A 58,560-nucleotide genomic window follows, 5' to 3' on the forward strand; every position below is an offset into this window, starting at 1 on the left:
CAGCAAGGCCCTTTCTAACGATGTGAAGTTTATGATGAGAACTGGAGAATGAGTAGAAATTAGCCCCGTAAAAGAATGGGGACGGAGAGGCTCACTGTTTTATACAAATTGCTTCCAAGAGCAGAAAAATGCTTCATGAGATTATTACCTAGATACAGAGTTATAACCAACATTAAAAACAAAACAAACGGCCAGGCGTGGTGGCTTACGTCTGTAATCCCAGCACTTTGGGAGGCTGAGGCGGGCAGATCACGAGGTCAGGAGTTCGAGACCAGCCTGGGGAGGCCAACATGGAGAAACCCTGTCTCTACTAAAAATACAAAAATTAGCCGGGCATGGTGGTGGGTACCTGTAATCCCAGCCACTCAGGAGGCTGAGGCAGGAGAATTGCTTGAAACTGGGAGGCAGAGATTGCAGTAAGCCAAGATTGTGCCACTGCACTCCAGTCTGGGCAACAGAGCGAGACTCCATCTCAAAAAAAAAAAAGAAAAAAGAAAACTAAAAACAAAATAAGCAAACAAACAAACAAAAAAAATTATGCCTTTCAAAAAGAGGAAAGAAAATATACTTTCAAACTATTTTATAAGCCTTAATATAACCCAGTCTGGTCGCAGTGGCTCATGCCTGTAATCCCAGCACTTTGGAAAGCCAAGGTGGATGGATCTCTTGAGGCCAGGAGTTCGAGACCAGCCTGACCAACATGATGAAACTCCATCTCTACTAAAAATTTAAAAACATTTTTTAAAAAAAATTAGGCGACTGTGCTGGCACATGCCTGTAATCCCAGTTATTCGGGATGCTGAGACACGAGAATAGCTTGAACCTGGGAGGTGAAGGTTGCAGTGAGCTGAGATCATGCCACTGCACTCCAGCTTGGGTGACAGAGCGAAACTCTATCTCAAAAAAAAAAAAAAAATTAATATAACCTCTATAACAATATTAGACAAAGACAGTGAAAGAAAGGAAAGCTATAAGCTAATCTCACTGACAAACATACCTGGAAAATTCCTAAATAGAAGTTTTGCAAATCAAACCAAGCCATGTGTGTGAGCATGTGTGTGTATTTGTGTAGAATGCTAACTTGACAATGAAAAATAAAAAATCCGGCCAGGCTTGGTGGCTCAAGCCTGTATTCCCAGCACTTTGGGAGGCTGAGACGGGTGGATCACGAGGTCAGGAGATCGAGACCATCCTGGCTAACACGGTGAAACCCCGTCTCTATTAAAAAAAAATACAAAAACAAAAAAAAAATTAGCCGGGCGAGATGGCGGGCGCCTGTAGTCCCAGCTACTCGGGAGGCTGAGGTGAGAGAATGGCGTAAACCCGGGAGGCGGAGCTTGCAGTGAGCTGAGATCTGGCCACTGCACTCCAGCCTGGGCGACAGAGCGAGACTCCGTCTCAAAAAAAAAAAAAAAAGAAAAAGAAAAAATCCATAAATAATCTTATTTCACTTAGTATAATGTTTTTGAGATTCATCAAAGTTGTAGCATGTAATGTATCACTACTGCATTCCTTTTTTTTGTTGTTCTTTTCTTGAGACAGGGTCTTACTCTGTTGCCCAGGCTGGAGTGTAGTGGTATGATCATGGTCCACTGTAGCCTCCATCTCCTGGGCTCAAGTGATACTCTGACCTTTTGCTTTCCAAGTAGCTGGGACCACAGGCACGAGTCACCATGTCCGGCTAATTTTTTTAATTTTTTATTTTTAGTGGACATGGGGTCTCCCTATGTTACTTCCCTAGCTTGATCTCAAATTCCTAGGCTCCAGGGATCCTCTTGCCTCAGACTCCCAAAGTGCTGGGATTACTGTGCTCAGCTGATCACTCTTTGTGTTCCTTTTATTTATTTTTTTCTTTGAGGCAGAGTCTTACTCTGTCACCCAGGCTGGAGTGCAGTGGTATGGTCATGGCTCATTGCAACCTCTACCTCTCAGGCTCAAGTGATCCTCCCATCTCAACCTCCCTAGCAGCTGGCAGTCCTTTTTATGGCTGAATAATACTCCATTGTATGTACAGATCACAGTGTATTTATCCATTCATCAGTTAGTGGGCATTTGGGCTGTTTTCACCTTTTGGCTATTATAAATAACACTGCTATAAACATTTTTATACAAGTTTCTGTGTGGATATGTATCTTCATTTTTCTTGGGTATATACCTGGGAGTGGAATTGCTGGATCATCTCATAGATAAACAAAGCCAGACACTAGCTAAAGTGGTAAGGACAGGACAGGCACAGTGGCTCACGCCTGTAATCCCCACACTTTGGGAGCCCGAGGCAGGAGGATCACTTGAGGTAAGGAATTCGAGACCAGCCTGACCAACATGGTGAAACCCCATCTCTACTAAAATACAAAAATTAGGTGGGCATGGTGGTGCACACCTGTAATCCCAGCTACTCAAGAGACTGAGGCAGGAGAAGCGCTTGAACCCAGGAGGCGGAGGTTGCAGTAAACCAAGATTGTGCCATTGCACTCCAGCCTGGGCCACGTAGCAAGTCTCTGTCCAAAAAAATAATAAATAAATAAATAAAGTGGTGGCCGGGCGTGGTGGCTCATGCCTGTAATCCCAGCACTTTGGGAGACTGAGGCGGGCAGATCACGAGGTCAGGAGATCAAGACCATCCTGGCCACCATGGTGAAACCCCATCTCTACTAAAAATACAAAAAAATTAGATGGGCATGGTGGCGGGTGCCTGTAGTCCCAGCTGCTCGGGAGGCTGAGGCAGGAGAATGGCATGAACCTGGGGGGTGGAGCTTGCAGTGAGCAGAGATCACGCCACTGCACTCCAACCTGAGCAACAGAGCAAGACTCTGTCTCAATAAATAAATAAATAAATAAAGTGGTAAGAACAGATGGTAATCAGTGACATACTACTGCAATAGGGAAAAGAGTCTAGCTTGAACTGAGCTCAACTTTGATTTGTAGAGATAACTGGGCATTTTAAAGCGAGAATGAAAGAATAGACAGGGTGAGTGGGGGCTCAATGACGTCAGAGAAGTGACAGATTACAAAAAGTGGGAAGGGGGTTGGTCTGTGTTAAGCCCACCTGGGCTTGTTAGCTGGGGCTTATCACTAGGCTCCTACACTCTCACAGCAGCTGGGATAACAGGAGCCCTACCTTCAGCTGTGGACTGGAACAAACAGTACATTCTTTTGGCAGCCTTGAGTTCTCTCAGTCAGACACTTTAAAGGGCATTAGGGTCATCCTAGAGATGTGGCCTTGAACTGTTAGAAACTATGTTAGTGTTCATAAAAGTCTTTATCAGGTCGGACACAGTAGCTCACGTCTGTAATCCCAGCACTTTGGGAGGCTGAGGTGGGCGGATCACCTGATGTCAGGAGTTCGAGACCAGCCTGGCCAACATAGTAAAACCCCGTCTCTACTAAAAGTACAAAAATTAGCCAGGCGTAGTAGCAGGTGCCTGTAATCCCAGCTACTCAGGAGGCTGATGCAGTTGAATCGCCTGAACCCAGGAGGCGGAGGTTGCAGTCAGCTGAGATCTTACCACTGCACTCCCGACTAGGTGACACAGCAAGACTCCGTCTCAAAAAAAAAAAAGTCCTTATCATCCAAGATTGAGGCCTAACTGAGAAAGGGTTCAGAAGAACCTGGTGTGCATTTGGTCAGGAGAGAATCTTTGTTTGTATGGCAAATCTGTGTTTAACTCTAAAAAATGCTGGTTATCTGGCCAGGCATGGTGGCTCATGCCTGTAATCCTAGCACTTTGGGAGGCTGAGGTGGGCGGGTCACTTGAGGTCAGGAATTTGAAACCAGCCTGGCCAACATGGTGAAACCCTTTCTCTACTAAAAATACAAAAAAAAAAAAAAAAAAAAAAAAAAAACCAGTGCCGGGTGCGGTGGCTCATGCCTGTAATCCCAGCACTTTGGGAGGCAGAGGCGGGCGGATCACAAGGTCAGGAGATCGAGACCATCCTGGCTAACGCGGTGAAACCCCGTCTCTACTAAAAAATACAAAAAACTAGCCGGGCGAGGTGGCGGGCGCCTGTAGTCCCAGCTACTCAGGAGGCTGAGGGAGGAGAATGGCGTGAACCCGGGAGGCGGAGCTTGCAGTGAGCTGAGATCTGGCCACTGCACTCCAGCTTGGGCGACAGAGCGAGACTCCGTCTCAAAAATAAATAAATAAATAAAATAAAATAAAATAATAAAATAACAAGGTGACATTCATTAAGTTGGCAAAGACAGGTTTGGGAATATCAGATGTTGTTGAAGCTCTGGGGCAACAGGGACTCTCTTCTAGTGGATGGGAGTGTAAACTGGAAAAACTACTGTGGAGACCATTTGGCAATATCTAGTAGAGTTGATAATACAGTTCTACTTATGAGCTTATGCCCAGCCTCTCCCACATTTGCTCAAGAAGGCATGCAGAAGTATGTTCATTGCAGCATTTTTTTTTTTTTTTTTTTTGAGACAGAGTCTCACTCTGTTGCCCAGGCTGGAGTGCAGTGGCCCGATCTCGGCTCACTGCAAACTCCACCTCCCGGGTTCACGCCATTCTCCTGCCTCAGCCTCCGGAGTAGCTGGGACTACAGGTGCCTGCCACCACGTCTGGCTAATTTTTTGTATTTTTAGTAGAGACGGGGTTTCACCATGTTAGCCAGGATGGTCTCGATCTCCTGACCTCGTGATCCGCCCGCCTCTGCCTCCCAAAGTGCTGGGATTACAGGCGTGAGCCACCACGCCCGGCCGCAGCATTTTTTAATATAGTAGTATATAAAGTAATTGGAAATATTTTAAAAACCATAAACAGAAGAATGGATACATTATTTGTGATATATCTATATAATTGAATTTTAAAGAGCTGCATTATCCAACATGGTAGCAATGAGCCACATGTGGCTATTTAAACTTAAACTTAAGGCCGGGCGCGGTGGCTCAGCCTGTAATCCCAGCACTTTGGGAGGCCGAGACGGGTGGATCACAAGGTCAGGAGATCGAGACCATCCTGGCTAACACGGTGAAACCCCATCTCTACTAAAAAAAAAAAAAAAAATACAAAAAACTAGCCGGGCACGGTGGTGGGCACCTGTAGTCCCAGCTACTCGGGAGTCTGAGGCAGGAGAATGGTGTAAACCCGGGAGGCGGAGCTTGCAGTGAGCTGAGATCCAGCCACTGCACTCCAGCCCGGGCAATAGAGTGAGACTCCGTCTCAAAATAATAAATAAAATAAAATAAAATAATAAAATAACAAGGTGACATTCATTAAGTTGGCAAAGACAGGTTTGGGAATATCAGATGTTGTTGAAGCTCTGGGGCAACAGGGACTCTCTTCTAGTGGATGGGAGTGTAAACTGGAAAAACTACTGTGGAGACCATTTGGCAATATCTAGTAGAGTTGATAATACAGTTCTACTTATGAGCTTATGCCCAGCCTCTCCCACATTTGCTCAAGAAGGCATGCAGAAGTATGTTCATTGCAGCATTTTTTTTTTTTTTTTTTTTTTTGAGACAGAGTCTCACTCTGTTGCCCAGGCTGGATCTCGGCTCACTGCAAACTCCACCTCCCGGTTCACGCCATTCTCCTGCCTCAGCCTCCGGAGTAGCTGGGACTACAGGTGCCTGCCACCACGTCTGGCTAATTTTTTGTATTTTTAGTAGAGACGGGGTTTCACCATGTTAGCCAGGATGGTCTCGATCTCCTGACCTCGTGATCCGCCCGCCTCTGCCTCCCAAAGTGCTGGGATTACAGGCGTGAGCCACCACGCCCGGCCGCAGCATTTTTTAATATAGTAGTATATAAAGTAATTGGAAATATTTTAAAAACCATAAACAGAAGAATGGATACATTATTTGTGATATATCTATATAATTGAATTTTAAAGAGCTGCATTATCCAACATGGTAGCAATGAGCCACATGTGGCTATTTAAACTTAAACTTAAGGCCGGGCGCGGTGGCTCAAGCCTGTAATCCCAGCACTTTGAGAGGCCGAGACGGGTGGATCACAAGGTCAGGAGATCGAGACCATCCTGGCTAACACGGTGAAACCCCATCTCTACTAAAAAAAAAAAAAAAAATACAAAAAAACTAGCCGGGCACGGTGGTGGGCACCTGTAGTCCCAGCTACTCGGGAGTCTGAGGCAGGAGAATGGTGTAAACCCGGGAGGCGGAGCTTGCAGTGAGCTGAGATCCAGCCACTGCACTCCAGCCCGGGCAATAGAGTGAGACTCCGTCTCAAAATAAATAAATAAATAAATAAATAAATAAATAAACTTAAACTTAAATAATTAAAATTATGTCTATGTTTCACATTTTAAAATTTTAAATTTAGTTCCTTGGCCAGGCACAGTGGCTCATGCCTGCAATCCCAGCACTTTGGGAGACCAAGGTGGGCAGATCAGGAGGTCAAGGGATCGAGACCATCCTGGCCAACAGGGTGAAACCCAATCTCTACTAAAAATACCCACATTAGCTGGGTGTGGTGGCACACGCCTGCAGTCCCAGCTACTCAGGAGGCTGAGGCAAGAGAATCGCTCGAACCGTGGAGGTGGAGGTTGCAGTGAGCTGAGATCACACCACTGCACTCCGGCCTGGCGACAGAGCAAGACTCCGTCTCAAAAATTAGTTCTTTAGTCACATTAGCCACACTTCAAGTGCTCAGCAGCCACATGTGATTAGTGAGTACCATATTAGACGATGCTGATATAGAAAATTTCCATCATTGCAGAAAGTTCTATTGGACAGCACTGTTCTACAACATAAAATGAACTAACTGGGTCTAAAGATTTCAAAAAGGAAAAAACAAAAAACATCAAAATATAAGACTCAAAAATATGAAATACATCAGAAAAAAAAAGCAAGTTGTAGAACATGTAGAATATCCTCCTATTTAAAATTTGGTACAGCATGATGACTAGAGTTAATAACAATGTATTGTAGGCCAGGCGTGGTGGGTTACGCCTGTAATTCCAGCACTTTGGGAGGCTAAGGAGGGCAGATCACCTGAGGTCAGGAGTTCGAGACCAGCCTGGCCAATGTGGTGAAACCCCGTCACTACTAAAAATACAAAAATTAGCTGGGTGTGGTGGCACGCACCTGTAGTCCCAGCTACATGGGAGGCTGAGGCAGGAGAATCTCATGAACCCGGGAGGCAGAGGTTGCAGTGAGACAGATTGCACTATTGTACCTCAGCCTGGGCATCATAGCAAGACTCCCTCCCCAAAAAAAACCAAAACAAAACAGGCCAGGCGTGGTGGCTCATGCCTGTAATCCCAGCACTTTGGGAGGCCAAGGCGGGAGGATCACGAGGTCAGGAGATCGAGACCATCCTGGCTAACACAGTGAAACCCCGTCTCTACTAAAAATACAAAAAAAAAAAAAACCAAAAATTATCTGCGTGGTGGCAGATACCTGTAGTCCCAGCTACTCGGGAGGCTGAGGCAGAAGAATGGCGTGAACCCAGGAGGCGGAGCTTGCAGTGAGCCGAGATCAAGCCACTGTACTGCAGCCTGGATGACAGAGTGAAACTCCATCTCAAGAAAAAAACAAAACAACACAAAACAAACCAATACATTGTATTCTTGAAAAATGTTAAGAGATTGAATTTTGTGTTCTCACTACAAAATGATAAATATGTGAGGTAATGCACATGTTAATTAGCTAGATTTAGTCATTCCAAGTTTATATATGCTTCAAAATAGCATGTAATAGGTATGGAAAAAACTAAGAATTAGGCTGGGCACAGAGGCTCACACCTGAAATCCCAGTGCTTTGGTAGGCCAAGGCAAGAGGATTGTGTGAACCCAAGAGTTTGAAAACAGCTTGGGCAACATAGGCAGACCATGTCTCTGCAAAAATGCAAAAAATTAGCTGGGCGTGGTGGCTGGAGCTTGTAGTTCCAGCTAAAGGCTGAGGTGGGAGGATCACTGGAGCCCAGGTGTTCGAGACTGCAATGAGCCATGACTGTGGGAGTGCACCCCAGTCTAGGCGACACAGTAAAACTGTCTCAAAAAAATAATGAAAATAAAAATAAAAAAGCAGGCCAGTCGCAGTGGCTCACGCCTGTAATCCCAGCACTTCGGGAGGCTGACGTGGACGGATCACTTGAGGCCAGGAGCTCAGGACCAACCTGGCCAACAAGGAGAAACCCCATCTCTATAAAAAAATACAAAAATTAACTGGACATGATGGTGCATGCTTGTAGTCCCAGCTACTCTGGAGGCTGAGGCATGAGAATCTCTTGAATCCAGGAGGTTGAAGTTGCAGTGAGCCAAGAAGATCACGCTACTGCACTACAGTCTGGGCAACAGAGCTAGAATGTGTCTCAAAAAATAAATAAATATTTAATTAATAAATAACCAAACCAAAATCAAACCATCATGTTGTATATGATAAATACATAAAATGTATCTGTCAATTTAAAAATAATAGGCCTGGCACGGTGGCTCATGCCTGTAATCCCAGCACTTTGGAAGGCTGACGCGGGTGGATCACTTGTAGTCAGGAGTTCAAGACCAGCCTGGCCAACAGAGCGAAACCCTGTCTCTACTAAAAATACAAAAATTACCTGGGTGTGTAATCCCAGCACTTTGGGAGGCCGAGGCGGGCAGATCACGAGGTCAGGAGATTGAGACCATTCTGGCTAACATGGTCTCTACTAAAAAAATAAAAAAATTAGCCGGGCTTGGTGGCGGGTGCCTGTAGTTCCAGCTACTTGGGAGGCTGAGGCAGGAGAATAGCGGAGCTGGCAGTGAACGAGATTGCGCCACTGCACTCCAGCCTGGGCGACAGAGTGAGACTCTGTCTCAAAGAAAAAAAAAAAAAAAAAAAATTGCCTGGGCGTGGTGGTGGGCTCCTGTAATCCAGCTACTCTGAGGGGAGGCAGAAAGCTGGAACCTAGGAGGTGGAGGTTCAATTACCCGAGATAGCACCACTGCATTCCAGCCTGGGTGACAGAGTGAGACTCTGTCTCTAAATAAATAAATAAAAGGCCGCGGTGGCTCAAGCCTGTAATCCCAGCACTTTGGGAGGCCGAGACGGGTGGATCACGAGGTCAGAATTGAGACCATTCTGGCTACCATGGTCTCTCTACTAAAAAAAAAAAAATTAGCCGGCTTGGTGGCGGGTGCCTGTAGTTCCAGCTACTCGGGAGGCTGAGGCAGGAGAATAGCGAGCTGGCAGGGAACGAGATTGCGCCACTGCACTCCACCTGGCGCCAGAGTGAGACTCTGTCTCAAAGAAAAAAAAAAAAAAAAAAAAATTGCCTGGGCGTGGTGGTGGGCTCCTGTAATCCAGCTACTCTGGAGGGTGAGGCCGGAAAATGCTGGACCTAGGAGGTGGATGTTCAATTACCCGAGATAGCACCACTGCTTCCAGCCTGGTGACAGAGTGAACTCGTCTCTAAATAAATAAATAAATAGCCGGCGGTGCGCGGTGCTCAAGCCTGTAATCCCCAGCCTTTGGGAGGCCGATACGGGTGGATCACGAGGTCGGAGATCGAGACCATCCTGGCTAACACGGTGAAACCCCGTCTCTACAAAAAATACAAAAACTAGCCGGGCGAGGTGGCGGGCGCCTGTAGTCCCAGCTACTCGGAGGCTGAGGCGGGAAATGGCGTGAACCCGGAGGCGGAGCTTGCAGTGAGCTGGCAGTGAGCTGAGATCGGCCACTGCACTCCAGCCTGGTGAAGAGCAAGACTCCGTCTCAAAAAAAAAAATAAATAAATAAATAAATAATAATAAATAAATAAATATAATAAAATAGGCCAGGTGTGTTGGCTTACGCCTGTAATCCCAGCACTTTGGGAGGCTGAGGCTGGTGGATCACCTGAGGTCAGGAGTTTAAGACCAGCCTGAGCAACATGGTGAAACTCTGTCTCTACTAAAACTACAAAAATTAGCTGGGTGTGGTGGCACGGGCCTGTAAACCCAGCTACTCAGGAGACTAAGGCAAGAGAATCACTTACACCTGGGAGACAAAGGCTGCAGTGAGCCAAGATCGCACCACCGCACTCCAGCTTGGGCAACAAAGGAAGATTTCATCTCAAAAAAAGAAAATAATTATAATCCATAAATAAATAAATAAAGTTTGGAAGAAATTGATGACATTCGTTGTCTTCAGGGCAGAGAAGTATGTGGATGAGGGATGAAGTGGCAGGGAGATTGTCACACATACCCTTTTTCTTCTTTTACACTTCAAACCCTGCAGTTGTATCATGTATTCAAAAGTAAAATAAATGCTTCCAGTACCAATCAAGTCCAGGAAAAAAGCCGAATTGGCCAGATGTGGTGGCTCATGCCTGTAATCCCAGCACTTTGGGACGCCAAGGTGGGCGGACCACCTGAGGTCGGGAGTTCGAGACCAGCCTGACCAACATGGAGAAACCCCATCTCTACTAAAAATACAAAATTAGCCGGGCGTGATGGCACATGTTTGTAATCACAGCTACTCAGGAGGCTGAGACAGGAGAATCGCTTGAACCTGGGAGGCGGAGGTTGTGGTGAGCCAAGATTGCGCCACTGCACTCCAGCCTGGGCAACAAGAGTGAAACTCCGTCTCAAAAAATATATATAAAAGAAAAGAAAAGAAAAATAAAAAAAAGGAAAAAGGCCGAATATGTGTACAATCTGTATGGATGTTGACATATCATATTTATTATTTATTGAAAGCCATCCACCAGGTTATGTTTTTTTATTTTTTTTTTTTTGAGATAGAGCCTTGGTCTGTCACCCCGGCTGGAGTGCAGTGGCATGATCTTGGCTCACTGCAACCTCCGCCTCCTGGGTTCAAGCGATTCTCCTTCCTCAGTCTCCCTAGTAGCTGGGATTACAGGTGTGTGCCACCATGCCTCGCTTATATTTATATTTTTAGTAGAGACAGGGTTTTGCCATTTTGACCAGGCTGGTTTTGAACTCTCAACCTCTAGCTTGTAGTGATCTACCCCCGTCGGCCTTCCAAAGTGCTGGGATTACAGGTGTGAGTCACCTCACTGCATCTAGCCCCAGGTTATTTTTAAAACCTACTCTTGTGATTCTTCTCTGTGATGATTCTATGTTTCCAAAGTGTGAAATTTATCAGTACTGAAATTTCCTGTTTTTTAATTTATTTATATATATTTTTGAGACGGAGTCTACTCTGTCACCCAGGCTGGAGTACAGTGGTGCAATCTCGGATCACTGCAAGCTCCGCCTCCCAGGTTTACTCCATTATCCTACCTCAGCCTCCCGAGTAGCTGGGACTACAGGCGCCCGCCACCACGCCCGGCTAATTTTTAATATTTTTAGTAGAGACGGGGTTTCACCGTGTTAGCAAGGATGGTCTCGATCTCCTGACTCCCAAAGTGCTGGGATTACAGGCGTGAGCCACCACGCCCAGCCTTTTTTTTTTTTTTTTTTTTGATATAGAGTCTTGCTCTGTTGCTCAGGCTGGAGTGCAGTGGCAGTATCTCAGCTTACTGCAACCTCTGCCTCCCAGGCTCAAGCAATTCTCCTGCCTCAGCCTGAGGCAGGAGATCGAGACCAGCCTGGCCAACATAGTGAAATCCCGTCTCTACTAAAAATACAAAAAATTAGCCGGGCATGGTGGTGGGTACCTGTAATCCCAGCCACTCAGGAGGCTGAGGATTACAGGTGCCCGCCACCATGTCCAGCTAATTTGTGTATTTTAGTAGAGACGGGGTTTTGCCATGTTGGCCAGGCTGATCTAGAACTCCTGACCTCAGGTGATCAGCCCAGGGCGGCCTCCCAAAGTCCTGGGATTACGGGCATGAGCCACCGTGCTGGACCTGTGTTACTTATTTTAAAAAGAGGGCAAATTGGCTGGGTGCGGTGGCTCACGTCTGTAATCCCAGCACTCTGGGAGGCTGAGGCGGGCAGATCACAAGGTCAGGAGATCGAGACCATCCTGCCTAACACAGTGAATCCCCGTCTCTACTAAAAATACAAAAAATTAGGCCGGGCGCGGTGGCTCAAGCCTGTAATCCCAGCACTTTGGGAGGCCGAGACGGGCGGATCACGAGGTCAGGAGATCGAGACCATCCTGGCTAATACGGTGAAACCCTGTCTCTACTTAAAAATACAAAAAACTAGCCGGGCGACGAGGCGGGCGCCTGTAGTCCCAGCTACTTGGGAGGCTGAGGCAGGAGAATGGCGTAAACCCGGGAGGCGGAGCTTGCAGTGAGCTGAGATCCGTCCACTGCACTCCAGCCAGGGTGGCAGAGCAAGACTCCGTCTCAAAAAAAAAAATAATAAATAAATAAATAAATAAAAATAAAAATAAAAAAATAAAAAATACAAAAAATTAGCCGGGCGAGGTGGCGGTCGCCTGTAGTCCCAGCTACTCAGGAGGCTGAGGCAGGAGAATGGCGTGAACCCGGTAGGCGGAGTTTGCAGTGAGCTGAGATCCGGCCACAGCACTCCAGCCTGGGTGGCAGAGCGAGACTCCGTCTCAAAAAACAAAAAAACAAAAAAACAAAAAATTAGCCGGGCGAGGTGGCGAGTGCCTGTAGTCTCAGCTACTCGGGAGGCTGAGGCATGAGAATGGCGTGAACCTGGGAGGCGGAGCCTGCAGTGAGCCGAGGTTGCGCCAATGTACTCCAGCCTGGGCAACAGAGCGAGACTCTGTCTCAAAAAAAAAAAAAAAAAAAGAGGGTAAATTATTAGTGTTGGTGTGGTATAATGTGAAATATATTTGATCTTTGTTCCTGTTCCCATCACAGAACTCCTAACACTTGGAATTTCCAGAGTGATGAGTGTCTTTTATTTTTTTTGAGACGGAGTCTTGCTCTTGTCACCCAGGTTGGAGTGCAATGGCATGATCTCGGCTCACTGCAACCTTCACCTCCCGGGTTGAAGCAATTGTCCTGCTTCAGCCTCCCGAGTAGCTGGGATTACAGATGTGTACCCCCACGCCAGGCTAATTTTTGTAGTTTTAGTAGAGACGTGCTTTCATCATATTGGCCAGGCTGGTCTCGAACTCCTGACCTTGTGATCCGCCTGCCTCAGCCTCCTGAAGTGCTGGAATTACAGGTGTAACCCACCTCACCCGGCTGCTGTTTTTTTTTTTTTTTTTTTTTGAGACGGAGTCTAGCTCTGTCGCCCAGGCTGGAGTGCAGTGGCGAGATCTCCGCTCACTGCAAGCTCCGCCTCCCGGGTTTAGGACATTCTCCTGCCTCAGCCTCCCGAGTAGCTGGGACTACAGGCGCCCGCCATCTCGCCCGGCTAGTTTTTTGTATTTTTTAGTAGAGACGGGGTTTCACCGTGTAGACCAGGATGGTCTCGATCTCCTGACCTCGTGATCCACCCGTCTCGGCCTCCCAAAGTGCTGGGATTACAGGCTTGAGCCACCGCGCCCGGCATGCTGTTTTATTTTTTAACTTTTTTTTTTTTTACTCGAATAGAAACAGGCAAATTACTATGTTGTCAGACTGGTTTTGAACTCTTGGGCTCAAGTGATCCTCCTGCCTCTGCTTCCCAAAGTGTTGGGCCACAGTGCCAGGCCAGGAGTGTCTTTTATTATTCATAATGAGCTCTTTCGGATCACACCAGAGTTTATGCTAATGAGATGAGTTAGGGTGAGGCCCCTAAGTAGCCTCAGGATGGGGTTGGTCACCAGAAAGACCAAGGTATTAAAGGAGTAGATTTGGAATTTTCAGCCTCACCCACCAACTTCCAGGAAAAGTAGTGGTGTTTGAAGATTAAGCTTTATAAAAACTCCTTTTTTGGCTGGGAACGGTGGCTCATGCCTGTAATCCCAGCACTTTGGGAGGCTGAGGCAGTTGAATGACGAGGTCAGGAGTTTGAGACCAGCCTGGCCAACATAGTGAAACCCCTGTCTCTACTAAAAATACAAAAATTAGCCAGGCATGGTGGTGCACCCCTGTAGTCCCAGCTACTGGGGAGGCTGAGGCAGGAGAATCGCTTGAACCCAGGAGGCAGAGGTTGTGATGAGCCGAGATCAGGCCACTGCATTCCAGTCTGGGCAACAGAGTACAACTGCCTCTCAAAAGGGAAAAAAAAAAAAAAAAAAAAAAGAACTGATGGGCTGGCAGGGTACCGACACTTAGAGGTGCTGGGAGGGTGGTTCCCAGATGGGCCATGGAAGCGCCAAGTCCCTTCCTCCCCAAAGCTCACTCTATGCATCTTTTTTTTTTTTTTTTTTTTTTTTTTTGAGACGGAGTCTTGCTCTTTCGCCCGGGCTGGAGTGCAGTGGCCGGATCTCAGCTCACTGCAAGCTCCGCCTCCCGGGTTTTACGCCATTCTCCTGCCTCAGCCTCCGGAGTAGCTGGGACTACAGGCGCCCGCCTCGACGCCCGGCTAGTTTTTTGTATTTTTAATAGAGACGGGGTTTCACCGTGTTAGCCAGGATGGTCTCGATCTCCTGACCTCGTGATCCGCCCGTCTCGGCCTCCCAAAGTGCTGGGATTACAGGCTTGAGCCACCGCGCCCGGCCTACTCTATGCATCTTTTAAATCTAGCTATTCATCTATATCTTTTATAATATCCTTTATAATTAAGTGATAAATGTGTTTGCCTGAGTTCTGTTAGCAATCCTAGCAAATTATGAAGCCAAGGAGGGGGTTGTGGGAACCCTGATTTATAGCGGGTTTGTCAGAAGCACAGATCACAGCCTTAGTCTTGGAACTGGCATCTAAAGTGGGGGGCAGTCTTTTGGGACTCAGCCCTCCACCTGTGGAATCTGATACCATCTCCATGTAGCTAGTGTCTGAACTGAATCGAATAGGACACTCAGTGTTTGCTGGATAACTGCTTGGTGTACGGGGAAAAAGTCCCACACATCTGGTCACAAGTGTTTTGTGTTGTGTGAGCAGACAGGGAGGGTCTTCAGGGATTATAGAAATTTAATCATCCTGAGCAATTGGCCTGTTTTACAGCCTCCTGCCCTGCAGCCTCTTTTTTCCTAAACCCTGTGTTGAATGCAGTCACCTGGCTGGTTAAAACTGGCTCCTGGCAGACCCCAGCAACTTGTAGATAAACCCGAGTGAAAGTTCCTCATTACCATGCTGAAGTCTCCATCCAGGGAGGAGCTGTGGCTTCATTCTCATAGCGTGTGACCTGTGTGCGGGCGTGATGATTCACTGTGTTTCCACAACTGGCACCAGTCCTCTACAGGCAATGAGGCACTCTCTCCCCTCCCCATCGCCCCCTAAAATCCTCCTGTCACTTCTCCTCGGGGGACACTGCTTTGGAGAATCCTCCCAGTGCTCTTCTTACTTGTGACGAGTAATTGAACTCCTATTAATTAAAACCTGCCTTGTGGAGAGTCATTTGTTATTTGCCAGGCAAACAAACCCCGTTTTTTTTCAGGTAACAAGAGTATGGTGGAAGAAAACAGTTTAGGTCAGGCACCGTGGTGCATGCCTGTAATTTCAGCACTTTGGGAGGCCGAGGCAGGTGGGAGGAACACTTGAGCCCAGGTGTTGGAGACCAGCCTGGGCAACATAGTGAGACACCCCCAACTCCACCCCCTTAAAAAAAAAAAAAAAGAGGTAATCCCAGCACTCTGGGAGGCTGAGGTGGGCGGATCATCTGAGGTCAAGAGTTGGAGACCAGCCTGGGCAACATGGTGAAACCCCGTCTCTATTCATAATGTAAACAAATTAGCCAAGCATGGTGTAGGCACCTGTAATCCCAGCTGCTCAGAAGGCTGAGGCAGGAGAATTGCTTGAACCCGGGAGGTGGAGGTTGCAGTGAGCCAAGATCCTGCCATTGCACTCCAGCCTGGGTGACAGATCGAAACTCAGTGTCAAAAAAAAAAACAAAAAAACAAAAAAAAGAGGCCGGCCGTGGTGGCTCACACCTGTAATCCTAGCACTTTGGGAGGCCGAAGCGGGTGGATCACCTGAGGTCAGGAGTTCGAAACCAGCCTGGCCAACATGGTGAAACCCCATCTCTATTAAAAATGCAAAAATTAGCCGGCTGGGGCAGCACAGGCCTGTAATCCCAGCTACTCGGGAGGCTGAGGCAAGAATTGCTTGAACCTAGGGGGTAGAGGTTGCTGTGAGTTGAGATTCTGCCACTGCACTCCAGCCTGGGTGACAGGGTGGGACTCTGTCTCAAAAAAAAAAAGTTTGTTTACAGTTGTATAAGGAAGTAGTGAGTCTGTGAGGTTTGTTGAGGCTCAGAAATTAATACCCCAAAATATGCTGACATGCTGAACTGAAGAAGAAACTTCAAGGTTTCCCTGGCCTCTCTTCTCAACCGGCTCTCCCACAAGCCAGGATGAGTTGTTCTCTGAAGTTCCTTTATCTGCTTCAAGTCCAGACATATCACAAATAACAATTGTTTTCTCTTCCCCTCCCTATAAGATCAGGAATGGAATCACACCTAAGCAGGTCCTTTCCCAAGAGAGTCTGTCTCTCAGGCTCATTCAAATTCCACAGAGAACTATTCAAAAATTAATCTCTATCTCTGGGCCCATTTATTCTCCCTAGTAATCCCCTATGGCCCCTCAATAGAATTCCTATTCCCTATCCCATAACCTGTTTTGCCAGGATGGTAAATAAGCTCCTGAACTCTGTTGTGGATTGGTTAATCACTCTGTGGTTCTCTCTGTGTACAGATTAATCCATTTATATGCCTCTTCTCCAATGCATCTTTTTTTTTTTTTTTTCTAGACTCTCATTCTGTCGACAAGGCTGGAGTGCAATGGCACAATCTCAGCTCACTGCAATCTCCACCTCCTGGGCTCAAATGATTCTCCTGTCTCAGCCTCCCGAGTAACTGGGATTACAAGCACACGCCACTGCGCCCAGCTAATTTTTGTATTTTCACCATGTTTCCAGGCTGGTTTTGAACTCCTGACCTCAGGTGATCCACCTGACTTGACCTCCCAAAGTGCTGGAATTACAGGTGTGAGCCACCATGCCCAGCCTGCATCTGTCTTTGTGAGTTGATTTTCCAGCCAACCTTCAGAGGGCGAAAGGGAAGTTTTCCTTTGACCCAGACAGGTTCATTATAGCTATTCTATGTAGTTTTCTACTTAAGTATTTCATAATTTCAAAAGAGAAGAAGAGAAGGGAGAAAACTGTTTTACGCTTTCAATGTGAAGGCCTGGCACTTTTAAGGAATAACAGCTTCTGTGGCCAGACTTTCAGTGTCAGTGTAGACTTTCCCTGGAGAAGTCCAGCCAGATGGGCAGACTGGGCAGATGCTTATACTGATTAGCTAGATTTAGCTAATGGGCAGAGCCGTCACAATGCACTGGTTGAAATGGTGCAAAAAAAAAAAAATGTATGGCTTTTTTTTTTTTTTTTTGGTATAGGATCTGGCTCTGTTGCCCATGCTGGAATACAGTGGCTTGATCTTGGGTCACTGTAACCTCCATTTCCTGGACTCATGCCATCCTCTCACTTCAGCCTTCTGAGAAGCTGGGACTACAGGAATGCACCACCACACCCAGCTAATTTTTGTATTTTTTGTAGAGATGGGGTTTCACCATGTTAACTAGGCTGGTCTTGTAACCGCCCAGTATGTTTACTTTGCCCGCTGCCTAGACAGATTTCTCAAGACAGAGGAATTGCAATAGAGAAAGAGTAATTCACACAGAGCCTGCTGTGTGGGGGACTAGAGTTTTATTATTACTCAAATCAGTCTGCCTGAGAATTCGGGGAGCAGAGTTTGTTTTTGTTGTTGTTGTTTTGTTCTGTTTTTTGAGACGGAGTCTCTCTCTGTCGCCCAGGCTGGAGTGCAATGGCAAAATCTTGGCTCACTGCAACCTTCACCTCCCAGGTTCAAGTGATTCTCCTGCCTCAGCCTCAGTAGCTGGGATTACAGGCCTGTGCCACCATGCCCGGCTGATTTTTGTATTTTTAGAGACGGGGTTTCACCATGTTGGCCAGGCTGATCTTGAACTCCTGACCTCAGGTGATCCACCTGCCTCAGCCTCCCAAAGTGCTGCGATTACAGGCACAAGCCACCTCGCCCAGCCTGGGGAGCAGAGTTTTTAAGGACAACTTGGTGGGTCAGGGGAAGCCAGTGAGCCAGCAGTGCTGACTGGTCAGATCATAGGGAGTCTAAACTGTCTTCTTGTGCTGAGTCAGTTCCTGGGTGGGGGCCATAAGATCAGATGAGCCAGTTAATCAATCTGGTGGGGCCAGCTGATCCATCAAGTGCAGGGTCTGCAAAATGTCTCAAGCACTGATCTTAGGAGATGTTTAGGGAGGGTCAGAATCTTGTAGCCTTCACCTGCATGACTCCTAAACCATAATTTATTTCTTTCTGTTTTTTTTTTCTTGAGACAGAGTTTCGCTCTTGTTGTCCAGGCTGGAGTACAATGGCGCAATCTCAGCTCACTGCAAAATTTCTGCCTCTGGGGTTCAAGCGATTCTCCTGTCTCAGCCTACTGAGTAGCTGGGATTACAGGCATATGCCACCACGCCCAGCTACTTTTTGTATCTTTAGTAGAGATGGGGTTTCATGATATTGGTCAGGCCGGTCTCGAACTCCTCAGGTGATCCGCCCGCCTCTGCCTCCCAAAGTGCTCGGATTACAGGCGTGAGCCACTGCACCCGGCCATAAGTGTTTCTTATATTGAATTTGCAACTTGTATAAAAATGAACCAAGACATTGTGAAGTACAGTCACTGTTTTTTTTTTTTTTTTCCTTTTGTGACTAATTTTTCTTAAGGAGCAGTGATCAGGGAAAGGAAGATGTTTCCCTAGAACTCCTCTAGAGGGCATATCTTCCCTGGATCTTTGACATTGATTTTCGGAGTGGTAATGGATCTTACACAAGGAGTGGCCATCCCCTAGGAGGCCTGTCCACGCAGATGGAGGGTGTGGTGGTGCTGAGTGATGTCTCCCTGGCAGCTTGGACTGGAGACCCTAGAGGGAGGTCTTCATGTCCAAAGGCAGGGATCTGGAAGAAGGGGAATATGTGTGCACAGACTGCCCCCTGCCCTTTTTTTTTTCTTTTAAGACAGGATCTCAGCCTGTCACCCAGGGTGAAGTACAGTGGTGTAATCATTACTCACTGCAGCCTCGACCTCCCAGGCTCAGGTGATCCTCCCATTTCAGCCTCCCGAGTAGCTGGGACTACACCTATGTGCCACCATGCCTGGCTAATTTTTTGTATTTTTTGTAGAGACAGGGTTTCCCCATGTTGCCCAGGCTGGTCTTGAACTCCTGGGCTCAAGCAATCCATCTGCTTTGGCCTCCCAAAGTGCTGGGACTACAGGCATGAGCTACTGTGCCTGGTCTAGATGGAATTTTACTCTTGTTGAGTTGGAGTTTTTTTTTGAGATGGAGTTTTACTCTTGTTGCCCAGGTTGGAGTCCAGTGACACAATCTCGGCTCACCGTAACCTCTGCCTCCTAGGTTCTAGCAATTCTCCTGTCTCAGCCTCCTGAGTAGCTGGGATTACAGGCATGTACCACCATGTCTGGGTAATTTTGTATTTTTAGTAGAGATGGGGTTTCTCCATGCTGGTCAGGCCAGTCTGGAACTGCCCACCTCAGGTGATCTGCCAGCCTCAGCCTCACAAAATGCTGGGATTACAGATTACAGGCATGAGCCATGGCACCTGGCAATTTTTTTTTTTTTTTAGGCGGAGTTTTGCTCTTGTTGCCCAGGCTGGAGTGGAATGGTGTGATCTTGGCTCACTGCAACCTCCGCCTCCTGGGTTCAAGCAATTCTCCTGCCTCAGCCTCCCAAGTAGCTGGGATTACAGGCACCCACCACCACGCCCAGCCAATTTTTGTATTTTTAGTAGATATGGGGTTTCACCATTTTGGCCAGGCTGGTCTTGAATTCCTGACCTCAGGTGATCCACCTGCCTCGGCCTCTCAAAGTGCTGAGATTACAGGTGTGAGCCACCACACCGGGCCTAGACTCCCATTTTTATTTAACATCTTCCATTTCTCATCAAAGAAATGATAATAAAATATAGAAAAGCACAATTCTTTATTTTAACGCCACCTCTAGCTGACTTAAATGACCAGTTATTTCCAAGTCTGGATCTGAAAATTTCTATTATGAGAGACTCTCCAGGACCTTCATTCAGTTCCGCGTGTAGTCGTGACATTGTGTGATATTGGCACATGGTTGGAAATAACACTTGTGTAGCAGTTTGAGATGAAATATAGGCGATGCCTGGCTTCTGAAAGTGCCTGCAGGCCTGATGTTATACAAGCATTCTCAGCCCAACTTGCCTCCCCTCCTATTTCTATCTCTGCCTTTAGCTGGATATTTGAATAGTTCAGGGGAAGTAAGGGGTAAAGATGAGATGGCAAAAGACACCCCAGCCGCTGGGCCCAGGGTTCGTGTCTGTAATCCCAGCACTTTGGGAGGCTGAGGTGGGTGGATCGCTGAGGTCAGGAGTTTGAGACTAGCCTAGACAACATGGCAAAACCCCGTCTCTATAAAAAATACAAAATTTGGCCGGGCGCGGTGGCTCAAGCCTGTAATCCCAGCACTTTGGGAGGCCGAGACGGGCGGATCACGAGGTCAGGAGATCGAGACCATCCTGGCTAACACTGTGAAACCCCGTCTCTACTAAAAAAATACAAAAAACTAGCCGGGCGAGGTGGCGGGCGCCTGTAGTCCCAGCTACTCGGGAGGCTGAGGCAGGAGAATGGCGTGCACCCGGGAGGCGGAGCTTGCAGTGAGCTGAGATCCTGCCACTGCACTCCAGCCCTGGCGACAGAGCGAGACTCCGTCTCAAAAAAAAAAAAAAAAAAAAAAAAAAAAAAAAAAAAAAAAAAAAAAATACAAAATTTAGCTGGGCATGGGGTGCAGGCCTGTAGTCCCAGCTATTTGGGGGGGCTGAAGCAGGAGAATAGCTTGAACATGCAAGGTGGAGTCTGCAGTGAGCCGAGATTGCGCCACTGCACTCCAGCCTCAGTGACAAAGTGAGACCCTGGCTAAAAACAAACACACAGAAAAATATGTCATTATGTGTTTTTGAAAGCAAATGTGCTATAATACTGCTTTGATCTGAGTGTCCCCCAAAATTCATATGTTGATATTTAATCTCAGCTTTGGTGGTATTAAGAGGTGAGGTTGTTTGGGCAGTAATTAAGTCATGAGGCCTCCACTCTCATGAATGAATTAGTGCCTTATTCATTGAGGGAAAGGGCTGGAGGGAAGGGCTGGAGAGGACTAGCTTTGGCCCTTTTTTGTCCTTCCACCATGTGAGGAACACGACATCTCCTCTGGAGATCATCTCCTCTGGAGGATGTAGCAACAAGGCTCTACGTGAAGACGAAACCAGGTCCCTCACCAGACACTGTATCTGCTGGCACCTTGATCTTTCACTTCCTAACCCTTCAGCTCTGTAAGAAACACATTTCTGTTGTTTATTAATTACTCTGTCGCAGGTATTTTGTTATAGTAGCACAGACAAATAATGTTTTATTTTATGTTTACAACCCATAAGGAGGAAAATTCTGGATTTGGAAGCTATCTTGGCAAGATAATATACAGATATGATTATAAGAAAATCAGTGAGGTCATAAACAGTAGCTTACCAACATAGGTTAGTATACAAATATAACTTCACATAACAAATATAGTTGACTTGAAGTAAACAAACACAATTCACTATAGCATTCTGACAAATGTAGTTTCCTGTAACAAATAATCAAAGCCTTAAGATTCAGGTTACAGTTTTCAGAGTTAGTAGTAGCCAATTACTGCCAGGTGTAGTTGCTCGAACTTGTAATCCCAGCACTTTGGGAGGCCGAGGCAGGAGGACTGTCTGAGCCCAGGAGTTTGAGACCAGCCTGAGCAACATGGTGATACCCTGTCTCTATTTTATTTTATTAAAAGTTTTAAAATATTGGCCGGGAGCAGTGGCTCACGCTTGTAATCTCAGCACTTTGGGAGACTGAGGCAGGCAGATCACTTGAGATCAGGAGTTCCAGACCATCCTAGCCAACATGGTGAAACCTCGTCCCTACTAAAAATACAAAAATTAGCCTGGCATGGTGGTGCGCACCTGTAATTCCAGCCACTCAGGAGACTGAGTCAGAGAGTCGTTTGAACCTGGGAGGCAGAGGATGCAGTGAGCCCAGACCACACCACTGCACTCCAGCCTGGGTGATAGAGTGAGACCCTGTCTTAAAATAAATAAATGAATAAATAATATATATATATTTTGAGACGGAGTCTCGCTCTGTCGCCCAGGCTGGAGTGCAGTGGCCGGATCTCAGCTCACTGCAAGCTCCGCCTCCCGGGTTTAGGCCATTCTCCTGCCTCAGCCTCCGGAGTAGCTAGGACTACAGGCGCCTGCCACCTCGCCCGGCTAGCTTTTTGTATTTTTTAGTAGAGACGGGGTTTCACCGTGTTAGCCAGGATGGTCTCGATCTCCTGACCTCGTGATCCGCCCGTCTCGGCCTCCCAAAGTGCTGGGATTACAGGCTTGAGCCACCGCGCCCGGCCTTTTTTTAATAATATTTTATTGGCCGGGCACGGTGGCTCAAGCCTGTAATCCCAGCACTTTGGAGGCCGAGACGGGCGGATCACGAGGTCAGGAGATCGAGACCATCCTGGCTAATACGGTGAAACCCCGTCTCTACTAAAGAATACAAAAAACTAGCCGGGCGTCGAGGCGGGCGCCTGTAGTCCCAGATACTTGGGAGGCGGAGGCAGGAGAATGACCTAAACCCGGGAGGCGGAGCTTGCAGTGAGCTGAGATCCGGCCACCGCACTCCAGCCTGGGTGACAGAGCCAGACTCCATCTCAAAAAATATATATATATATTATTTAAAAAAAGAAGTAGCCTATCTCAGAGGCTATGTGACTTTATCACAGTTTTAAAAATGGAATGGTAAGCCAGTCGTGGTGGCTCACGCCTATAATCCCAGCACTTTGGGAGGTTAAGGCGGGCAGATCACGAGGTCAGGAGTCGAGACCAGCCTGGCCAATACGGTAACACCCCGTTTCCACTAAAAATGCCAGAATTAGGTGGGCATGGTGGCGGATGTCTGTAATCCCAGCTACTCAGGAGGCTGAGGCAGGAGAATCGCTTGAACCCGGGAGGCGGAGGTTGCAGTGAGCTGAGATCGTGCCACCGCACTCCAGCCTGGGAGACAGAGCAAGACTCCGTCTCCAAAAAATAAAAAAATAAAAAAATTGAATGGTAGTTACCTTTACTAGAGACTGAGCATACATAAAAGTAATCTCGGCTGGGCGCAGTGGCTCACGCCTGTAATCCCAGCACTTTGGGAGGCCGAGGCGGGCGGATCACAAGGTCAGGAGATCGAGACCACGGTGAAACCCCGTCTCTACTAAAAATACAAAAAACTAGCCGGGCGTGGTGGCGGGCGCCTGTAGTCCCAGCTACTCGGGAGGCTGAGGCAGGAGAATGGCATAAACCCGGGAGGCGAAGCTTGAAATGAGCCGTGATCGCGCCACTGCACTCCAGCCTGGGCGACAGAGCCAGACTCCGTCTCAAAAAAAAAAAAAAGTAATCTTTTTTTTTTTTTTTTTTTTTTTTTTTTTTTTTGAGACAGAGTCTGGCTCTGTCGCCCAGGCTGGAGTGCGGTGGCGGGATCTCGGCTCACTCACTGCAAGCTCCGCCTCCCGGGTTTACGCCATTCTCCTGCCTCCGCCTCCCAAGTAGCTGGGACTACAGGCGCCCGCCTCGTCGCCCGGCTAGTTTTTTGTATTCTTTAGTAGAGACGGGGTTTCACCGTATTAGCCAGGATGGTCTCGATCTCCTGACCTTGTGATCCGCCCATCTCGGCCTCCCAAAGTGCTGGGATTACAGGCTTGAGCCACCGCGCCCGGCCAAAAAAAGTAATCTTAAATAGCTTTTTTGCCTTTGGCCAAATGTTGGTTCATTGTGATCTGGAGTCTACCATCCATGACTATAACTGTATCTGTACCTATATGAATATCTGTACCTGTATCTATACCTACGTAAGACTTCATCAAAGTTCATAGTTCTCATCTTGCAATGTTTCCTGTTAAATATCATCATGACTACTTGTAAGCTATTTGAATCAAGGCTGAGTTACAGCCTTTTAAGTCTTTGAATAATTTTTTTTTTTTTTTTTTTGAGATGGAGTTTTGCCCTCATTGCCCAGGCTGGAGTGCAATGGCACGATCTCGGCTCACCGCAACATCCGCCTCATGGGTTCAAGCAATTCTCCTGCCTCAGCCTCCTGAGTACCTGGAATTACAGGCACACGCCACAATGCCTAGCTAATTTTTTAATATTTTTAGTAGAGACGGGGTGCCACCATGTTGGCCAGCCTGGTCTGGAACTCCTGACCTCAAGTGGTCCTCCTGCCTTGGCCTCCCAAAGTGCTGGGATTATAGGCATGATCCACCATGCCTGGCATTTTTTTTAAGAGCACAAATCCATGTTTATTTCTTGACTTTTCTTTTTTCTTTTTTTTGAGACTCAGCCTCGCTCTGTCACCCAGGCTAGAGTACAGTGGCGCGATCTCAGCTCACTGCAACCTCTGCCTCCTGGGTTCATGTAGTTCTCTGCCTTAGCCTCCCAAGTAGCTGGGATTACAGGTGCCCACCACCACACCCAGCATTTTTGTATTTTTAGTAGAGATGGGGTTTCACCATTTTGGTCAGGCTGGTCTTGAACTCCTGACCTTGTGATTCACCCGCCTCAGCCTCTCAAAGTGCTGGGATGACAGGAGTGAGCCACTGCACCCGGCCTATTGACTTTTCATTAGTTTAAATCCTTGAGGGGTAGAGCATCGCTCAGATTCTGTGTCCAATAGCCTTAGTGGGAAGATTGCTTCGGAATTTGGCACCAACCATGCCACTGTTTCCGTGGGCCTGAGTTACCTTTCCCCAGATTACTCTGGTTTTATTTGGTTTGCTGCCAGGAGTCACTGTGTTCTTCTTTGCTTTGTATACATAAACGCATCTCTTGCCCCAATAGAATTCTGTTTCATCTCGGGCATAAACACCTTCAATTTTATGAAGAGCTGGCCGGGCGCGGTGGCTCAAGCCTGTAATCCCAGCACTTTGGGAGGCCGAGACGGGCGGATCACGAGGTCAGGAGATCGAGACCATCCTGGCTAACACGGTGAAACCCCGTCTCTACTAAAAAAAAATACAAAAAAACTAGCTGGGCGTGGTGGCGGGAGCCTGTAGTCCCAGCTACTCGGGAGGCTGAGGCAGGAGAATGGCGTGAACCCGGGAGGCGGAGCTTGCAGTGAGCCGAGATCCGGCCACAGCACTCCAGCCTGGGCGGCAGAGCGAGACTCCGTCTCAAAAAAAAAAAAAAAAAAAAAAAAGAAGAGCTGTGTGCTCCCTCTGGTGATGGAGACCCCGCTTATAGCCGCCAAAAATGGCCTTGGACCACAGCTTTCCAGACATAGTTCCTTTTAGAAGTCCTTTTCCCAGCAGGCCTCCACAGGTGTCAAGATGGTAGGAAGAGCTTTTTTAAAAATTTATTTATTTATTTATTTATTTTTATATTTTTTGAGACAGAGTTTCACTCTTGTTGTCCAGGCTGGAGTGCAATGGTGCAATCTTGGCTTACTGCAACCTTCACCTTACAGGTTCAAGCAATTCTCCTGCCTCAGCCTCCTGAGTAGCTGGGATTACAGGCGGCTGCCACCATGCCTGGCTAATTTTTTTGTGTTTTTTTTTTTGAGACAGAGTCTCGCTTTGTCGCCCAGGCTGGAGTACAGTGGTGCTCTCTGGGCTCACTGCAAGCTCCACCTCCCAGGTTCACACCATTCTCCTGCCTCAGCCTCCCGAGTAGCTGGGACTACAGGCGCCCACCACCATGCCCAGCTAATTTTTTGTATTTTTGGTAGAGACGGGGTTTCACCATGTTGGCCAGGCTGGTCTCAAAACTCCTGACCTCAGGTGATCCGCCTGCCTCAGCCTCCCAAAGTGCTGGGATTACAGGTATGAGCCACAGCGCCAGGCCAAGCCTGTGGTTCTTCTATTCTCAACAAATGGCATGGTTTGACGGGGAAGGGCATACTCCTTCCTTCAGGGCTCTCCCTGAAATGTGGATACATTATTTCCATTTGTGCTCTATTGGCCAGAGCACCATCCATTGCCATACCTAGTCCCAAGAGAGGCTGGGAATTGAGGTCTTTTTTGGTGGCCCTGTGTCTTGCAAAAAAATCGAGGGTTCATTAAGAAGAAAAGATTGGAGAAACAATACTGGGGGGGAAACTAACAGCCTCTATCAAAGGCTCAGTGTCACTATCAATATTATGCTCAGCTGTGAGAGGCTGGACCAAGGTTGAGTGCCTGAGCCACAGCACCCTGTGTGGGCAGGACACCCCTGGGCAGGCCTGTAGCACTTGAGGTGACCCAGCAGGAAACCCTGCCCTGTGGGGCTCTCTATAGCAGATGGTGGCAAACTGCATGATGCACAAGAAAAGGAGTGTTTACTCCTTTTCCCCATGTTGCCCAGGCTGGTCTTGAACTCCTGGGCTCACTCCAGCACAGACTTTGTCCCTATAAAGCTTCACCCTTCCCTATCCTGGAAGTAGGGAATCCCACCAACTGACAGATTTGAAGGAGACTCCTGCTCCTATCCCGAGGGTAAAGCCTTCGTGGTCTGCCCCCTCCTACCCATCCCCCCAGCCTCAGCTCCCCAGACTGTTCCGTGCTGCAGCCCTTCTCAGTTCTGCATACTTGATGAGCCTGGCTTTGGCCTGTCGTGCTCTGCTGCTGCTGCTGCTCAGGGATACATACAATTGTACAGACTATGCTAAGAACTTCACATGCACGATCTCTTTTATTTTTTGTCGCTGCCTCTCTGCTCATCTGTACTCCTCACAGGGCAGGAACTATGAGAAATGGAGGCCCACATCTGTTGTGTTCACTGCTGTATTCCCAGCAAGCAGCACGGTGTGGCACCTTCACAGGGCTTCTGGCTCCAGATCGTTGGCACACAGTAAGTGTTTCTTTTTTTAATTATTATTATTATTATTATTATTATTGAGAAGGAGTCTCGCTGTGTTAGCCCAGGCTGGAGTTCAGTGGTGTGATCTCAGTTCACTGCAACCTCCGCCTCCCGGGTTCAAGCAATTCTCCTGCCTCAGCCTCCTGAGTAGCTGGGATTACAGGCACACCACCATACCCAGCCAATTTTTATATTTTTAGTAGAAACGGGGTTTCACCATGTTGTTCAGGCTGGTCTTGAACTCTTGACCTCAGGTAATCCATCTGCCTCGGCCTCCCAAAGTGCTGGGATTACAAGCGTGAGCCACCACGCCCAGCCTGAGCTTAACTTTTTATGTATGTAAATATTCATGTAACCAAATAGTACAATTTTTAAAGTTACGCTTTCTAATTGGTGTTGCTGAAGATGGAAATGCAATTGATCTTGTAAATTGATTTTTTTCCTCTTATTGATTTTTTTATCCATCAACCTTGCTAAACTCATTTATCAATTTTATCTTAATTTTATTTTAGGGTTGCTGCACATGCAATAATTTCATCTGCGAATATTAACATTATTGTTTCTTGTAATCCTTATATATTTGTTGCTTATTGCACTGGCTACAACTTCCATTGTTGTATTGATGAGGATTATTGAGAGCAGGCATTCTTGCCGTGTTCCCCATCTTGAAAGGAATGCTTTCAACATGTCACCATTATGGTGAGGTGTTTTGTGAAATTTTTGAAGATGTCCTTTATCAGCTTCTGGAGTTTTTTTTTTTTTTTTTGAGACGGAGTCTCGCTCTGTTGCCCAGGCTGGAGTGCAATGGCCGGATCTCAGCTCACTGCAAGCTCCGCCTCCCGGGTTCACGCCATTCTCCTGCCTCAGCCTCCTGGGTAGCTGGGACTACAGGCGCCCGCCACCTCGCCCAGCTAGTTTTTTGTATTTTTTAGTAGAGACAGGGTTTCACTGTGTTAGCCAGGATGGTCTCGATCTCCTGACCTTGTGATCCACCCGTCTCGGCCTCCCAAAGTGCTGGGATTACAGGCTTGAGCCACCCCGCCCGGCCGAGTTTTTTTTTTTTTAAATCAATGGGTGTTGAATATTTTGAGTGGCTTTGCTGCATCAATTGGGATGAATAAATTTCATCTGCTAATGGGTCTATATTTCTCCTAGTTTAACTTTTTCTTTTAATTTGATAAATATCTTTAGCTATATGTTTCTTCTCAGGTCTCCCTTCTCAGTTACTCCCTTTACCTTCCATTGTTGGTTTTCTCTAGTTTCTTCCTTCACTTTTCTTTTTACTGTGTTCTCTTCCAGCTCTTACTTTTTGGAGTTTTCCCAGGATATCAAAGGTTGGAGGGATGGCAACATTGTTTTCAGTGTGTCTCCCCACAATCTGCTTCTCTCCACAAGTTTGTTTGAAGCCAAGTTAAAGCAATGGATAGAAGACGGCAGCGTGGGTGCCAGACCTGCCAATTTCCAACTGCACACCAAACCCCCGAACATATGCTTTAGGCCCCTGCCTTTCAGCTTCATAAATAAAACCCTGTCCTGACTACCTCCAAGATTGGATGGAAACTCGGATGAGTAAATATGGTAGAACGACTTTGCAAACTAGCACCTTATTCACACGTAAGGGGTTGCTCTTGTCACCGAGACTGTTAGAGGCAATGTGAGTTAACAGAAATAGCTCGGATTTTGAAGCTAATGGAATCTAGATCCATTCCCAACCAGCAGTGTGACCTTATACTTACTATTTAACCTTTCTGAACCTGTCTCCACCTATCTATACAAAGAACGTGGCACAATGTAGGAACTCAGTGAATTTTTGAGATTTTAAGACGAGATAATACAGGGCCACAACCTTAAAAACATAAAATACTCCATAAATGGAAGCAGTAAATCCTCCCTGGGCTCGAGACTCCAAAGGCCCTGAGCCCAGCACCAGTAACAGCACCCAGGTAAGTAGGTTGACTGAGAGAAGAGGGCTATAAAAAAATTATTTCCTGAGTTTTGAATCCCCACTGTCAGGCTTCAATGGAGCGCAAAAGTTCCTAAATTTGGTGAGAAATGGCAACATTACCAGAGAATGAACAGACCAGGCCACTAACGTCCACGTGAGGGCTCCAGGAGCCACTTCCGGGCCCAGTCAACCACGACCAGGAGAGGCAGCCCTGGAACCGCAATCACGTCGACGGAAAACGAGTGCGCTCAATACTGCAGTCACCAGGAGGCGCTAGTCCAGCCTGTCTCCCGTCAATGGTCCCTGTTTGCGCATGCGTGATTTCTTTCCGCCAGCATCCCCGCCCCTCCTCCTCCGGCCGCCACCAGTTACGTTCGGCCAGTTGCGTTCGTACGGCAACGTCCACGCATTTTTTGACGTAGCGAGCGACGGCGGGGAGCGGAGCGGAAGTCCAGCACTGTTCCCGCTGGAGGAGGGAGGGGTGAGAAGCGTTAAGTGGGACCGGAAGTGGAATTAATCCGCTCACCTCTCCTGCGCCTGCGAAACAGAAAAGAGAAGGCGCTTGTCGGGCGGGGTGTGGCTTCGGGTGGCGGAGGACGCTGCGATTGGCCCTCGGCTGTGGTGACAGCGACGATTGGTCCCTGCGTGCAGAGCGCGGTGAGAGCGGGTGGCGGCCGTTGGAATTCAAAAGTGGCGGGTGTGGCGCGGGGCTGGTAGCGGCCGGGGCCGCGCGAGTTCTCTACCCTGCTTCGCGAGCGGGCGAGAGAACGCGAGTCCCAGGATCCCCGGAACCCAATTCTCTTCCACTGCATTCCCCCGGCGCGTGTGGGACCGAGGTGGACATGGATCCGCAGGTGAGTAGGGGGCGGCGCAAGTGTCCTGTCCTGGGGATGGGGACGACGGCTGGCCGCTCCGATGCTGTCGCGCCCCGGGCTCCCGGCCGGCCTTTGTCATGTCTACCGGGAGAGCGAAGGTCCGTGCGGCCCCGCACAAGTGGAAAGGGGCGGAGGCAGGAGTGGAGTCGGCAGAGTGCACCCGGGGAGGTCGGAAGGGACGTCTGTCTGTCTTCCCCCAGCTTCAAGTCTCGGGGGCCCCTCCCTTACTTTCATGTCTCCGAGATTTCCCCTTTCGAATTCTCAGGCTTTTCTGACACATTTCCACTTCTTTATTCCTACTCAGGGTGTGATTGCAGTATGTAAGAAGGGAGAGTTCTGATATGACTTCTTCCTTTGGGGACATGGTGTCTGAGGCCACATCCTTGCTGAGGTCCTTTTGTGTTATCGCCTCTCCTCATCACTGCTGCTTCGGAGTGTAGGAAAGGGAGAAGGAGAGTAGGGTAATCTGGGCCGAAAGACTCATTCTCTCTCTCCTTTCCCAAATTTTGCAGATTCCTGCCCAATGAAACTGGTTGATTTAGTTCTTTCTCTTAAATGGTGCCCTGCTGCACCCCACAACCATATGCAGCTTCCTCTCTCCAGTGAAGAGAGATGAATGTGTATGACAGCTGGAGTGTACTGATTTCTGGTGCCAGGAAAGGTCTCCTGCCTGAATCTTTTGTTTACTAGTATTTCACGTTCAGGTTTCCCTAAAGTTAGGATTCAACCTTAAGAGAAATTCTTTCTGTCGTAACAACCAGAGAGCAGAGTAGTATGATGTGACAGTGAGAAGTAGTAAAAGCCTTCTCAGATCTGCTCATCAAGTATTTACTGAGCACCTACTACATGCCAGGCGCGGTTGTAGGTACTTAGGATGCAGCAGTGAACAAGGGACAAATCGCTGGCATCATGGAGCTGCCATTCTATGGGGATACAGACAATAAATGTAATAAATGAATTATATAACTGCTGGAAGGCCATAAATGCTGTGGAGAAAAGGAGAAATTCAAGGTTAAGGGAGCAGGGGAGGCCAACTGGTGGGATAGAATATTAAATAGGGTGGTCTCAGTAACCCCCATTGAAAAGATGAGCTGAAGGAAGTGAGGGAGATAGACAAGCAGATAGTGAGGGAAGAACATTTCAGGCAGAGGGAATCTGCTAGAGCAGAGTCCCTAAAGAGTTGTAAGGAGGGAAGTGTGGCAGGATTGAAGTGAGCAAGGGGAAAAGTTGTGGGAAAAGAAGTCAGGTAATGGGTAGTGGGGTTGCTGATCACAGCTGGTCCTTGTGGGGGGTCATTGTGAGGACTTTTACTCTGAGTGAGATGGGGAATCACTGGATGATTTTAAGCAAAGATATAATATTTGTCGGGTCCAATAGATTTGCACAACCATAGCATCATTGCCTTTTGTTTTGTTTTTTTGTTTGCTTCTTGTTTTTTTTGTTTTGTTTTTGAGACAGGTTCTTTCTCTGTTCCCAGGCTGGAGTGCAGTGGCGTGATCATGGCTCACTAGAGCCTTAACTTCCTGGGTTCAAGTGATCCTCCCACCTCAGCCTCCTGAGTAGCTGGGACTACAGGCACCTGCCACCATGCCTGGCTAGTTTTTTGTATTTTTTATAGAGACAGGGTTTTGCCATGTTGCCCAGACTGGTCTGGAACTCCTGGGCTCAAGCAATTCACCTGCCTTGGCCTCCCAAAGTGCTGGGATTACAGGCATGAGCCACCGTGCCCTGCAACTTCTTTTTTTTTTTTTTTTTTGAGATGTAGTCACACTCTGTCGCCAGCCTGGAGTGCAGTGGTGCAATCTCGGCTCACTGCAACCTCCACCTCCCGGGTTCAGGCGATTCTCCTGCCTCAGCCTCCCGAGTAGCTGGGACTACAGGCGCGTGCCACCGCACCTGGCTAATTTTTTGTATTTTTAGTAGAGACAGGGGTTCACCGTGTTAGCCAGGATGGTCTCGATCTCCTGACCTCGTGATCCTCCCACCTGGGCCTCCCAAAGTGCTGGGATTACAGGCATGATCCGCCACACCTGGCCAACATTTTTTGTCATGAGTAGGTGGGGGGTTGCTACTGGCATCTAGTGGGTAGAGGCAGGGATGCTGCTAGGCATCCTGACAGTGTGCAGGACTGCATTGGACATTGTCAAATGTCACCTGGGGCATAAAATAGCCCTCAGTTGAGAACCGCTGGTTTATGATAATCTAGGTGCCAGATGATGGTGTCTTAGGTCAGGGTGGTAGCAGTGGAAGAAATAGTAAAAAGTAGTTGGGTTCTGGATATATTTTGAAGGTACAATCAGCCATGCTTTGCCGACAGATTAGATGTGGTATGTAGGAGAAAGAGAAGACTCTGGGTTTTTGGCTTGAGCAACTGAAAGATGGAGTTATATCCATTGAGATGGAGAAAGCTTTAAGAGGAGCAAGTTCAAAGCAGGGTTGGACATCAAGAGGTCAGTTATTAGACTTCCAAATGGAGATTTTTTTTTTTGAGACGGAGTCGCTCACTCTTGCCCAGGCTGGAGTGCAGTGGTGCGATCTCGGCTCACCGCAACTTCTACCTCCCAGCTTCAAGTGATCCTCCCATCTCAGTCTCCCGAGTAGCTGGGATTACAGGCATGCGCCACCACACCCGGGTAATTTTTGTATTTTTAGTAGAGACGGAGTTTTGCCATGTTGGCCAGGCTGGTCTCGAACTCCTAACCTCAAGTGATCCACCCACCTCAGCCTCCCAAAGTGCTGGGATAACAGGCATGAAGTACCACTCCCAGCCTTAAATAGAGATGTTGAGGATGCAGTTCAGTATAGGTGCAGGATCGAGGTCTGAGCTGGACATATAAATTTGGAAACTGTCAGCATATCAATGATATTTAAAGCCATGGGAGTGGATAGTGAGTATAGATAGAGAATGCTGTTAAAGTCTGGAGAGATGGGGAGGACCTGCCAGTGAGGTAAGAAAGGGTGGTCTCCTGGAAGCTAAATGAAGAATGCCTATTAAGGAAAAGGGGAGTGATCAGTTGTATCAAATGCTGTTTGATGGGTCAAGAAAATGAAGATAAAGAATTGACTTAGCAGGCCGGGCGCCGTGGCTCAAGCCTGTAATCCCAGCACTTTGGGAGGCCGAGACGGGCGGATCACGAGGTCAGGAGTTGGAGACCATCCTGGCTAACACAGTGAAACCCCGTCTCTACTAAAAAATACAAAAAGCTAGCCGGGCGAGGTGGCGGGCGCCTGTAGTCCCAGCTACTCGGGAGGCTGAGGCAGGAGAATGGCGTGAACCCGGGAGGCGGAGCTTGCAGTGAGCTGAGATCCGGCCACTGCACTCCAGCCCAGGCGACAGAGTGAGACTCCGTCTCAAAAAAAAAAAAAGAATTGACTTAGCAACATGAAGTTACTCGTGATCTTGAGAATAGGAATTTCGATGGAATGGTGGGAATGAAAGCCTGATTGCAATGGGCTTAGGAGAGAAATTGGCCACAGTGAATACACTATAGGTAATACTTTAGAGTTTTGCTGCTAAGGGCGGCAAGGAAAAAGGATAGTACCGGTTAGGGAAAACGGAGTTCAGATTCTTTTAGGTTCGAAGAAATAATAGAGTTTGTTGTATGTCAGTTGGAGTGATGCCATATAGCGCAAAGCTGATGGTGCAGAGGTGAGAAGGGATGATTGCTGGAGGAATGTTCCTGCAATTGGGAGGATTTGGTGAGTCCAGGATTTGGTGAGGAGGGGTGGGATGTGATGCATATGTGAAAGGGTTGCCTTAGGAGCAGGGCCATCCATCTCTGATCTTGTGGTGAGGTGGATGTAGGCAGGGTTGCATGAATATCCGTTCTTTTAGAAGGTTAAGTGCTTATGCTTCTCATTGTGGAAAGTTGGAGGGTATCATGTCTAGCTTTATATTAATAGATGGGAAAAATATATATACTGTGGTCTTTGGAGTTGTCCTTAATAAACAAACCTTTAAACACATTTTCGTAACCGACAAAAGGAGGTAGGTCTGTGGCAGATCCACTATGGTAGTGTAGAGAGGAGGAAGGGCACAGGTTATTTTTGAAAATCAGTGTTTGACTTTGGAATACTTAAAGAAAAATTTGGTTTCCATACTATAATTGATTACGCTAAGTTAAAATAAGCATTCTTTTTTTTTTGAGGCGGAGTCTCGCTCTGTCGCCCAGGCTGTAGTGCAGTGGCCCGATCTCAGCTCACTGCAAGCTCCGCCTCCCGGGTTCACGCCATTCTCCTGCCTCAGCCTCCGGAGTAGCTGGGACTACAGGCGCCCGCCACCTCGCCCGGCTAGTTTTTCGTATTTTTAGTAGAGATGGGGTTTCACCGTGTTCGCCAGGATGGTCTCGATCTCCTGACCTCGTGATCCGCCCGTCTCGGCCTCCCAAAGTGCTGGGATTACAGGCTTGAGCCACCGCGCCCGGCCCTTTTTTTTTTTTTTTTGAGACGGAGTCTCGCTCTGTTGCCCAGGCTGGAGTGCAGTGGCCGGATCTCAGCTCACTGCAAGCTCCGCCTCCGGGTTCACGCCATTCTCCTGCCTCAGCCTCCCGAGTAGCTGGGATTACAGGCGCCCGCCACTACACCCAGCTCATTTTTTGTACGTTTTAGTAGAGATGGGGTTTCACCATGTTAGCCAGGATGGTCTCAATCTCCTGACCTCATGATCTGCCCACCTCAGCCTCCCAAAGTGCTGGGATTACAGGCGTGAGACACCGCGCCTGGCCAAGTTCTTCTTTTTTTTTTTTGAGACGCAGTCTCGCTCTGTCACCCAGGCTGGAGTGCAGTGGTATGATCTTGGCTCACCACAACCTCTGCCAGTCACTCAAGCAATTATCTTCCTCGGCCTCCCAAGCAGCTGGATTATAGGCACATGCCACCATGCCTGGGTAATTTTTGTAGAAACAGGGTTTCACCATGTTGGTCAGGCTAGTCTTGAACTCCTAACCTCAAGTAATCTGCCCGCCTCAGCGTCCCAAAGTGCTGGGATTACAGGCGTAAGCCACCGTGCTCGGACAGAATTAAGTTTGAATGCCTCTTTTTTTTTTTTTTTTTGAGATGGAGTCTCACTCTGTTACCTAGGCTGGAGTGCAGTGGCGTGATCTCGGCTCATCGCAACCTCTGCCTCGTAGGTTCAAGTGATTCTCCTGACTCAGCCTCCTGAGTAGCTGGGATTGCAGGCATGCGTCACCACACCCAGCTAATTTTTGTATTTTTAGTAGAGACAGGGTTTCACCATCTTGGTCAGGCTAGTCTCAAACTCCTGACCTTGTGATCTGCCTGCCTCAGCCTCCCAAAGTGCTGGGATTACAGGCGTGAGCCGCTGCACCCGCCCAGGTAAAACATTTCAAACATTGTTCAGTAAATGTTGCCTGATTCTCCCAAGCAGTCTTCAGCCCCCATATATCTTCCACTCTCTCCCTTATTTATGATTCTCAGCTTCAGCCAAAAAGGCCAGTTGGTTTCTTAGCCATGCTATGTACATATTTGAATTTTTGCCTTCCAGAAAGAGCATCCATTCCTCTCTGCTTGTTTGACTCCTACCCTTAAAGTTAGTCAAGTCCAGCTTTTCTCCTAGAGGTTATTCCCACTTTTAGGTTATGTCCCCAGTTCTGTTCATGCTGTCTGTCTGACACATAATTCAGCTTTTGGCACAAGTGGTGCTCAGTGCTTGGTGTGGTGATGTTGATAATTGAGGCTGGGGGCCAAGACGGGAAGTTCTTGGGACATTTGGGCTCCTGGGTATTGTCTTAAGGATCTCTTTTCCCAACAGAGGTCCCCCCTGTTGGAAGTAAAGGGGAACACAGAACTGAAGAGACCTCGGATTAAGGCCCCTTCCCGGCTGCCTCTCTCAGGAAGCAGACTCAAGAGGAGGCCTGACCAGATGGAAGATGGCCTGGAGCCTGAGAAGGTGAGCTGGGCGTGGAGAGCTGTGCATGTATGTGTGTGGGGTGTGTGTGTGTGTGTGTGAAAGAAAGGAGAGAGAGAGTAGAAACCATTTGGGAGGGTGACTGTGGACCTTGTCTTTATCTTTCCCCAGAAACGGACAAGAGGCCTTGGTGCAACGACCAAAATTACCACATCCCACCCAAGAGTTCCATCCCTCACTACAGTGCCACAGACACAAGGCCAGACCACAGGTGGGCTCTTGGGATGGATAGCCTCCGAGGACACGGAAGTCCATTGCTCTTCAACTCATTTGTTTCTTTTCTTTCAATTTTATTCTATTTTGTTTTTTTTTTCTGTTTTTTTTTTTTTTTTGAGACAGAGTTTTTTTTTGAGCCTCTGTCGCCCAGGCTGGAGTGCAGTGGCGCGACCTCTGCTCACTGCAACCTCCTCCTCCCAGGTTCAAGCGATTCTCCTACCTCAGCCTCCTGAGTAGCTGGGATTACAGGTGCCCACCACCATGCCCAGCTAATTTTTGTATTTTTAGTAGAGACAGGGTTTCACCATCTTGGTCAGGCTAGTCTCAAACTCCTGACCTTGTGATCTGCCTGCCTCAGCCTCCCAAAGTGCTGGGATTACAGGCGTGAGCCGCTGCACCCGGCCCAGGTAAAACATTTCAAACATTGTTCAGTAAATGTTGCCTGATTCTCCCAAGCAGTCTTCAGCCCCCATATATCTTCCACTCTCTCCCTTATTTATGATTCTCAGCTTCAGCCAAAAAGGCCAGTTGGTTTCTTAGCCATGCTATGTACATATTTGAATTTTTGCCTTCCAGAAAGAGCATCCATTCCTCTCTGCTTGTTTGACTCCTACCCTTAAAGTTAGTCAAGTCCAGCTTTTCTCCTAGAGGTTATTCCCACTTTTAGGTTATGTCCCCAGTTCTGTTCATGCTGTCTGTCTGACACATAATTCAGCTTTTGCACAAGTGGTGCTCAGTGCTTGGTGTGGTGATGTTGATAATTGAGGCTGGGGGCCAAGACGGGAAGTTCTTGGGACATTTGGGCTCCTGGGTATTGTCTTAAGGATCTCTTTTCCCAACAGAGGTCCCCCCTGTTGGAAGTAAAGGGGAACACAGAACTGAAGAGACCTCGGATTAAGGCCCCTTCCGGCTGCCTCTCTCAGGAAGCAGACTCAAGAGGAGGCCTGACCAGATGGAAGATGGCCTGGAGCCTGAGAAGGTGAGCTGGGCGTGGAGAGCTGTGCATGTATGTGTGTGGGGTGTGTGTGTGTGTGTGAAAGAAAGGAGAGAGAGAGTAGAAACCATTTGGGAGGGTGACTGTGGACCTTGTCTTTATCTTTCCCCAGAAACGGACAAGAGGCCTTGGTGCAACGACCAAAATTACCACATCCCACCCAAGAGTTCCATCCCTCACTACAGTGCCACAGACACAAGGCCAGACCACAGGTGGGCTCTTGGGATGGATAGCCTCCGAGGACACGGAAGTCCATTGCTCTTCAACTCATTTGTTTCTTTTCTTTCAATTTTATTCTATTTTGTTTTTTTTTTCTGTTTTTTTTTTTTTTTTTGAGACAGAGTTTTTTTTTGAGCCTCTGTCGCCCAGGCTGGAGTGCAGTGGCGCGACCTCTGCTCACTGCAACCTCCTCCTCCCAGGTTCAAGCGATTCTCCTACCTCAGCCTCCTGAGTAGCTGGGATTACAGGTGCCCACCACCATGCCCAGCTAATTTTTGTATTTTTAGTAGAGACGGGATTTCACCATGTTTGCCAGGCTAGTCTTGAACTCCTGGCCTCAGGTGATCTACCTGCCTCTGCCTCCCAAAGTACTGGGATCACAGGCATGAGGCACCACGCCCAGCCTGTCTATTTTGAATAGGTAATAACATTTCATTTGGTTCAAAATTCCAAAGGCACAAAGGTTGTTGTATAGTAAAGTTTGCTTCCTATTTCTGTCCTCCAACCACCCAATTCTGCTACCCAGGGCAACTGTATGTTCTTCCAGGAAAATTCTATTGGTATTCAAGCAAGTAAGATTATACTCCCCCACCTTTTTTATGCAAATGGTGACATACTTTAGACATGGTTCTGCTTTTACTTATCTTGATCCAGCTTGCTTTTTGGCCTATAGAGTATAGTTGGCCCTCTGTATCCGCAGGTTCTGCTTCTGCAGATTCAACCAACCATCGGTTGAAAATATTCAAGGAGAGTAGGCACAGTGGCTCACGCCTATAATCCCAGCACTTTGAGAGGCCAAGGTGGGTGGATTACCTGAAGTCCGGAGTTCCAGACCAGCCTGGCCAACATGGTGAAACCCTGTCTCTACTAAAAATACAAAATTAGCCGGACATGATGGCCCGCACCTGTAATCCAGCTACTCTGGAGGCTGAGGCAGGAGAATTGCTTAGAACCCGGGAGGTGGAGGTTGCAGTGAGCCAAGATTGCGCCAGCCTGGCGACAGAGCAAGACTCGGTCTCAAAAAAAAAAAAAAAAAAAGAAAAGAAAATATTCATGGAAAATAAAAAAATAACCAAAAAATACAATATAACAATTAACAGTCATGTGTCACTTGGCAATGCAGATACATGATCAGAAATGCATTACTGTGGAAACATCATAGAATGTACTTACTGAAACCTAGATGATCTAGCCTGCTACACACCTAGGCTGTCTGGGATAGCCTGTTGCTCCTGAGCAACAAGCCCGTGTGGCGTGTTACTATACTGAAGCACTGTAGGTAACTATAACCCAGTGGTAACCATTTGTGTATATAAACATACCTAAACATAGAAAAGGTACATTTAAAATAACAATATAAATGATAAAAAAATGGTACACCTGTACAGGGTACAAACCATTAAATGGAGCATGGCTGAATGGAAATTGCTCTGCATGAGTCAGTGAGTGAGTGGTGAGTCAATGTGAAGGCCTAGGGCCTTACTCTTCACTGCTGTAGACTTTAGAAACATGGTACAGTTAGGCTACACTAAATTTATAAAAAATAGTTCTTTTATAATAAATTAACCTTAGTTTACTATAACTGTTTTACTTTATAAATTTAACATTCTTTTTCCCACTTGCCAAGGCTGATGTAACATTTTAATCTTTTTTTAACTCTCTTTTTTTTTTTTTGAGATGAAGTCTCACTCTGTCGCCCAGGCTGGAGTGCAGTGGCACAATCTCGACTCACTGCAAGCTCCACCTCTCAGGTTCACGCCATTCTCCCGCCTCAGCCTCCTGAGTAGCTGGGACTACAGGTGCCCTCCACCACACCTGGCTAATTTTGTTTTTTGTATTTTTAGTAGAGACGGGGTTTCACCGTGTTAGCCAGGATGGTCTCGATCTCCTGACCTTGTGATCTCCCTGCCTCAGCCTCCAAAGTGCTAGGATTATAGGTGTAAGCCACCGCACCCGGCTAACTTTTTGAAATCTCCCTGCCTCAGCCTCCAAAGTGCTAGGATTATAGGTGTAAGCCACCGCACCCGGCTAACTTTTTGACCTTGTAATAACAACTTAAAACGCAAACATTGTATAGCTGTACAGAAATATTTTATTTCTTTATATCCTTATTCCTCATGCTTTTTTTCTGTCTAAATTTTTTTTTTTTGGGTGGGGAGCATATACTTAGGGCAATATGAATCTCTTGTCTCCTGGGTTGAAAAGAAAATTCTTTTTTTTTTTTTGAGACAGAGTCTCGCTGTGTCGCCCAGGCTGGAGTGTAGTGGCGTGATCTCAGCTCACTATCACCTCCACCTCCCAGGTTCAAGCAATTCTGCTTCAGCCTCCCAAGTAGCTTGAACTACAGGTGCATGCCAGCACGCCTGGCTAATTTTTTGTATTTTTAGTCGAGAGGGGGTTTCACCGTGTTAGCCAGGATGGTCTTGACCTCCTGACCTTGTGACCTGCCCACCTCAGCCTCCCAAAGTGCTGGGATTACAAGTGTGAGTTACTATGCCCCGCCTAAAATTCTTTTTTTAATTTAAAATTTTATTTGTAGTTTTTCCAAGAAGTAAGCTTGAATTTGAAAATTTTTCAATATTATTTTGCTTTTGAAACCTTTTGTTAAAAATGAAGAAATACACACATTAGCCTAGGCCTACACAGGGTCAGGATCGTCAACATCACTGGCTTTCACCTCCACATCTTGTCTCACTGGAAGATCTTCAGGGGCAGTAACACACATGGAGATGTGACTTCCTGTGATAACAGTGCCTTCTGGAATGCCCTTCTTTTTTTTTTTTTTTTTTTTTTTGAGACGGAGTCTCGCACTGTCGCCCAGGCTAGAGTGCAGTGGCGTGATCTCAGCTCACTGCAGCTCTGCCTTCCGGGTTCACACCATTTTCCTGCCTCAGCCTCCCTAGTAGCTGGGACACAGGCGCCTGCCACCACGCCCAGCTAATTTTTTGTATTTTTAGTCGAGATGGGGTTTCGCCGTGTTAGCCAGGATGGTCTCAATCTCCTGACCTCGTGATCTGCCTGCCTCGGCCTCCCAAAGTGCTGGGATTACAAGCGTGAGTTACTATGCCCCGCCTAAAATTATTTTTTTAATTTAAAATTTTATTTTTAAAATTAAATTGGAATGCCTTTTGAATGACATGCCTGAGGCTGTTTTATAGTTAACTGCTTTTACAAATAGAAGGAGTACACTCTAAAATTACAATAAAAAGTACAATACAGTAAATATATAAACTAGTAACATAGTCATTATCATTTTCAGGTATTATGTATTATGTACCATATATAATTGTATGTGCTATACTTTTTTTTTTTTTTTTTTGAGACGGAGTCTCGCTCTGTCGCCCAGGCTGGAGTGCAGTGGCCGGATCTCAGCTCACTGCAAGCTCCGCCTCCCGGGTTTACACCATTCTCCTGCCTCAGCCTCCGGAGTAGCTGGGACTACAGGCGCCCGCCACCTCGCCCGGCTAGTTTTTTGTATTTTTTAGTAGAGACGGGGTTTCACCATGTTAGCCAGGATGGTCTCGATCTCCTGACCTCGTGATCCGCCCGTCTCGGCCTCCCAAAGTGCTGGGATTACAGGCTTGAGCCACCGCGCCCAGCCTGTGCTATACTTTTATACAACTGGCAGTGCATTAGGTTTGTTGATACCAGAATCACCACAAACAGGTGGGGAATGCTATGATATTACCATGGCTATAATGTCACTAGGCAGTAGGAATTTTTAGCTCCATTATAATGTTATGGGGTTACTGTTGTATATGCAGTCTCTCATTGACCGAAACATCATTATGGGCACATGACTGTATTAACATAGCATTTACATTGTGTTAGATATTATAAGTAATCTAAAGATGATATAAAGTATATGTGGCTGGATGCTGTGGCTCACGCCTGTAATCCTAGCACTTTGGGAAGCTGAGGCAGGCAGATCACCTGAGGTCAGGAGTTTGAGGCCAGCCTGGCCAACATGCTGAAAACCTGTCTCTACTAAAAATACAACAACAACAAAAAAATTAGCCGGACGTGGTGGTGCATGCCTGTAATCCCAGCTACTTAGGAGGCTGAGGCAGAAGAATTGCTTGAACCCTGGAGGCGGAGGTTACAGTGAGCCAAGATTGCACCATTGCATTCCAGCCTGGGTGACAAGAGCGCAACTCTGTCTCAAAAAAAAAAAAAAAAAAACTGGAGGCCAAGGCAGGCAGACCACCAGCGGTCAGGAGTTCGAGGCTAGCCTAATCAACATGGTGAAACCCCGTCTTTACTAAAAATACAAAATTAACCAGGCATGGTGGTGCATGCCTGTAATCTCAGCTACTCGGGAGGCTGAGGCAGGAGAATCGCTTGAACCCCGGAGGTGGAGTTTGCTGTAAGCTGAGATCATACCATTGCACTTCAGCCTTGGCAACGAGTGAAACTCTGTCTCAATCATCAATAAATAAAGTATATGGGAGGGTGTGCATAGACTATATGTAATACTATATACCAATTTATGTAAGGGACTTGGGCATCCTTGGATTTTGGTATTCTTGGAGGCTGCTAGAATCAACCCCTTTTGGATACTGAGGGATGACTGTAATTTCTGGTTCTAGGGGAGGTATCATTAGGAGCTGGCCAGATGTAGGGATAAGGGAAGAAAGTTAACTTATTTCTAATTCTGAGAAAAGCACTTCTCCTGACCCTGTCCTAGGGAGATTACATGTCATCTTAAGAATGATCATTCTACCTTTGCTCTCTCCCATCTCCTGGGCAGCTCAAAAAGTTTCCAAGAAGACAGGACCCCGGTGTTCCACAGCTATTGCCACAGGTAATTGTGCTCAAGAGCTGGGTCTGGGAAGGGATTTGGGGTAATGTGTAAAGGGAGAATGACGGAGGTGAAGGGAAACTGGTCCTGTACTTCCTAAGTCACCTTCTCAATTCTCTAGGGTTGAAGAACCAGAAGCCAGTTCCTGCTGTTCCTGTCCAGAAGCCTGGTAGTAGGTGACAAATGTAACCACTGGGTGAGAGGCTGGGATAGGGAAGAGAAGATGGTGAGTGCCCAGAAAAATCCATTTGGTCTCTTAGGGGAAGGAGATGTAGCATCAGGTGTGGATCCCATAAAGGCTAGAAGGGAGGAGGGATAGAGAGCCTAGACTTCACTGAGCTTTGTCCTTTCTGTGTTCATCTTAGCATCAGCTGTTCCTCCCATGGCAGGAGGGAAGAAACCCAGCAAACGTCCAGCCTGGGACTTAAAGGGTCAGTTATGTGACCTAAACGCAGAACTAAAACGCTGCCGTGAGAGGACTCAAACATTGGACCAAGAGAACCAGCAGCTTCAGGACCAGCTCAGAGATGCCCAACAGCAGGCCAAGGCCCTGGGGACAGAGCGCAGGACACTGGAGGGGCATTTAGCCAAAGTACAGGCCCAGGCTGAGCAGGGCCAACAGGAGCTGAAGAACTTGCGTGCTTGTGTCCTGGAGCTGGAAGAGCGGCTGAGCACACAGGAGGGCTTGGTGCAAGAGCTTCAGAAAAAACAGGTGGAATTGCAGGAAGAAAGGAGGGGACTGATGTCCCAACTAGAAGAGAAGGAGGTAAGGGCCAGATTTTCACCAGATGCCAGCCCCGCTTTCCTGGCAGAGGTCATGCCTCCCCTCCGTTCCAGGTGCCCCTCAAGTCTGTTTGGGCTCAGAACTCCTGAGCACCTATCTTTAGCAGTATAGGTGCTGCTGAAGATACCTTTCTCTTCCACCAGTCTGCACCCAGCCCACTCCTGACTGTCTTGCTTTCTGTCATGCTTCTTCCTACCCTTTACTGTTTGCAAAGCTCCCATTTAGAGCTGTGTCTTCCTTAGTCCCCCATCCCTCTTTCTTTGGGTTCCCATCCTGATCACAAATTTCTGTGGTACTCTCTTTCCCTCCTCCCATGTCCACTTGACTCTTTTCTGGTGAGCACCAACCAGATTAAATTATTTGCAGTCTCTTAAATGACTCAACTTTCACTTCTGGGCATTCTGCATATGTGCTTCCCTCTTTCTGGAATGTTCTTTGTGTACTGCATCCTTCCTTGGTTCACTTCTGTACTTTGGGGTGTCAGCCTAGATATCATCTTCCTTGTGCTCCTCTTTGTGCTTGGGCATACCCATAGCACTCCCTGTCTTAGTACCATGATTCCTTATTTTCTTGTCTGTCTTTGTTTACCAGACATTGAGGTCCTTTTCAGCAGGGACCTCACTCCACCCACTCCATACGCCACACAATTTGTTCTTATTCTTGGTTGCAAATCACCCTCTGTGTATGTTGTGTTCTGTTTTGGGCAGAGGAGGCTGCAGACTTCAGAAGCAGCCCTGTCAAGCAGCCGAGCAGAGGTGGCATCTCTGTGGCAGGAGACTGCGGCCCAGGCAGCCTTACTGGCTGAGCGGGAAGAACGTCTTCACGGGCTAGAAATGGAGCGCCGGCGACTGCACAACCAGCTGCAGGAACTCAAGGGCAACATCCGTGTATTCTGCCGAGTCCGCCCTGTCCTTCCGGGGGAGCCCACTCCACCCCCTGGCCTCCTCCTGTTTCCCTCTGGCCCTGGTGGGCCCTCTGATCCTCCAACCCGCCTTAGCCTCTCCCGGTCTGACGAGCGGCGTGCGACCCTGAGTGGGGCACCAGCCCCACCAACTCGCCACGATTTTTCCTTTGACCGGGTATTCCCACCAGGAAGTGGACAGGATGAAGTGTTTGAAGAGATTGCCATGCTTGTCCAGTCAGCCCTGGATGGCTATCCAGTATGCATCTTTGCCTATGGCCAGACAGGCAGTGGCAAGACCTTCACAATGGAGGGTGGGCCTGGGGGAGACCCCCAGTTGGAGGGGCTGATCCCTCGGGCCCTACGGCACCTCTTCTCTGTGGCCCAGGAGCTGAGTGGTCAGGGCTGGACCTACAGCTTTGTAGCAAGCTACGTAGAGATCTACAATGAGACTGTCCGGGACCTGCTGGCCACTGGAACCCGGAAGGGTCAAGGGGGCGAGTGTGAGATTCGCCGTGCGGGGCCAGGGAGCGAGGAGCTCACTGTCACCAATGCTCGATATGTCCCTGTCTCCTGTGAGAAAGAAGTGAGGACCCATGGGCACTGGAACTGGGGAATGGGGAGGAGTGGGCAGCGTGCCACAAGATGGAGGTAGAGAGAGAAAGGAGCAGGAGAGAATTGAAGGATGAAGTACAAGTTGTGAGGCTGGGTTACCACATCCTGTTTTGGCCTGTGGGCTGTAGGTAGATCTGCCTTAACCCGGGAGTGGCGAGGGAGTGATGCATCTGCCGAAATGGGGAGGGTCACTGCATCTCAGGTCTCATCTAGCCATGCTCATCCTAGCCATGCTGGTCTCCTGGCTATTCCTCAACCAACTAGTCATGCTCCCCATCTCAGGGCCTTTGCCTGGATGCTCCTTTCCTGGAGATCTTACGGCAATGAGGCCGTCTTTGGCTATCCTGTCAAAACTTGGTTCCCCACCCCGCCTTTATGTATGTATTCCTTTATGTATGTATTCCACTCCCTATTCTATGTATTCCTTACCATTTTCAGATATACTGTGTATCTTATTTTGTTTGTTGACAGGCTAGAAAACTTCAAGAGAGTGGGGGTGGGCTCTTATTCATTTCCATACATATTACTATGTACTGACTTCTGCCTGCCCTTTTACCCCTCCTGCTCCCATCCCCAGGTGGAGGCCCTGCTTCATCTGGCCCACCAGAATCGGGCTGTGGCCCGCACAGCCCAGAATGAACGGTCATCACGCAGCCACAGTGTATTCCAGCTACAGATTTCTGGGCAGCACTCCAGCCGAGGCCTGCAGTGTGGGGCCTCCCTCAGTCTTGTGGACCTGGCTGGGAGTGAGCGACTTGACCCTGGCTTAGCCCTCGGCCCCGGGGAGCGGGAACGCCTTCGGGAAACACAGGCCATTAACAGCAGCCTCTCCACGCTGGGGCTGGTTATCATGGCCCTAAGCAACAAGGTGGGAATAGGAGTGGGGGCAGATATGGGACCTGGGGCCAGTTGGGGTTGGCTGTGCAGAACTCTGCCCATTCCCAAACATCTGTCCCCACCTCAATCATGTAGGAGTCCCACGTGCCTTACCGGAACAGCAAACTGACCTACCTGCTGCAGAACTCTCTGGGTGGTAGTGCTAAGATGTGAGTGAAAGGGACAGATGGAAGGGTTCAGGTAGGAACTGTGTTGGGGTGAGGGGTAGAAAGAGGGGAACAGTGGAGACCTGCCCAGGCTCTGCTGGCCCCTAATGCTGGGATTGGGCATATTCTGTTTTCATAGGCTCATGTTTGTGAACATTTCTCCACTGGAAGAGAACGTCTCAGAGTCCCTCAACTCTTTACGCTTTGCCTCCAAGGTGCGATTACCCCCAGCCAATCCCAAGCCTTGTCAGGACCCATGGATGCTTATAGGCTTCTCCATTCCTATCCCTTCTGTATTCTAGGGCAGGGAGCACATTTGTCCAGAAAGGTTTTACATTTGCAGGCATCTGAGGCAGTACTCACCATGGTTCCATTTTTAATTATTAGCTTTTGAGTTAAGTTTTTTAAAAAAACAGGTGATTAACCTGAGAAAGCTGATTGAAAAAAAAAAAAAAAGAAGAAAAGGTGACTGACTAAAAGGTCTAAACTGGTTGGGCGCAGTAGCTCACGCCTGTAATCCGAACACTTTGGGAAGCCAAGACAGGAGGATTGCTTGAGCCGACGAGTTTAAAATCAGCCTGGGCAACATAGTGAGACCTGTCTCTACAAAAAGGAAAATTAGCTGGGTGTAGTGGCTCACACCTGTAGTTCCAGCTACTCAGGAGGCTGAGGTGGGAGGATCACCTGAGCCTGGGAGGTGGAGGCTGCAGTGAGCCATGATCCTACCACTGCACTTCAGCCTGGGTGACAGAGCAAGACCTTGTCTCAAAAAACAAAACAACACACAAAATATCCCTAAGATTCCTCCCCATCAGCATACAGAGATCATTCCATTATTTTTAGGTCTGCCTAGGACTCCACTATGTAGTTGCACCAAAATTTATCCACCAGTTCCCTCTACTGGACACTTGGATTGTTTCCACCCTTTTTTAGTTTACAAGCAAGGCCATGTTGACTAACTTTGTACATACATCATTTTGTATTTTTTCAGTTACATCTAACCAGGGCAATAGTCCTTGAAATGGGATTACTGAATCAAAGACTTAGAGGTTTTTCAGACTGTTCCAAATAGTGTGAATTCAGACTCCAAACTTCATGAGGGTCAGCCAGTGGCCATATGAATTCTCACGTATGAGAATTCCTTCCACTAGAATCTCCTCCCACTAGTGTTAAGCAAGTCAGAAAGTTTCCTTACTGTCTGCCTTCACCGTAATTTTTTTCTCTGGTTCACCCTCCTCCTGAGCGTATAGCCCTTTAATGGGCTCTGGCTTTATTTGAGCTCTGATCAGGTCTGTCCTGCTGTACGCTTGGGCCTCCTCCCAATCAGCACTGATTGTTGCTGTAGAGTAGCCAGCACCTGCACCCTGATCTGGTATTCTAAGTTCAGTTTTAGAGGGTGGTGATGTTTTTTCTAATTTTTATTAATGTTATACCAATGTAACATCCAACAGCATGAACTTTAATATCCTCTAATACCCAGTTTATGTTAAATTTCACCCAACTGTCTCAGAAGTGTCTTTTATACATAATAGGTTTGTTCAAATCAGGATCCAGGCAAGGGCCACCCACTTGATTGAAATGTCTCAAGTTCCACAACCCTATCCCACACTGCCATTATTACGTCATTTGTTTGTTGAAGGTCATTTGTCCTATCGAATATACTATTCTGGATTTTGGCTGATTGCTTCCTCTTTCCCCCATACTTTCACTTATTTATCATATTTGGGTGTTGTCAGTGTGATCCATCCATTTAAAAGCTCCTTACTGACTTTTTCACCTAGTGATTTTATCCATCAGTGACCATACCTGGATCCATTATTTCATTAAGGGGTTTTTAAATGGTGATTTTTCTAATCTTAGTTGTTCTGCATTGGTTAGTCACGATTCTTTTTTTTTTTTTTTTTCCGAGACGGAGTCTCGCTCTGTCGCCCAGGCTAGAGTGCAGTGGCCGGATCTCAGCTCACTGCAAGCTCCGCCTCCTGGGTTTTTTCGCTATTCTCCTGCCTCAGCCTCCGGAGTAGCTGGGACTACAGGTGCCCGCCACCTCGCCCGGCTAGTTTTTTGTATTTCTTTTTTTTTAGTAGAGACGGGGTTTCACCGTGTTAGCCAGGATGGTCTCGATCTCCTGACCTCGTGATCCACCCGTCTTGGCCTCCCAAAGTGCTGGGATTACAGGCTTGAGCCACCGCGCCTGGCCACGATTCTTTTATGAAGACATTTGCCTTGCCATCTACTTGGTTTCTCTGAAATTCAATTCATACAGGAAAAACAAGATAAATGCTGAATTATTGATTTTCAGTATTGAGTTGATACCCGAGCAGCTTCCAAAGGTGACCAATGAATGTTTATCTGAGGGGTATCTTTATTTTTATTTTTTTGAGACAGAGACTTGCTCTGTTGCCTAGACTGGAATTCAATGGCTCAATCATAGCTCACTGTAGCCACCAAAAGTGTTGGGATTACAGGCGTGAGCCACCCAGCCCGGCCACAGTTGTTGTTCTTTCTGATGCTCAAATTGGAACCTCCTGGCCGGGTGCGGTGGCTCACGCCTGTAATCCCAACACTTTGGGAGGCCGAGGCGGGTGGATCACGAGGTCAGGAGATGGAGACCATCCTGGCTAACACGGTGAAACCCTGTCTTTATTAAAAATACAAAAAATTAGCCAGGCGTGGTGGCGGGCACCTGTAGTCCCAGCTACTCAGGAGTCTGAGGCAGGAAAATGGCGTCAACCTGGGAGGCAGAGCTTGCAGTGAGCATCGAGATCGTGCCACTGCACTCCAGCCTGTGCGACAGAGCGAGACTGTCTCAAAAAAAAAAAAAAAGAACCTCCTTCAGGTTGGCGCCAGTGTCCTTTAGACAGAACTCTAGCAGTCTTTTCAGATTCAACTTGTACATTTCCTCCCCAGACTTCAACTGATCCATTTTCTAAGGAGTCCTAGTTCCTAAATGGGTGTTATTACTCTTTTATCTCGGTTTAAGTATTTTACAGTGGGAGAGGTTGGCGGTCTCTAGTACAGGGTATTGCTGGAAATGAAAGCCTCCACTCTCTGCTCCTGTATTTTCTTCTGGGGCTTCTATCTCTTCTCAGGCCTTTTCACCTCCTCCAAGCCTAGTGTGCAGAGGAGAACCAACCATAACTGGGACCAGCCTGAACCTGCCTTTGGAGGCCTTATTTCAGTATTTCTGAGGGCAGCCCTAGCATTGGAGGATGGAAGCAGATCTTGGGGAAAATGTTGTATTGGTTACTCTGCAAACTTTTATCCTGTCTAACCCCCTACCCCCAGGTGAACCAGTGTGTTATTGGTACTGCCCAGGCCAACAGGAAGTGAAGACGGATCCAGATCTTGTGTTGGGAGTGTGTGTTTGTGTCTGTATGTGTATGTGTATGTATTGGGTGAGGGGTGGGAGGGTTGCTGGAGGGTGCTTTATTGGGTGGAGGGCACCATGTCCCAGGGCTATCAAATAAAGAATAGTGTTTTTTTTTTAAATAAAGGTTTATCTGCCCAAGAAGGCAGATATTTTCATATCTGTAAAGGTGGGAGCTGTGATCTGTCCCCTCTGCCAAACGTTTGTGTGGGCGGCGGGAGCGGGGGCTGAGGGCTTGGGCTTTCCTCTCCTCAGCTCTCACCGGTTCTGGACCATCTTCCCCTCTGCTAATACCCCGTCCCCCGTCCCTCACATCAGGGAGGCCTGCCTCTAGCTATCCACGCCCTCTCCTTGGTCACTAGTTATAGATAAATTTCACTCTTCCGCCGGCCACCCCAGCCCCGGGGAGCAACGTTCCTTTGGTGGGTTTCGGCAAATGGGGACCGGACCCCAGAGTCCAGAGGCGGGGCTAGCGCGCGCTCCCAAACTGCTAGCTCTTTTCTCCCGCCCTTTCCCTGCCTTTCCGTTCGAACGGCTGGGGCTCTACCCGCTCGCTGCCCATTGGCTGGCTCTCGGTGGCGTCACCGCCTCGGGTCCTTGCCCCCTTCGTCTTTGCGCCAGCCCTGGAAGCATGGGGCGGGACGTGCCCGCGAAGCGGCGCGCACGCCCGCCGACTCCCTCGCGCCAACCGCCGACGGCCGCCGCCCCGTGAAGGAGGGGCTCAGTCCTCCCAGGTGCCGCGCGCAGGAGGGGACACGCGTGCGCAAAAGGGCGGCGGGTGGGGCGCGACTCGCCACGGGGAGGGCGGGGCTGGGGCTAACGGCGAGTGGAGGGCGGGGCGCGCGAGGGAGGAGGGCGTGGTGGGGGCATCGAGAAGGGTGAATGGAGGGCGGGGCCGTGAACTGGGGCCGGGGGGCGGGACTTGGAGTGACCATGGGGGGTGGGGCAGTTAACGGATGTGGCATGGGGCGGGGGACCAGTCCGGAGGCGCGCTGCCGGGAGGGGGGATTCCCTCGTGCCCCAAGGGCGAGTCTCAGGTCGGAGGAAGGGGCTGAGGGGATTCCCTCTCCCACCGGGTCCGACTCTTTGCTTCCCAAGCCGCGGAGGGCCTGCCTCTTCCTCGGCGCCCTCCAGGCCTGTCGGAGGTGAGGGAGGTTGGGTGAGGTGGTGCCCGCCCCCCCCTCCGGCTCCTCCTTCCCCCCAGTCCTCCCCTCCACCACCCTCCCCCCCGACCGGTCCGTCCCTCCCCTCCCTCCCCTCCCTCCCCCCCGCCGCCTCCTCCTCCTGCCGCTGCCGCTGCTTTGGCTGCTGCGTCATACGCCCCAGAGCCGCCGGGACGGAGGGGCTGGGCCTGGGGACCCCCCGGCCTCCGCCTGCACACCCCCCCCACGCCCGGACGTGCCCTCTCCGCGCGGGGGACTCGCCTAGGTCTCCTACGTCTGCCCCTGCCCGGCTCCCGGCGGCCCCAGCTGTCACCGGTAAGGAGGCGGCAGGAGGCGCCGGTGGGGGGCAGGGAGCCGGGGGTCGGCGCGGGGCGCGGGCGGGAGAGCCTCGCCGCCTTGGCCTCGGGTCCGAGCTGGGCCGACTCAAGTCCCTTCTCGGACTTGCGGTCCTGGGGAGTGGAGACCGGGACTGGGACACGCCCCCCTCCCGGGGCACTCGGAGAAGTTGTCTAACCCGGGGGCAGGGAGCCCCGAATTTGAGGGTGACCTGACATAACCTGGCACCAGGATGATTGTTCTTAATGAGACACGCAGGCCTGGGGAGACAGCCGTTTCTGCTCTGGAAAACATCTCCAGAAAAGGTCCCAAAACACATCTCTGGGCAACAGCACACCCTAATTATGATACCTCTAAACTGAGTGGTAGCCTTTGCTTCTACAACCGTAATTTCTCCTAAAATTTCAAGGCCAGGATATAATATCCCAGGAGAGCTCTGGAAGCTGGGAAACTAGCAACTAGGTTTGGGGTTGGGGGGAGGGCAGTTACCGCGAGGAGAGCCAGTCACTAGAGTTGAAAGAGGACTCAAGAAGCTGGTGATGGGTGCCTGGTGGTTTCCTATCCAGCTGTCTCAGGGATTTGGAGATGGGGGCACAGATCCTTCATTCTTGACGGCAAAATAGGCAAAGAAAATGGGGAAGCTGGCCGGGTGCGGTGGCTCACGCCTGTAATCCCAGCACTTTGGGAAGCTGAGGTGGGTGGATCATGAGGTCAGGAGTTCGAGACCAGTTTGGCCAACATGGCCAACACCCCCTCTCTGCTAAAAATACAAAAAATAGCCAGGCGTGGTGGTGGGTACCTTTAATCCCACCTACTTCGGAGGCTGAGGCAGGAGAATTGCCTGAACCCAGGAGGTGATGGTTGCAGTGAGCAAAGATTGTGCCACTGTACTCCAGCCTGGGCGACAGAGCAAAACTCCATCTCAGAAAAAGAAAAAGAAAAAACGGGGAAGCTTTCTCAGCATTCATAACCTTCTCCCCATTTCTTTTTTGGCTAGGCCCCCCCAGGATGCAATGGCGCAGCCCCCCCGGCTGAGCCGCTCTGGTACCTCCTCACTTTGGGACCCAGCTTCTCCTGCTCCCACCTCTGGCCCTAGGCCTCGACTTTGGGAGGGTCAAGATGTGCTGGCCAGATGGACTGATGGGCTCCTATACTTGGGTACCATCAAAAAGGTAAGACCTTCTACCTCTGATCATCTTCCTATTCCCCTTATCTAATTCTGGTTCCCATTTCATCCTCTTTGCTCACCCATTCCAGGTGGACAGTGCTAGAGAGGTGTGTCTGGTCCAGTTTGAGGATGATTCGCAGTTTCTGGTTCTATGGAAAGACATTAGCCCTGGTAAGACTAGAGACCTGAGATTGCACATCCCATGGAAAACAAACCTGGCTTAGAGGGGCAGAAAGAGACTTAAGGGCAGGCCCCGTGACACTGTTTTCTCTCACAGCTGCCCTCCCAGGGGAGGAACTCCTCTGTTGTGTCTGTCGCTCTGAGACTGTGGTCCCTGGGAACCGGCTGGTCAGCTGTGAGAAGTGTCGCCATGGTGAGAGGGCAGGTCACCTGAATGGTCGAGCTTGCTCTTCCCTCCAGGATGGTCCTTATGTCACCTGTCATGGCCTTAGTCCCCAAGCCACTGCTCTGGCCAGGCTGCTTAGCCCTTTCTTAGTCCTCATCCCCTTTCAGCCCAGGGAGAAGCAGCCATGGAAAGGGGTGGTGTAACCTTTGCAAGCAGAGGATGGTTTAACTGCATCCTTTTCTAACCATATGACCTTGGACAAGTCCCTTAACCTCTAGGAGCCTCAGTTCCCTGACTCGTAAAATAAGGATCATGTACCCCCTCATCAAGAACATGGTCAAGAATTAAATGAGATGGGTAAAGATTATTCCTGTCCCAATACCAAGCACACACAGGTATGCAATAAGTGGTTTACTATTAACATTATCACTCTTCAGCTTATCACCAGGACTGCCATGTTCCCAGGGCTCCAGCCCCTGGAGAGGGAGAGGGCACATCCTGGGTATGCCGCCAGTGTGTCTTTGCGATCGCCACCAAGGTAAAGGCACTTCCCTGTTACCCCTTCCTGTGGGAGCCTCCCATCCACAGCCTCTCCCAAGCCTTTTCCTCTCCCCACCCCTCTGAAGCCATTCACCTGTCCTGTCTCTGCAGAGGGGAGGTGCCCTGAAGAAGGGCCCCTATGCCCGGGCCATGCTGGGTATGAAGCTCTCTCTGCCGTATGGACTGAAGGGGCTGGACTGGGATGCTGGACATCTGAGCAACCGACAACAGAGTTACTGTTACTGTGGTGGCCCTGGGGAGTGAGTAATGAGGGGGAGCAGACTGTGGAATGAATGATATGGTGGTGCCTCCCAGGAAATGAAGGAAAAAGAACAGGATGAGGGTAGCACTCAGGGGGATGGGAGGTAAGTTTAGGGTTTGGGGAAGTTATGGGGAAGGGGGTTTCTGGAGGCCAGAAGTCCTATGTTCCCCCTCAGGTGGAACCTGAAAATGCTGCAGTGCCGGAGCTGCCTGCAGTGGTTCCATGAGGCCTGCACCCAGTGTCTGAGCAAGCCCCTCCTCTATGGGGACAGGTGAGACCAAGGCAGACTCTCCAGAAGCCAAGATGTCCTCTTTCTTCGTGCTCCACACTCAGTTCCCATGCCCATCTCCACTCTAGTCTCTTCCCAACATCTGCAGCATTACCTCACCTGTTTGCCCCATCCTTGCTTGTGAGTCCTCCAGGGGATGGCATAGTTTTCCTGCGTAAGTGTGTGTTCTCCCTCTTGCCTATGTCCAGGTTCTATGAATTTGAATGCTGTGTGTGTCGTGGAGGCCCTGAGAAAGTCCGGAGACTACAGCTTCGCTGGTGAGCTGGCTTGGGCATGACCTCAGTGTAACTCCACACCCCCAGTATTTTACTCTGTATGCCCCAACCTCGCACCTCGGGACTCCCCTGGCTCTTAAAATGCCTCTGTGGTCTTGGAAACTTTGTTTTTCCAGGGTGGATGTGGCCCATCTTGTCCTGTATCACCTCAGCGTTTGCTGTAAGAAGAAATACTTTGATTTTGATCGTGAGATCCTCCCCTTCACTTCTGAGAATTGGGACAGTTTGCTTCTGGGGGAGGTAAGGGGTAGTGCAGTTTTGGGGGTTGGGATGGGACAGGGAGATGTAGTGGAAAGGGGAAGAGAAGAAATCACTGTTCCCCTGGCCCCATTTTTCTTCATTTCTCCCAGCTTTCAGACACCCCCAAAGGAGAACGTTCTTCCAAGCTCCTCTCTGCTCTCAACAGCCACAAGGACCGGTGAGTTGGAGGGAAGAGGAGTCTAGGATGAGACTCAGAAAGAGATGGAATTGGAAGCTGGAAGGGGAGGGGCTTGCAACCCACCTGGAAGACTATGACTGAAAAGGACTGAGGAATGGTGTAAGGAGGAACCTTTTTTTTTTTTTTTTTTTTAACAGCACTGACCCTATATCATTTCTCTTCTTGCTCCAGTTTCATTTCAGGGAGAGAGATTAAGAAGAGGAAATGTTTGTTTGGTCTCCATGCTCGGATGCCTCCCCCTGTGGAGCCCCCTACTGGAGATGGAGCACTCACCAGGTCACTGGTCCAGGGGGGATGGGGGAAATTCTTAGGGTGTTAGTGCTGGCGGGTATATGTATAGAGATGGGGAGGTCTTTGGGGTGTCCGGGAGGGGGCTGGGGGGATAAGGAGGCCTCTTACAGCTTCCCTTCAGGGCAGGGCCCTGGGGGAGGGGTCTCACGTCCCCTGGGGAAGCGCCGGAGGCCGGAGCCAGAGCCCCTGAGGAGGAGGCAGAAGGGGAAAGTGGAGGAGCTGGGGCCACCCTCAGCAGTGCGCAATCAGCCCGAGCCCCGGGAGCAGAGGGAGCGGGCTCATCTGCAGAGGGCACTGCAGGTACCGGGGCAGGGGGAACCCTATGGAGCAAATGGTGGGGTGTGGGAAGGAGTCAAGGATTACCTCTCAGTCCTTTGCTCCCTCTTCTAGGCCTCAGTGTCTCCACCATCCCCCAGCCCTAACCAGAGTTACCAGGGCAGCAGCGGCTACAACTTCCGGCCCACAGATGCCCGCTGCCTGCCCAGGTCAGTGCTCCTCTGCCCCTCCTCCACAAAATATGCTCCCATTTATTCACATCTTCTGGACTTTCTCACCCAGAATTCCTTTCCCTCTCCCCCTTGGCTACCCACTTCTTGGCCTAGACCAATTTCTAGAACTAGTGTCTGGTAGCCAGTATTCTGGGGAAGGGAGTCCCTTGTGGGTAGTGTTTGAGCTCTGCACTTCCCGGGGGGAGAAGGTCCTGTTCCCCTGCTTCAGGTCCTGACTTGCCCCACTCCAACCCCAGCAGCCCCATCCGGATGTTTGCTTCCTTCCACCCTTCTGCCAGCACCGCAGGGACCTCTGGGGACGGTGAACCCCCAGACAGGTGAGATTCTATCTTCTATTACCAGCGATGCTCCTCTTCCCCTCTATGTGCTCAAGGCTCTTAGTCTCTAACACTGTTTCTCTGATTCACATGTGCTCTCCATTTCTGCCCATTTCTTACAATTGCCTTCTCTCCCTAGGTCACCCCTGGAACTTCACATTGGTTTCCCCACAGATATCCCTAAAAATGCCCCCCACTCGATGACTGCCTCATCTTCCTCAGTCTCATCCCCATCCCCAGGTCTTCCTAGACGCTCAGCACCCCCTTCTCCCCTGTGCCGTAGTTTGTCTCCTGGGACTGGGGGAGGAGTCCGAGGTGGGGTTGGCTACCTGTCCCGAGGGGACCCTGTCCGGGTCCTTGCTCGGAGAGTACGGCCTGATGGCTCTGTGCAGTACCTAGTTGAGTGGGGAGGAGGGGGCATCTTCTGAACAGCTTGCCTCTGCCCACCTACCCATTCACACACACCGGCACTTTCATACCCTGACCTCTGACCTCACCTACAGCTGGGATGTACCTGGAGAGATAGGGGGTAGTTCTCCCTACTGCCCAGGCTGGAATCCAAGAGTGGGGGGTGGGGAGGAGGCTCTCTTCTCTACCCTCCTTCATGATTCCTGACCCCTCCATCCTTCCCATTTCCTTTGATGTTATTTTGTTACAGCTTTTTAAATATTTTTTAAAATTATTTAACCCCTGGGGGCAGAGACTGAGGAGGGAGGATGATAAGGGATCCCGGATTCTGTATGATTGAAATAAAGAGAAATAAATCTAGCAGCTCGGAGTCATTCTGAAAGATGTAGAGAATACAGGGACTAGAAGCACTTATATTCTCCCAACAAATTTGCATACATGACAAGGAAAAAACAGGCAAAAGGCAGAAAGATCTAAAGACAGGATTTATTGGGGGCCCGGTCATCACCTGGAAGTCAGAAGGCATTGAGTATCAAGGGGATCATGGCAGGAACAGGGCTCATCATGGCAGGACTGTGCTGGAGTCAGAAACTGACTCTGTGACCTGGCGCACCCACTGCAGGTATGGAAAGTTCCCCTGTTCCACAGGCAATGCAATTACCTCAGCCACTTCGTAAGGGTGCACAGAACTACAAGATAGGTGGGTGGAGGAAGGGGATTACTCAAAGATTTACCTAAAGGAACCCACTCCCTCGCGCAAGCAAGTCACATCCCCACAGTACACACCCTCACCCCATACATCTCAAAGTTCTCACCGAACAAAATCTGTCAAAGCCGGGACCAAGGAACTTTGGGTTTTAATCATCTAAAGGACAAAGATAAACATGGTTGACTCAAGGAGTGGGACTGAGTTCAGTTTCTCAGAAGAGGGGTAAGGGCTAAAGGGATCAGGGATTGGGGACATTTTGTTGGGTGGGGGAAATGTTTCTCACCATCAGCACCTCAGTGTCTTCCTCGATCTTCCCTTTCCACTCATAGCTGAAAGGTCAGAGGGGGAGAGTTGTGAGGAGCAAAGAATTTCCCCCAGGAAAGACGTTCCCAGTCAGCTCCTACAGTTAGTTATTAACCCCCCAACTCCTGTGACTCACATGGATGTAATCTGAGGGATGAGGTTGACGCAGGCTGCTAGGCGCTTCTCCACCACAGCCCTGGAGTGAAGAGACAGCCCCATTCAGAGTGCCCCATGACCCCAATTTTTGTACTGGCAGCCCAGAGACAGGCTTCCAGAGCTGAAGACAGGAGAAAGCGGCACTCTTCTGCCCCACCCCCAACTCTCCCTTCATGATCATCCTTTCTCGCTGAACATCGAGGTCCCTACCTGGCGATCTCCTTGGCGACCTTCTCGTTGGGGCAAGTGACAAAGGCTGCAGACACCGAGCCCGGAACGTAGCCGGAGCCGGAATCCGAGGCCGGCGAGGGCTGGGTCGGAGGGCTTCCAGAGGCCATGGTCAGCAGGGCTCGGGGTAGCAACAAAAGGCGGGAGGCCACAGGCAGCAGCGCCGGCATCCAAACAAAAGACAGGAGCAGAGAAGCCTGAGAGCAGGAGGCGAATTAGATCTCTCCTCACCAACAGCCCAGGAAATTACACCCAGGGAAGCCTTTGCTTAGATACTCAGGCTCTGCCCTCCCTCTGATGTACCCCGAAGAAGAATGCCCCTGAAGGTGAGAGAGAAACTTGGAAAAGTAAAGCAAAGGCTCATTTCACTCACACCTCAGGGGGCCAACCTCTGGGATTTGGGGTGCAGGTAGCGGTCGAGGCTTCGAGGACTGGAAGGGGCGGGACGGGGCCGGTCACTCACCACTCCGCCGAGCAGGACCGCGGGAGCCCGCCCCCTACTCATGCGGCCCACGCTGGTAGAGGAGAGTTGATCTCAAAAGCCACACGTCACACGGAGAAACAACCCCAGGAAGAGCGGCCTCTTACCTGGGTGGCAGCCACGTGATAAGAAAACAGCGCGCACCATGTGACAGTAGAAGGGGGACCACCCGCGCGTCCAGAGCCAGCCAATCCTGGCCCTCTCGTGGCGCGGCTTGCCCGCCTCCTGATGAGGGAGGAGCGATGGGAGACTTGACCAATCGACCGCCGGATCTGCAGACGTGCGCGGAAATGGCACGCCCGTTTCCGTGTGAACCCGAAACTACCACTTGCTGGCTGAGGAGAGCCGCTGCGGCGTTCCACTGTCACGTGAGGGGGCCGGTCCTCTCCGGCGGCGGCACTCAGTGAGTGACGCCAAGTGGCCAATCACAGGCCAGCCCCGCAGGCCACGTGAGGCGAGAGCTGGCTCCAGGAAAGGAGGGGGCCGGAGACCCCGCATAGTCGATGCGTCAGGCTGTGGTGTGGGGAATCATTCTTAAATCCCACAATGTGCCTAACCTCCCCTGCACTGTTTCCGAGGCCTTAAGGTGTGGGAGGGTCTGAGAAAGACCCTTCACCCCAACCTCAGGGGTTAAGAGAGCGCCCCCTGCCCTTTTAGTTGGGACAGAGATATGCCTGGGTTTGGGAATGAACAACGGTCATCTAGAAGCCCGCTGTCCCTGGGTAGCGGGGAGTGATTAGGCAGGCACGGGCATGGCACGACAATAGCTAGGTGAGGAAAGATGCATTTTAAAACAGAGCGAGACCCTGTAAATGGGATAGAGGATGGTGAAAATGGAGCCTAGCCATCTTAATTGAAAACCCAAAGCTTGAGACAGACTACTGAATCAGAGGGAAGGAGAACGAGGGCTGCAGGATGGGGACAGTGGTGATGGTCCTTCTGTCCCCTCTTCCCTGCCTATTCCACTCCCCAGGATTGGTCCACCTCTCAGGGTCTCCTTTCCCTAACCCATCCCCTGAGGAGCCAGGACCTGCCCTACATAACTTCCCTGGGGCCCAAGCACATCCTGTGACCCAAAAATGGAGAGAGGGGCCAATGAGAGGCAGAGAGATGGGAGGAGGCGCAGAGAAAAAAGCTCTTGCCACTGCCCCCACTCAATATTTCCCCTCCCTTCAAGGTCTGAGGTCATTGGTCTGGTGGTGGGGATCGCCTCGGAGTTTCCCAGGCTGACGTCAGGGTTCTACCTCTCGGAGGTTCTAGGGCAGGGAAGTGGGGAGGGGAGGTTCCCTGAGATCTCTGTCTTTGAGTTTGGAGTTTGTCTCTGAGAAGGATTTCGGAGGGGTCTTTCAGTATTTGTGTGAAGATCTTTCTTAGGACTGAGTTTCCTTTTATGTTTTTGGTTGGGGGGTTTCTATGTTTCAGGGTCTGTGGTCGCACTCTGAGGTCTTTCGAAGTCTTCTTCATGAATTTTGGGTCTCTGAGTTGTCCACCTCCGGACCAGCTGAGGTCTCTCTCTATCTCCCCTTAAATCTGGAGTGTCTCTGTCTCTGAGTTATCAGTCTCTGAGATCTGAGTCTGGGGTCTCTCTCTAGGTCTGAGTTCTCTGAGCTCTAATTCTACATCTGGCTCTTTCGGAATCTGGGCCTCATCTTTTTCTGAGTCTAGGTCTCAGGTCCTGGTCCCTGAAATCATCATCTCAGGGTCTGGAGTCTAAGATGTCTGTGGGTATGGAGAACCCTTTTGAGACTGGATTCTCAGATTTTGATCTTGGGTTCCTCTCTCTGGGGGATCTGGGGTCGTTTTTTCCTCAAATCAGGAGTCTCTTTTCCTCTAG

General features: G+C 49.2%; 3 protein-coding genes and 1 long non-coding RNA gene across 16 annotated transcripts; 2 read left to right on the forward strand and 2 right to left on the reverse strand.

Moving 5' to 3' along the window:
• Positions 1-18,453: 18,453 nt before the first annotated feature.
• Positions 18,454-29,375, reverse strand: LOC117087051. The gene is made up of 3 exons (XR_004438654.1): positions 29,292-29,375; positions 28,557-28,666; positions 18,454-18,834 (listed from the first exon to the last, which is right to left on the reverse strand). It is a non-coding gene; the product is annotated as an uncharacterized LOC117087051 (long non-coding RNA).
• Positions 29,092-48,674, forward strand: KIFC1 (kinesin family member C1). Of its 6 annotated transcripts, none has more exons than XR_004438651.1 (11): positions 29,092-29,619; positions 35,411-35,548; positions 35,678-35,777; positions 41,746-41,799; positions 41,918-41,968; positions 42,162-42,562; positions 43,288-44,067; positions 44,674-44,964; positions 45,069-45,173; positions 45,279-45,354; positions 48,425-48,459. XR_004438651.1 is itself a non-coding variant. In XM_033216792.1 (11 exons), exons 1-11 carry the CDS (start codon positions 29,608-29,610, stop codon positions 48,467-48,469), a joined length of 2,022 nt encoding a protein of 673 aa, XP_033072683.1. In that variant the 5' UTR covers positions 29,092-29,607; the 3' UTR covers positions 48,470-48,674. The 6 variants fall into 6 exon arrangements, 5 of the variants coding, with proteins under 5 accessions (XP_033072683.1, XP_033072682.1, XP_033072685.1 ...); XM_033216792.1 differs by having other exon boundaries at positions 45,069-45,142; positions 48,425-48,674; XM_033216791.1 differs by lacking the exon at positions 48,425-48,459 and having other exon boundaries at positions 45,069-45,142; positions 45,279-45,613.
• Positions 48,675-49,781: 1,107 nt separating this feature from the next.
• PHF1 (PHD finger protein 1) lies at positions 49,782-55,209 on the forward strand. Of its 6 annotated transcripts, none has more exons than XR_004438652.1 (15): positions 49,782-49,984; positions 51,003-51,177; positions 51,263-51,344; positions 51,451-51,546; positions 51,957-52,057; positions 52,171-52,319; positions 52,497-52,592; positions 52,799-52,867; positions 53,002-53,125; positions 53,236-53,303; positions 53,496-53,600; positions 53,737-53,915; positions 54,006-54,100; positions 54,361-54,441; positions 54,581-55,209. XR_004438652.1 is itself a non-coding variant. In XM_033216797.1 (15 exons), exons 2-15 carry the CDS (start codon positions 51,019-51,021, stop codon positions 54,867-54,869), a joined length of 1,704 nt encoding a protein of 567 aa, XP_033072688.1. In that variant the 5' UTR covers positions 49,782-49,984; positions 51,003-51,018; the 3' UTR covers positions 54,870-55,209. The 6 variants fall into 6 exon arrangements, 4 of the variants coding, with proteins under 4 accessions (XP_033072688.1, XP_033072689.1, XP_033072691.1 ...); XM_033216797.1 differs by having other exon boundaries at positions 53,726-53,915; XM_033216798.1 differs by having other exon boundaries at positions 49,822-49,984; positions 53,726-53,915; positions 54,364-54,441.
• A 106-nt stretch (positions 55,210-55,315) lies between these two features.
• CUTA (cutA divalent cation tolerance homolog) lies at positions 55,316-57,081 on the reverse strand. Of its 3 annotated transcripts, none has more exons than XM_033216803.1 (6): positions 56,834-57,081; positions 56,228-56,442; positions 55,998-56,057; positions 55,842-55,887; positions 55,665-55,714; positions 55,316-55,538 (listed from the first exon to the last, which is right to left on the reverse strand). In XM_033216803.1, exons 2-6 carry the CDS (start codon positions 56,413-56,415, stop codon positions 55,412-55,414), a joined length of 471 nt encoding a protein of 156 aa, XP_033072694.1. In that variant the 5' UTR covers positions 56,416-56,442; positions 56,834-57,081; the 3' UTR covers positions 55,316-55,411. The 3 variants fall into 3 exon arrangements, with proteins under 3 accessions (XP_033072694.1, XP_033072692.1, XP_033072693.1); XM_033216801.1 differs by having other exon boundaries at positions 56,709-56,885; XM_033216802.1 differs by having other exon boundaries at positions 56,619-56,853.
• Between the last annotated feature and the right edge of the window lie 1,479 nt (positions 57,082-58,560).

Source organism: Trachypithecus francoisi, unplaced genomic scaffold, assembly GCF_009764315.1.
Source record: "Trachypithecus francoisi isolate TF-2019V2 unplaced genomic scaffold, Tfra_2.0 Lachesis_group10, whole genome shotgun sequence".
NCBI lineage: Eukaryota > Metazoa > Chordata > Mammalia > Primates > Cercopithecidae > Trachypithecus > Trachypithecus francoisi.

Bases quoted from the DNA above. Each gene is read 5' to 3' on its own strand.
- KIFC1 (XM_033216791.1), top strand. The intron at 35,778-41,745 runs GTGGGCTCTTGG...TCTCCTGGGCAG, and splicing joins GACACAAGGCCAGACCACAG to CTCAAAAAGTTTCCAAGAAG. The intron at 44,965-45,068 runs GTGGGAATAGGA...TCAATCATGTAG, and splicing joins TCATGGCCCTAAGCAACAAG to GAGTCCCACGTGCCTTACCG.
- PHF1 (XM_033216797.1), top strand. From the start codon at position 51,019: ATGGCGCAGCCCCCCCGGCTGAGCCGCTCTGGTACCTCCTCACTTTGG. The intron at 52,058-52,170 runs GTAAAGGCACTT...CTGTCTCTGCAG, and splicing joins TCTTTGCGATCGCCACCAAG to AGGGGAGGTGCCCTGAAGAA. The intron at 54,442-54,580 runs GTGAGATTCTAT...TTCTCTCCCTAG, and splicing joins GACGGTGAACCCCCAGACAG to GTCACCCCTGGAACTTCACA.
- CUTA (XM_033216801.1), bottom strand. From the start codon at position 56,750: ATGAGTAGGGGGCGGGCTCCCGCGGTCCTGCTCGGCGGAGTG. The intron at 55,888-55,997 runs GTGAGTCACAGG...CTGACCTTTCAG, and splicing joins ATCCCTCAGATTACATCCAT to CTATGAGTGGAAAGGGAAGA. The intron at 55,715-55,841 runs GTGAGAAACATT...TTTGTCCTTTAG, and splicing joins AAGACACTGAGGTGCTGATG to ATGATTAAAACCCAAAGTTC.